We start from the raw sequence: 72,089 nt of genomic DNA on the forward strand, positions 1-72,089 counted from the left end.
ATGGTATGAGAGCGAGAGTGTGAGGGCTTGCAAGCTTGTGAGTTGGCCCTGTGGAGTAGTGAGCTTGTCCATTGATAGTTGTGTGTCTGTCAGCGGTACGCTAGGTTGAAGCTTGTGTTCTCGCGCTGTTGTGTGACCACTTGTGAGTGAAGCTGTTATGAAACTGTGCTACTGCCAATTTGAGTCACTGCGTGACTGCTGGTGGGCTTTTGTGAAACTGTGCATTGCGAGTTTGAGTTGTTGTAAAATTGAGCTGTTGTTCTCATCTTCAGTTTGCAGCCATGGTAAAATCTTTTTAAATTAAAGCCCGTTGTTTTGTGAAATGTGATTTTTATGATTAAAAATGGAGCAAGGCATTTTTATTTTTGAGATTGATGTTATAAAGTGTAATGAGAGCAAGAGGGTTTATAAGAAAAAAATTAATATTCAAGTGTCTTGTGCAACGGAATAAATAAGGGTGAGAAGGAATATATGTGTTTTTATAACTTTCTTTGAAATGATATTGGGAAACGGAGAGTAAAAAGATATTGTGTGGTTTAAGGAGTGATAAGGTCTTTATAAGAAAAAGAAAATTTAAGTGGTGAGAGGATTACTAAAAAGAAAAAAAGTGTTTTCTTTTCAAAGTGAAGTTTAATATAAGGAGGTTTTATTTTCTTTATGGTGAAAAATTTATGATATTTTATGATGATTTTTGCTTCATGAGATCACTTTGGATGTGGTGAATTTGGGTGCACTTGGATTTAGATTTGCTGGCATTTTGTTGATTGGAGAAAGGTTTTTTTTTTTTTTCATGTCAAATTTGTTGGTTGATACTTATTTGAATGAATCCATCAAACTTGATAGAGAAAATAATGTGAATTAGAAATTCAAGTTGTTGACTATTTTAAAAGGTTATAATTTGTGGTCCATTGTGAGTGGGGATGAGCCTAAACCGATTGTTGCAGCTTCTATTCTAGATTGGGAGAGAGGGGAGACGAAAGCAAAGGTTTTGCTGCGTATGTTTATAAAGGACAACATTATTCCTCACACCAGATATTGCAATACATCAAAGGAAGCATGGGATATGCTGAAGGGTTTGTTTGAAACAACAAATACAAACTGGATCTTGTTTTTGAAGACTAAGCTTTTATCTCTAAAAATGGAAGCAAATGAAAATATAGGCAATTTCATATCTTGTGTCAAAGATTTAAGTGATAAGTTAGGAGATATTGGTGAAATGGTGTCTAGTACTGACTTAGTCAACATCACATTAAATGGCTTAGTGAAAGATTATCAAATTTTTGTTTCAAGTCTTTCAGCTAAAGAGAAGCCCTCTACATTTGATGAATTGACAAGAATTCTTCTACAAGAGGATGAGAAGATGAAGAGCTATAATATGGGCTCTAGTAGTTCAGATTTGGTGTTGGTAGCCAAGAGAAAAAATCCATACAGAGGCAAGCCATGGGACAAGAACAAAGGAGGCAAGTTTCAAGCAAAACAGAAAGGTATGACATTGTCTAAATTTCCAATCTATGATAAGAGAAATGATGATTGTTATTATTGTGGCAAACTTGAGCATCATTCTAAATATTGCTATAAAAGCAAATATAATGAGTCTAGGAAAAGAAACAGAAGGCATAATGGAAATTTTGTGGACAAAGACACCTCAATCAGTGATGGATTTAAAAATCTTAAATTGTTTATTTCTGATGCTGCATTGTCTGTGGAAAATGATGATGTGAATGCTTGGTTCATTGATTCTGGTGCATCACTCCATATGTCTTGTAATAAGGAGTGGTTTGATGAATATTATGGAAACATTGATGGAACATATGTTTATCTAGGAGATAACAGATCACTTAAAGTTCAAGGTTATGGAGTAATAGCTATGAATTTGCCGAATGGACAAGAGAGAGAAATCCATAATGTGATGTATGTTCTTGGTATCAAAAATAATTTAATTTATGTTTCTACTATTGCTGACCAAGATTTGAAGGTGGAATTTGTTAAATCACAGTGTGTAGTGAAAGACATTCAAGATCACGACAAGGTTATTGCCACAAGTACCCGAGTCGGAGGCTTTTATAAGTTGGATGTGACCAGGAAAGTCATTAAGCGTTGGCATCTACAACAATATCAACAATAGAGTTATGGCATCAAAGGTATGGACATCTAAATCACAAAGATTTAATGCTACTTCAAAAGAACACAATGGTTGAAGGTCTTCCTGTCTTGAAGAATGATCATGTTGAATGTGAAATATGTGTACTTGGCAAGCAACATAGGGAGGAAATTCCTATGCGTAAAGAATAAAGGCAAAGGAAAATACTTGAATTAATTCATACTGATGTATGTGGACCTATGCAAACTAGATCTATTGGTGGAGCATGGTATTTTCTTCTTTTTGTGGATGATAGATCTAGGTATACATGGGTTTATTTCATAAGAAAGAAGAGTGTTGTTTTTAAGTACTTTAAAGCGTTTAAGAGTATGATGAAAAAACAAACTGGTAATTGCATCAAAATTTTGAGATTTGATCGGGGGGAATACAAATAAAGAGAATTTAATCAATATTGTAAAAGCAATGGGATTCTACAACAATTTACAGTGCCACATACACCTCAGCAAAATGGAGTTGCTGAGAGGAAAAACAAAACACTAGTTGAATGTGCACGTAGTATGCTTCAAGGTAAAAATATTTCTAATGGTTTTTGGGTTGAAGCTATTAATACTGTTGTTTATTTGAAAAATAGGAGTCCAACCAAAAGTTTAGAGCTTAAAACACCTTTTGAAGCATTTTATGGGTACAAACCAAAAGTGAGTCATTTAAGAGTTTTTGGTTGCAAGGCATTTGCTCATATTCCAAAAGATGAAAGAAGAAACCTTGATGTAAAGTCAATTAAGCACATATTTATTGGTTATTGTGATGATCAGAAAGCATGCAAGTTATTTGATTGTAGTACTCATACATTGCTTGCAAGTAGGGATGCGGTGTTTAATGAGAATGCAAATGAAGGTGATAAAAAGAATGATATTGGTGTATGGCATGATACTAATGATTATGTCATATTAGATACAAGTGTTGAAGAGGAACACGAATAAGCACATGAACAGGTACAAGTTCAAGAGAAAGGAGCATCAACTAGTCATGACACTCCAAGAAGAGGAGAGGAGACTCCACAAAGCAGAAAGAAAAATGAAAGCAGTAAAACTCCAAGAAGGTCATCACGTAAAAGTCAGGTACCTATAAGGTATAAATATTATGCATTTATATCTCTTTCTATGAATGTTGTAGAACCTTCAAGCTATGAGAAAGCTAAAGAATATGAAGAATGGGGAGATGCAATGAATGAAAAATATAACTCTATAATGAAGAATGCCACATGGGAATTAACAGAATTGCCTAAAAATAAAGTTCCCATAGGATGCAAATGGTTGTATAAATCCAAGTTTAATGGTGATGGAAGTATTTATAAGCATAAAGCTAGATTGGTTGCAAAAGGATATTCACAAAATAAGGGAATTTATTATGAAGATACTTTTGCACCTATAGCTAAGTTGAACACAATTAGAATCATGATTTCATTAGCTACAAAATACAACTGAAAAATGCATCAATTAGATGTCAAATCTTCATTTTAGAATGGTGAGTTAAAAGAAGAAGTTTATTTGGTTCAACCTGAAGGGCTTGTAAAACAGGGATATGAGCATCTGGTTTGTAGGTTAAAGAAAGCTTTATATGGTTTGAAACAAGCACCAATATCTTGGTATGTGAAAATTGGTTCTTTCTTTTATGAGAAAGGTTTTATGAGAAGAAAAAATGATCCTAACTTGTACATCAAGGAAGATGAATGTGGGAATGTTGCTTTAATATTTGTAATGTTGCTGATCTAATCATAACAGGAAATGTATGTAAGTTGATTGAAGAAATTAAAATTCAGTTCTTGCATGTATTCGAGATGAAGGATCTTGGTGAATTTCCTTATTGTTTAGGTCTTGAAGTTTGGAGGGAATCTGGTACGACACTAATCACAAAAAGCAAATATACAAGGGAAGTCCTTGAAAGGTTCAATATTATTGAATGTAAGGCAATATCTACTCCTTTAGAACAAAATGTCAAATTGTGCAGTGATGATGGAACCAAAGAGGTGAATAGAACCTTGTATCGTCAACTGGTCGAAGTCTAAACTATCTCACTATTACCAGGCCAAATATAGCATATTATTTCAGCATACTTAGTCAGTTCATGGCTAAGCCTTGTGAAAGCCACTAGAAAGCAGCAAAGGAAGTGCTTCAATATCTGAAAGGAACACTTAATTTTGGTATTATCTATACTAATGAATTTGATGTTGAGTTGGCAGGTTATTCCGATTCTGACTGGGCTAGAAATCTAGATGATAGGAAATCTACTATTGGATACATGTTTGATATCGATTCAAGACCAATATCATGCAGTAATAAGAAACAACCAACCGTTTCCTTGTCATCTACTGACGCTGAGCATAAAGCATTATGAAATTATACCTGTGAAGCAATATGGCTTAGAAGGATACTTGAAGATGTTGGAGAAACACAACAAGCACCTACAGTAATCAGCTGTGACAATCAAAGCACTATCAAATTGGCAAACAATCCTATATATCATGCAAGGAAAAACACATTGACACACGACATCATTTTGTAAGAGAAAAAGTGTAATCAAAAGAAATTGACTTATCATATTGTAATAAAAATGAAAATTTGGTTAACATATTCACCAAGCCTCTTGGAAAAGCTAAGTTTGAAATGTGTAGAAGTAAGTTGTGCATTGTAGAAAATCCAAATTGGTTTGTAAGCCTAGCTGAGACTTAGACGAGCAGGCAAGTTAACATGTAGATCATGATTAAGGGGAGGTGTCATGTATTAATCATGGGCGCCGCCCACTGTTCAGACAATGCCGATCATTGTTCGACAGTCAGTGTAGTGTGCTAGTGTCAGTAGATAATAAATATCATTCAATGTAGTTATTGCTCCTCTGTAGCTGAAGATGTTTATAAATTGCAGTGTTTAGTAATGAAAGAAGCAAGGTTTGAGTGTGGATTCTATTCTCTGATATTAAAATCATTATTATTATTACAACATTGTTAAACATAATTGAGTATATTATTTTCAATAAGTTTATAAATAAAAATTATGGAGATAGGCACACAAAGTTTACTCTAAAGTCAATATTTTGCATTCAATATGGGATAAGTTCTAGTGTTCATGAATGAGTGTTAATATTTAAATGTTGACTTAGTTAATAATAAATAATATATACCCATCTATTAAGAGAGCACAAAGATAAAACATTTTTATATGAAAATCTCTTTTTAAAATGTAAATCTTCAAAAAAAATTACCCATCAAAAAATTTAATGTAATTTTTCACTATTTAAATTTCATTTCTAAATTGTTTTATTATTAATATTTATATTAAAAATTGAATAAATTACACATTTCCCTCAAAATATATTAATATCTCTTTTAAAATATAAACATGTTTTAAATTCCCTTGAAATATATTAATATCTCTCTTAAAATACACGTTATTTTAAAGTGAAAACAATTTGATCGATTTTAGAGAGATTGCAACATGGTCAATCCCTTTTTTTGAGAAAAAACCCACAAAAGCATAATAATAAATAATAATAAAATAAAAATGGAATAAACTTTTCTCCATTCACTAAATGTGGCATCACACTGACTATATTTATAGGCCACACAAGTCGAGGGTCCACCTTTAGGATAGGTCGAGGGTCGACCTTCCTCGTGTTCACCAAGTTCTCATGCCCTACTACTCCAGACCTCTTCACTGTTCAACGGGACCCACTCGCAGAAGGTTGGGTTAATCATTTCAGTGTTCTGTGGTATGAAACTGTTTCAGAGGGCCGACCTATGACTACTAGTCCACCACTTTAAATTCCATCGAATAAATTGGGAATTATTCATTAATCAACCTTATTCCACTGCACAAATTTGTTCACATTTAACAAGAGGTTCCAGATTCTTTTTAATAGAAGTTTCACTTGAACCTTCTAACCCAAAACATATTCATTCTTGTGCAGAGGCTTACCATGAATTGGCCACTGGTTAATAACTCATCTTATGCTCTGGCTTTACTTCACAAACCTGTATTTATCATGGATTAAGAAATGCCAAAACACCAATGCTAGCCTAATCAAGAATTCGAGCAATAGTATCACAACTAATGAACCAATCATAGGCATAAGAAAAATATTTCATTCCTTTTCTTATACCTTAGCGCTTGTGAGGCCTTTACGCATCTGCATATAGACAATAAGAAAATGAATATCTTTCAAGAGATCACAAAAGTGTGGCTAACAACAACTTTTATAAAAATGACAACTGGGATTATTTTTGTAAAATCCCTCTATTAACAATCAAATAGTTGACAAGGATGTTGCATTCTGAAAAAAGAGGGAGAACAATGATAAGGAGAATTGGTTCCACAGAGGGTTCTAGGGTTTAACTTAGAGAGTGACAGAGGGCAATAGGTACCCATGGAGGCACAGGGAGGAGGGAGCTCCACTCCCTCCTACAGTAATGTGGTTACAAATAGAGGAAGAGGAGGGAATAAGAACAAGCCTCCACAACCCTTGGAGGTCAAGACAAAAAACATTGAAACTCAGAAGGCAGAAGGCAGCAAAACCCATGCAGATCAAGGGACCCACGAAGAAGATCGACAGGAGGAGAAAGCGGAAGATAGAGGTTAGGAAAAAAAGAACAAAGCCAAGATGGGGCCCTGTAAACCCAAGACCATAACTAAACCTAGGGTTATTCTGAATGATCCATCTCTGCAAGTGCACAGGGATCACATGGAAAACTATGCCATCATATGAAAATTTATGGGAATCTGGCCATCAAAGAAATATTTTTACACCTGGATAAAATACAATTGGAAATAAAAGGGGGAGTTAAATATACATCTTGGATCCGAAGTTTTTTTTATAGTGGTGTTCATGAACATGGAAGATAGAGACAATATTTTTGAAGGAGGACCATACTTCTTTGTAGCTGCTGCTCTCTATATCTCGCCATGGACGATGAACTTTGTGCGAGAACAAGAAACCTTCACTTCAGTACCGGTATGGATTAGACTCTACTCTTTACCTTTAGATTACTAGATGCCAGAGTCTTTAAAAGCTATAGGCAATAAATTAGGTCATTTCTTAAAAATTTCAGAGGCAACTCTAAGGGGAAAATATACCTCCTATGCCCGAATATGTGTGGAGATGGACCTATCAGGAGCCCTTTCAGATGTGGTCATTCTAGAAGTATATGACGAGGAATGGGTTCAAACAGTTGACTATGAACATATCCCATTCAAATGTCACAAATCTCATGAGCATGGGCACCTATCTAGAGATTGTCCTATTAATAGGAGGGAGGAAAACCTAAACACCATCAAATGGAAAGATCAGACAAGTTTCACCAAAGTAGGAGGAAAAGGAAATGGAGGGGGAAGGTAGACACAAAAGAACCCTATTGCGAATGATAACAAAACAAGAAGTTACAACAATTTTTAGATCTTAGGAGAAAAAGAAGTAGATGGAGGTGATCAAGAGAGTACAGAGAATCAGTCAACAAGGGGGAAATGAAAAGAGACCAGCATGGCGTTCACTCAAAAATAGAATGAACACACAACGGACCCTTTGAGTACCATGGAAATAGAAAAATACCAGGAAATGACTCAAAGTGAAGTGGTACAGAGGACCAAGACTTACAGGAGATCCTAGAAAGGGAGAACCTAGAGCTGGAAAGTTTCTAGAACGAGGAGGAAACCTGGGAATAAACTCCATCCCTCAGGAGGATGTGGACAAGGTACAACATATATTCCTTAACAAGTCACATCAAATAGCTAGAGGAGTCAAAAGAGGACACGATAACCAGGGAAATAAAGGGACTCCCTCAATAGGATTAATAGTAGGAAAACTAACAAAAAATCCAGGCAAGAGGAGGGGAAGAAAAAGACAGAAATAACTATTGCTGGAGTGTGGAAAACTTATGATTGACTCAGGAAGGATGAAAGACCTTTCTAGTTACTCCTTTAAAACCCCACCTCAATGAAAATCACAACCTAGAACATTAGAGGACTAGGGAGTAGAAGAAAACAGAGGAATCTAGGTAACAAGATCAGAGAGGAAAAACCTGACATAGTATTCATACAGGAAACAAAATGTTTAGTGGAGAAGATTCACAAAAAACATAGAAAATGGTCAAATATATATGAATACCTCAAAGTTAAGGCAAATAAATCTGCTGGTGGCATTCTCACTCTATGGGATCCACAGAAATTTGGTGTGATTGATGCAAAGGCATCCAGACATCACCTTTCTCTGATTTTCCAACCGTTGGGTGACAAACAATGTTACATGATCACCAATGTCTATGGTACGCATCCAATGGAGGACAAACTTTGACTCCTCATAACACTAGAGGATATGAAGAAGAGATACCCAGCTCTACCCTGGATTCTTGGAGGTGATTTTAACATGAAAAAATCACTCATGGAGAAGAAAGGAGAAACTAGAACACTTGGTAGAGATTCAGTTTCCTTCCAAAACTTCATCACCAATATGAAATTGGTTGATATGGAAACAAACAATGGAATCTTCACTTGGAACAACAAAAGAAGGGGCCCTACCCAAGTAGCCTCAAAATTGGACAGATTTATTATTTCAAAGGAACTTCTTCTCATGGGAAGCAGTATGACTGCCCTCATACTACCTTTTGGAGGTTCAGATCACTGGCCTATCCAATTGGAAGCTTCTATTTTTGGTAAACTAAGGAACTCCCCCTTGATCTGATAATCACCCTATGAGTGACATCAGTTGAAGATTTATTAAACAAAAGGTACTATAGAATCATGTGCTAGTGTGTGGGTTCTGTGTTATTTAAGCAACAGATCGATCAGATTGCCAATACACAGAAAATAAGTAGAAAGACAGCAGAGAAATATAGTAAGCAACACAAAGACACAAACACTTTTTAATAAGGAGTTCAACCTATTCTCCAAGGCTATGTCTCTGGTCCAGCTTCAGTGGTGGCCTTGTTTTATTGTGTCCTTCAGCAGCGAAACTACAATGCAGGGACTCAATATGAGTTCTCCTGTAACAGATTTTTCTTGGCAGGGTGGTTCCTGGATTCCCCAAGCTACTCGGAGTTCACAGACTCTTTTCCTTCCTACCAGCTCTGTGACCCTCGGTCTACAGTGGAAAGAGCCAACTATGATGCTCAATCCTGAAAGATTCCTCTATGGGAACGCTTGATTTTTAAAGCTCTCTGGTGCCCGATGCTACCTATGGTCAGCTCAACCCTCTGTCTCCTCTGCTTGGTTTTACTGCTCTCCCTGCTTAGTCCTCCTCTCAGGTTTCATTGTTCACTGCCTCTCTTGGTCGCTTCGAATCTTCCCTCTCTCTGAATCCCAATTCAACTGTCTCTGTTCATGGCTTTAGCCATTCGATCTCCATGCCTGTTCGGTCCCTTTCCCGCCTGCATCGATTCGCCTACCGCCTGCGTGCTTGGAGTTCCATGTTCGACGTCAGCATGAACGCTCAGGAAGTATCCATGTGTCCTCATTGGAACAGCGCCAGCGTGCTCATCAATTCATTTCTTCCGTTATGTCGTGGATATGTTCTTTCTCCACCGTGGCGGTCAATAGATTCCAAATCCCCTTAAATCGCGGCTTAATTCTCTGTCTATTCCGCTTCTGTCTATCGGGTGCAATCTCAGCTGTCCGATTTGGGCTCCTCCAGATCCAACGTCATACACACGTTGAGTGTGGTTGACTTTATCGACCGATAACGCGCAATCACGACAGTTTTTCTCTCACCTCATTTGCCACGTGTCGATCGCTGAGTGTGATCACTCTGCTTTCTCCAAAACCTCTTACCATTCAATGGCACCCCCGATCAAACCATTGGTTTCCAGGTCGTGGGTCCCACCTTCATATGATGGCGCTTTTCGTTTCTCCACCCACGGTCCTCTGGCTCCAAACATGACCGAGTTCTTAAGGCTATACTATTTTATCCCTGTTCGCCCAACGATGCATCAAAAATCAACTCCTTTTCCCATTCTAGGGCTCCCAAGGGCTATTTCGACCTCCTACGAAATCTCCATGGGCCTCGGTCAGCGTGCTTTGACCGAGGTCCTCGTCATTCCATGCCGGCTGCCATGGCCACGCGTTCAGGGTGTTCTCAATCGTTGTTTTGGATTTCATTCGAGATTTCTTCGACTTGATTTAGTCATGGTTTTTTGACATTCGTTTATGTATCCAATTCGGATCACCCCTTCAGGTTTGAGAATGCTTGGCTCAAACATTTAGAATTCCTCACAAACATCGAAAAATGGTGGAAGGAAGAACTACACCTTCAAGGTACAAAGATGTTACTTCTACACTTCAGGCTCAAACACATTAAAGACAGACTCAAAGAGTGGAATAAAAAGGAATTTGGTAATATCTTCAAAGCTAAAGGAGATGTGGAAAAGAAGCTAAAAGGAAATAAACCATATTCTTATCATAGAAGGCTATACAGACGAAAGGAAAGAGATGGCAGAGTCACTCTAGCATGAATGGGAAAACAAATGTCTTCAAGAGGAAATATTATAGAGACAGAAATCCAGAGTACAATGGATTAAGGAAGGGGAGAGAAAAACCAACTTCTTTCACAAATCCACCACAACTCATAAAAACAACAATAGAATTGTGAACTCACATATCAACATGGAATAGAAAGAAACACTCATGAAGAGATGGAAAAGGTTCTAGTCTAGCATTTTCAGAAAATTGCTGAGCAAAAATCGGAAGACAGATACCAGTTTATGAAAATATTTACTTAGTACATTCCTAAATTGGTTACTAGAGAAGATAATTACAATCTCAACAGACCAGTAACATAGGAAGAAATTGAGGAAGTCGTTAAAGAGATGCACAATCGGAAAGCACCAGGCTCGGGTGGCTTCAATGTGGACTTTTTCAAAGCTTGCTCGAGGATAGTAAAACAGGACATCGTGGAGGTAGTGGAAGACTCTCGATGATTTAAGATAGTCTTAAAGGTGCTCAATGAATCTTTCATAGCCTTAATCCCCAAACAGGAAAAGGCCACCCCTCCAAACAGATTTAGACCTATAGCATTATGTAATGTGGTATACAAAATAATATCCAAAGTAATTGCCAACCGTCTCAAACCACTCCTCCCAACCCTAATGTCAGAGGAGCAAATGGACTATGTGGAAGGAGGACAAATTCTTAATAACATAATTCAAGTACATGAAATGGTTCATTCACTTATTACCAATAAATAGGTAGGGATGATAATTCAACTGGACATAGAAAAGGCCTATGACAAACTTAGTTGGTCATAGATAAGAGAAATATTAAAAGCCTATGGCTTTGATTACAGTTGGATTAAATGGGTTATGGTACTAGTTACCACCACCAACTGTTCAATTCTTCTCAATGGCTCTCTCTCCAAAACCTTTAAGCCTTCTAGAGGTCTCAGGCATGGCAATCCTCTTTCTCCTTTCCTTTTCATTCTAATGATGGAAGGGTTAGGGAGAGCAATCAGAGCTACTAAGGGGGAAGGGAGAATTTAGGGTCTGAGACTCACTCAAGGTGGGGACGCGGTGACACATCAGAAATTTGTGGATGATACTATGCTTCAAGGCACACCCACTGTCAAGGAAGCCAAAACATTCAAGCAGATTCTGAGTGAGTTTGCTAGGGTAGCAGGCTAATAGGTAAGTCTTACTAAATCAAAGATTTTCTTTTTCAATATGGATATTTCAATACAAAGAAATCTTTCCAGAATTTTGGGCTTTCAAAGGGAGTCACTGCCTGCGAAGTACTTGGGAGTTCCCCTCACCGAAAAACCACTACACAAGGATATCTGGGAGCCTGTTCTAAATAAGCTAAGAGATAAGATTAGAAAATGGACAAATAGAGCACTAAATCTAGTAGGGAGACTGATTCTAACTAAGGTTATCCTCCAAAGTATCCTTATCTATATGTTATTAGCCATTCTAGCACCAACTGGTCTAATTACTAATATAAGAAACATTCAAAGAGACTTTCTCTGGGGGAAAGGTGAAGAAAAGAAGAAATGGGCCCTTGTGGCATGGGACAGGGTAAGCAAACTAAAGTCCCATGGTGGCTTGGGACTTCATGACCTAGGAATTCTTAACAGAGTTCTTGGTGCCAAAATCTGGTGGAGATGGCTAAAGGAAATACAAGCCCCCTAGGCAAAACTATGGAAGAAAAAATATGCAAGAGATTGGCAAGAGAAGAACCTCATCAGAATGACAGGACAAGTAAAAGGTTCTGCAATTTGGAATAGAGCATGGGAGAATAGGGCCCTAGTCCAAAATCATAGTTTCTGGGAGATGAGAAATGGAAATCTGGCCTAGTTCTGGGAGGATAATTGGCAGCAGGAGGACAATCTCTGAAGTGAAGAATTAGCAGACATTTACACCAATACCATCAACAAACGATTAAGGAGGGTAAGTAACAATTGGGACCAATCAAGTAACAATAGGAAATGGAGAACATGGAAACTTCCAGATTATAGTGCAATGCGCATGTTTCATACTCAAGATATAGCCCTTAAAGGTGTTTTAGACAAGAAGCAAATCTTAAACTCAACCTTGGACGATCAACTGAGATGGGGAAAGAACAAGGCAGGTCTCTTCAACCTTAAGGAGGCCAAAAGGATATATTCAGGGCTTAACTTTCCAAACATTGATAAGACGTGGAAAGAAATCTGGGATAATCCTCATTGGATGAAAGTCAAACTATTCAAGTGGCTGGTTCAATAGGGCAAGATTCTGACATGGGATAACCTAAGGAAAAGAGGCTTTGTTGGCCCCTCAAGATGTCACTTATGTAAACAATAGGAAGAAACTACAAATCATCTCCTCAATAGATGCACTTTCACTACAATACTTTGGAATTGGGTTGGAGAAGTCTTCGAGCAGATAGACAAAAATGTAAATGAAATCATTGCGAATTTGAAAAATAGCCGAATTTTTTTCGGATAATGAGATCATTAACTCTGCCTAGATTCTCACCCCAGGATTAATAGTCTAGAATGTTTGGAAGGAGCGCAACAATAGGATTTTCAAGGATAAAGTGAGTTCGGTGAGCAGCATCCTTAAGCTAATCCTTAAACAACTCAAAGAGACTGTTCATATCTTGGGAGGTGTAGCTACTCGCAAACCCATCGAAAAAAGAGAGGCCAAAATACTGGAGAAGTTAGAGCTCAAGGTTCATCCCCTCAGGGTTCTATGCAGATCAACAAGAATACCTCAACAGACAAGGCTTCATGGCAACCCCCTTCACATGGCTTTTTAAAATTTAACATAGATGGGGCCTCAAAAGGGAATCCGGGAGTAGCAGGTTATGGAGGGGTCATGAGGGATGATGAAGGAACATACAATTCATCTTCCACAGTTATCTAGGAAAAACAACCAACAATATGGCTGAGCTCATGGTGATGGAATTATTCTTGGAAACGCTGCTCAAGTACAACATTCACAATGTCATCATTGAGGCTGACTCGGAATTAGTCATTAACTCAGTGAAGAGGATAAATGCTGGCGCTGCACCAGAGAAAATCTCAGGACACTAGCGACTTCTGCAAGTCTACCAAAGAATCCAAGCACACCTAAGAATGCTGAGAACTCTTAGGTTGGTGCATGTTCGCAGGGAAGCCAACAAAGTTGTGGGCTAGCTTGCCAATGAGGGGGTATGAAACAATCATATCGACTTGTGCTGCTGGTGGGAGGAGGTAACGGATGACAGGTTGAAGGAGGAATGCTCATCCTGAGCCCTCAGCGATAGATACTAGTATCAGGAAAAATCAAGAGAAAGCATTTTACTTCATGAAAACGATGGATAAGTTCACTTCAGATGACATATCAGAGGAGATGCACTGTCAGTTGTCTAAGGGAGCTTCTAGAAACAGATATAGTAATCAAGACAGAAGATATATGTTCATAGGAGGAGTGATTCCATGGGAGATGAATGCCAAAGAGGCTACCCTTTCAGCTATGTCTTCCTCAGACAATGCATTAAAGGAAGAGATTACTGGGGTCAAAAAATACCCGATACATACCACTTTCTTCAGGTGACCTATCACCCGGGCGAAGCTTTCCTAGAAGACAAGAGATTTCGTTCAGCAGATGACGCATGGAGGTGGATGGATAGTGATCATCGCCTTCATTGCTAAGTATTTTGTGAGAAGTTGTGTGGTCAGATTTGGTCTGTGGCCAAAATCTGGAGAGGGAAGATCAATGGCCACCTTTTGTTGTGCAAGTTGGTGGGGCCGAAAGGATAAAACCACTAATGATTTACCACCTTCAACGGGCGCCTTCCAAACCAAAGACAGTATTAATGAAAAGCCAACGATTGCACTCAGGAAGCAACACATGGCGGAGGACCGAAAAAGGAAACCACCTTCATCACATGGTATTCAACAGGATTTTTAAGCCACGCGATATGGACTCCAACTGTTGGATTAGAAGGAAAAGATCAACGGTCAGCGTTGATTGTGCAACTTTAGGGTATTTCGTGAGCAATTGTGTGGTTCGATTTGGTATGTGGCTGTTAGATCTGGAGAGGGAAGATCAACGACCACCTTTTGGTGTGCAAGTTGGTGGGGCCAAAAGGATAAAACCACTAATGGTTTACCACCTTCATCAGGCGCCTTCCAAACCAAAGATGGTATTAATGAAAAGACAAGAATTCCACTCAGGAAGCAACATGTGGTGGAGGATCGAAAAATCAAACCGCCTTCATTGCGCAGTATTCAGTGGGCATTTTAAGTCCCGCGATATGGACTCCAGCCATTGGATCAGAAGGAGAAGATCAACGGTTAGCGTTGATCATGCAACTTTAGGGTTTTTTGGGGGCTTCGCCCCTGTGTGGGTTGAATCTTCACCATTGGATCGTTAGAGGACAGATCTTCAGTCGGTTTGGGGAGTGGACTTCAGATCCACTTGCCCGATCTTGGTTCTAGGACAGTTTAGGCCTTGTCTTTGTTTGATTTTTGGAGGGTTTTTTTTGGGTACTTAGGGTTTTTTCACTCCCCCTTTGAGGGAGTTAGCACCTCTGGGCATTTGTTGTAACATGTGTAAAATATTTTTTTTACCTAAGTTAATAGAAGGACCGTCTCTTGCTTAAGCAAAAAAAACAATCAAAATAGTTGTCCCATATAAGGGGACACATCTATATAAATAGACAAATAATATTTGGTATAACTGTCTATAAGACATATAAGAAAATTTTACAGAGATTTACATGGGAAATCCTTTCTTAATAAAACAAAAAGTGCGGCATTGCTTCTACATATTTTTTTGGCACATGGTAGATCTAATGTTAGATCTAAGTTACTTTAATTCTAATCTTTTAAGTGGATCAGTTTAGAGAAGAATACCATGGAAAAAAACCATAAGGTAAAGGATTTTATGTTTTTATTTTGACTCAGTAAAAATATTAAACATTACAACATCTCTACCATACTAGGATTTTATGTTTTTATTTTATTTTGTTTTATTTTGACCTCGTCAAAATTCTAAACATTATATCATTTCTACCATACTCGCATATCGAGCAACTCTAGTAAATAATAAAAATAAAATGTTTTTTTTTTAATTACTTTATCTCATATAAAATTATATTATTATACTTCTCTTATATTGTTTAACTTTCAATTAGTTTTGAAATTTTAAAACATTATATTATTATACTTTTCTACATTGTTTAATTTCGAAATTTTAACACAGATTCCATGAAATCTGTTAAAGCTTCGAAAAAAATTAAATATCAAATTGAATATTTTGAAAATTAAAAAATAATTATTAATTTTTTAAAATTCAATAAAAAAAATTTGTAATTGGTTGATGACTATTTTATGTGGATTTAAATTGAATTTTCAGATATAAAAACTATATTAAAAAATAAATAATCCAAAAAGAGTTTCTATTCACCAAATGTCATAGTAATTTAGGTTTTGTTACAATAACATGCTCCAATACCATTGTTTATCAATATCACATGCACAAAAACCATAAGTCACTTCAAAATAATTTTTTTTTATAAATATCTTAATTTTATTTACTTTTATAACATTTTTAAAATTTAAACTTAATACTTATAATATAAAAAGATTCCTAACCATGGAACACCAGGGATGGCTCACCCGGTCAAGTTCTTGTTGCTATATCTCGCTTATCGGGAGGTCACGAGGTCAAATCTCCTCGACACCCTTGGGGTTAGGCCTTCTACTTTGGCCGACGGGTACATCCCTTCGAGTTGAGCTACTTGGATTTTCTAGTGGATGTAGCTTCCACTCAGTGTCTGTGAACCACCCTTAAAAAAAAAAATTTCTTAACCATGCATATCAAGCAAGTGTCATGGCTTATCGATACCGTTTGTTCAAAAACTATAACTCATTTCAAAATCAAAATATTTTAATTTAATTTAATTTCATATTGTTTTTTTGTTTTGGTAAAAAAACAGATTATTAAGCTCTTATTATGTTAAAATTTTATAATAGTTTATAATATTATATAAATTTAAAATGATATATATATATATATATATATATATATATATATATATATATATATATATATATATATATATATATATATATATATAGGTGAAAATGTGAAGTTGGGTTACACTTTTGTGAGAAACGCACCTGAAAATTTCACATTCTCAATTTTTTAGCCAAACATTTTTTTTACGGAACTATTTTACTAACGTTTGGCCGAACATTTGGCCATTTAGACTAATGTCAATCATTAAATGGAATTTTTGCTAGAGTTGAAAAAATTGACAGAAAAATAGTTCGATTGAACAAATAATTCGGCCGAACTACTTGTTTAGCTAAATCGTTTATTTGACCGAATAGCTATATATGTATATGTATATATATATATGACTGGTAAAAGCCTATTGTGAAGTTTTCTGCTCTGTTAATTTGTGATTGTGGTTGGTTGAGACGAGCGTTTTTACTGCTCTATTAATTTGTGATTGTAGTTGAGTCAAGTTGAAGCTGAGCGCTGCTATTATTTTGTGATTTTGGTTGAGCCGAGGTGAAGCCAAGCACCACTGAGATTTGAAATTTAGTTTTTTTTACAACAATTTTTAACGATCTTGCAAATATTATAATGCTTTTGTTTTTTTAGCAACATGGCACCAGAGGAATTTTGGTTGGTTGCACTCGTCGCTGGAAGCTTTCTCAACCTGCTCGTCTAGCCTCTTCGTCTGGACCAGGTAATTCGTCCAAAACAACAAAAGGTTATGGAGATGAACTTTGATGAATATATGAATTTTGATTAATATATATGAATTTTTCCTTGTAAAAGAATAACTAAATCTTCTGGTCATTTCTTAATATTTTATTATTTACATTATAAACATGAAGGAAATATTACTTTTTTCCATTGACTATTGGCAGGGATCCTCTTCTTTGTCTCTGTGAGAGCAACATAATCCAATTGCCACTGAGACCATGAACTATAACATGCCCTTATCTTAACATTTTATTATTTACATTATAAACATGAAGGAAATATTACTTGTTTCCATTTACAGTTGGCACAGATCCCCTTTGCTGTCTTTGTGAGAGAAAAAAAATCCAACTATCAACGAGAAAAAATTGCATTGTTTTATTCATCTTCCACTAATGGTTAAAGTTTCATCATGAGAGAAATTTTCAACTTCATAATTTTTATCTTTGGAAATATTGACTTTTGTTTGAAAAGATTACTCAAAATTTTTTTAACAAATTTATTCATACTTTGCTCATCAATCCCACTCCATTTCCTATTAAACAATGCCATGGTTAAATAGCGTGAGCCGTCTAGACACCTCCTCAACCACCTCTTTACTTATTCTCTTTCTGACACATACATACCTCAGAATAATATTTAGTGGAACAAGATTCCTGCTACCTATACAATGCAGTGTCTGAACCTTCATGCCCAATTATTCGATCTTTCCAATGAATTATGAATTATTTTTTATGTCGTTTAGTGTAGCTCAAATCCATACGACTTGCAAGTCCATGTTACAATGAAACAACGCCATTGATTTCTAGTATAACGTACCAATCCGCAATGTGACTCTTTTGTCAACTATTATACTTTAGGTAGGTGATAATATTTTTGAATAGAAAGGGAGATTGAACTGGACAATTCAATATAATGTTTTCAAAAGAAGAAGTTAACATGCGCTTATCTTAATATTTTATTATTTACATTATAAAGATGAAGGAAATATTACTTCTTTCCATTGACTGCTGGTAGGGATCCTATTCTCTATCTCCGTGAGAGTAGCAAAACCAACTATCATCGAGACTGTGAACTATAACATGTCCTTATCTTAATATTTTATTATTTACATTATAAACATGAAGGAAATATTACGTTTTTCCATTGACTGGTAGTAGGGATCCTCTTCTCTACCTTTGTGAGAGCAGCATAATCCAACTATCACCGAGACCATGAACTATAACGTGCCTTTATCTTAATATTTTATTATTTACAGACTAAAGATGTGAAGTTGGGTTACACTTTTCTAAGAAATGTCTCCAAAAAATTCCCAAAATCATTTTTTGAGCGTAACAATTTTTATTTTTATTTTTTTATCTTTTATTTATTATTTATTTATTTATTTATTTTTCAGCCAAATTCCCTAAATTTATTCAGTCGAACTATTATACATACGTTTGGACGAACTTTTTGCTGTTTATACTAACGCCGATCATTAAACGGAATTTTCGCCGGAGTTGAAAAAGTCGGCAAAAAAATAGTTCGGCCGAATAAATAATTCGACCAAAAATATTGTTCAACCGAACTAGTTGTTCGACCAAACTAGATTCTTCGGTTGAATTATTTATTCGGTTGAAAAAATGTTTATATATATGTCGGGCCATACGTGGTTGCAAAGTTTTCTGCTCTGTTAATTTTTTTGTTGTGTGTAATTCAAGCGTTGTTGTGTTGTGTTGTGTGGTCTGTTGCCAAGCATTGTTGTGTGGTCTATTTCCGGACGTTGTTGTGTGGTCTGTTGCCGAGCGCCGAAACCAACTAGGTCATTGGCACATTTTGTTTTTTATGAATTTTTTAATTTGGTGAAATATTTTTTATGATATTGGTGTGATGTTTATTGTTTTTTCTGTACTATGGAAGATTTCTCAGCCTACTCATCCACCCTCATTGCTGGAAGATTTATCTCCTCATCCACCCTCGTCACTGGAAGATTTCTCTCCTTGTCCACCCTTGTCTCTAGAAGATTTATCTCCTCGTCGACCCTTGTCGTTGGAATCTCCTCGTCCGGATCAGGTAAGTTGTCATCCCCAGTGAATTATTTTAGTAAATAATAAGCTCCTTGTATCCAGTAGGAAATGAAGCCAAGCAGTAGGGGTTGTTTCTATGACCGACATCATTGGCTTTATTTATATCTCCTATTTTACTTTTCTTTTGTACCAATTTTCTAATGGCAATGGAATATTGTATTTTTCATTTTTTCTTTAATTATACTGGATGTCCCCTATTTCTCCCATTTATACCACTTAAAAAATAATAATATCAAACAAACTTCCCAGTGTTCACCATAAAATAACTGCGAATGTAATCAATCTCAAATTATTCTCCTCTACGAACTATATGCACCCATCCTTTTTCCATCATTATAAGAACATCATTCATTGTTAGACTGGGCCTTATGATTATAACATCTCTACTTCTCATGAGTCTGACCCAAAATACATCAACAGAGAACAAATGAAAGTGCATAACATTTGCATTCTTTTTATAACAGTAAGAAACAAGCCTTGTTCTTTCGTCATGATGAAGATAAATATCTAACATAATGTAAGCTTAATATGATCTAAGTGATTAGGGAAACCGTAAGCCCTTGTTCATTTCTATACAGGTAATGTTCATTCTTATGTAGAAGTGTAATGAGTACATGTAACTGATTATGGAAACAATGTATACATATAGTGTTACAACAGAACCAATATGCTTAATCATATAGGAAACATAGAACCATTACCATTATTACTTAGATTAGGTGAATGGCTCATATTATAGAAAGGCATAATCTTAGTTATGATATATGTCTCGCGTATTGAATATGGGAACATTGGTGATTAATGTACACGATAGATATGGGTTAGTAAGTTGTAAGTAAGTTGTGTTTGATAAGAGTTACAAGCTTAGATCATCATAACAGGAACAAGATATTCATGTACAAGCTTGTAATACACTCTCCATGTCCGCTGGGATTTTAAATTCTAATCCATGTCCATATTTTTCCTTTTCCATTTAGTGAAAAGGCTTCAGTAGTTGGCTCAGTCCTTCGCTTAGATCTGGGAAAATTGAATCTGCACTTATTTTGAGTTCTCCTAGAGAGGGCAATCTCTATTTACAAAAATAGATAAGCAATCTCAATATGTCATTCAAACTTATAAGGATTGAACTTATAATACAAATCTGGACAACAATCAAACCTACCTGTAACCATTTGCATTGCCTTTGAAGGGCTGCACGGTATGCACCCATCCTTTTTCTAGCATCATAAGAACATCATTCATTATTAAGTTGGGCCTTATGATTATAGAATCTCCACTTCTCATGACTCTGACCCAAAATACATCAACAGATAATATATACAAGCTGATAATGTTCACATTCTCAGTATAATAGTAAGAAACATGCCTTCTTCTTTCATTGTGTTGAAGATAAATCTTTAACATAATGTAAGCTTAATTTGATCTAAGTGATTAGGGAAACATGAAACCCTATTCATTGCTATACAGGTAATGATCTATTTTTTGTTGTTAGTTTTGCTATGCCAATATCAATTACACATTTATAAACATATGCTTATTTATTGCTTCTTGTGCTGAGGTTTCTTTAGGTTGTTGGTGTATGTAAACAGGTAAATTTCTTTAAGTTTCATGTGACATTCATGAGAAAAAATAGTCTAAATGAATAATACTAAATAGTAACAGTAAAAAAATACAGCAAACCATCAGATAGACACATAACACAGATTTTTGATGAAGGAGTTCAACCCTCCTGGGCTACATCTCCTCGGTCCAACCTCCATGGCTTGGGCCTCCGTATTAGATCAATATGGAAAAGTGTTGTTTTGCAAAGCTCTATGGCTCCTAATACTTGCACCAATGTGTTCAAAATGTCCACATTAGCTAGGAACACCTCTTCCTGAGCTCTATATGATCAAACATTGCTCTCTTTATGACTCAGACAATTTTTTTCCTTGAAAAGCTCCTCTAAATCTAGAAAACTCTAGTTACAGCTACTAAATTTGGGCATGTCACCAAGAATTTCTAAGTCCGCTAAACCATCGTCAATTTAAGCTCCAGGTTAATTAATTGTTAAGCAGGTTTAACTAGAGTGCACTAATCTCGCGGATTAGGCTAACCGTAGTTTGAAACCGTTGGCGATCTCGTCAGAGGGTCACATGTTTGCGGTTTCGTAGCACTGGCCACTATGTTAGCTAACCTACACTATATCTTGACCTGTTCACATGGTTGTGGTAACCGTTGGGGTAATGGTTTATGAAGTCGTTAAAGTTACCCGTCTACAATTACCATAGGTGCATTCACATGGGCGAGGACCGTCACAGTTGCGGGTTCGTTGAAGCTGCTTTCCTAACCGTTTATGATAACATGTTTGTGTTCACATGTGGAGGGCTAGCCTACAGGCTGGCCCTCCTAACTGCCCATGCCATCTGCTTTAAACTTGAAATATTAAAAAAGAACCATAAGGTTAAGTAACACACCTTAGCGAAGACGATTAAGGTTTGTGGACTGTATGTCGTAGGTCGCGGGTTCGACCCCGACTTCCGCCAAGATTTTGTTCAACAGTTGTGAGCCCTACCTAGGCCTTTGGGAGGTGCCACCTGGAAACCTCCGGGCTTGCCACATGAAAGTCTCTCATTTGCCCAAAAACTGACCAATATCATTGTTCCACATCACCACCTGAAACCCAATAGAAGTGCGTCACTTTTCAAACTATGATTGTCTATTGACCAAATTGACCCTGCCTAGTCACTTGCCACGTCAGCACTATGGACTGCTGACTGTGCAATGAGTAGGATTTTTTTTTCCACATTTCGCCTGTTTAGCAAAGCGAAGATAACAAAACAAATTTCTCATAAAAACTCGATTTTTAGTGAAACAAGTTGTGTTAGGATCTCTTTTCTGAGATAGACATAGATGTTCAAGTTTTGAACTATTCTGAGAACTTTTATTTTTGAGCTAAATACTGAGCACCTGATCATTCATCCCCACTAGAAGCCTTTTGGACCCAAAAATATACTATCAATTATTTAGTAGGTGAGGGTACAACTCCCTCACCTTCATGATATGTAACCATTTGGCTTGAGAAGACCTTTTTCCCTTGAGTCCCACTTTAATGTATTCAACATCCCTCTCTTCGAAGTTCTGATTCTTCTATCAAGTATGAGATTTTGCTAAAGCTCATCTAGATATTCTAGCAAGAAATCATCTATTGATGGCAATTGAACATGCTCTCATTGATCGTTAGTCAAAGGAGGCTCAAACAATCTCAAATTATCAACATTAACAATAGAGTATATTTGCATATAAGGAGGCAAATCAAGCTTAAATGCATTGTTACCAATCTTTTCCGGAATTTTAAAAGGACCATAAGGGATTGGCTTAAGCTTTTTACCTTCCCCTTGAAATCTCTCTTTGCTAATATATAACCAAACTTTGTCACCAACCTAAAATTTGTGATCCACCCAGTGTTTGTCTTGCCTTGCCTTGTAGCTGCTTTGACTTTTCTCAAGCTCTTACTGCACTGTATGATGTATCAATTAAATTTGCTCTATGAACCTCCTTGCATTATCGATGTCAGTGTGACCATCAATGGCGACATATTTCTCAAATATGAAGTCTAATGGCGAACTTGGCAAGTACCCACAACATGCCTCAAATGGTGATGTGTTTGTGGAAGAATTCTTTGCCCTGTTGTCACCACAACAAAGCAGGCAATTTATGCCAGATTTAGCACCAGATTTTTGTGTATTCTTCTCTCCATTGGGATGATCAACCTGGCGCTAAATCTGACCCTATTTTTTACAATTTTTAAAGCATCATTTTTTGCGCCAAATTTTGCATCTTTTTTTACGCCACTATTTCTTCTAGTTTTGTGCCATTTTTTGCATCTATTTTTGCATCATTTTTTGCTTCCTATTTTGTGCCATTCTTTGCTCCTATTTGTGTGTCATAATTTGCATCAAGTTTTACACCATCTTTTGCATTTGATTTAGTGCCTTTTTTTGCATCGAGTTTGTGTCAGTTTTTGCATCTAGTCTTATGCCATTTTTTTCTTCTAATTTTGTACTTATTTTTACATCTATTTTTGCATCCATTTTTCTGCCTTTTTTAACACCATTTTTTGCATCTAATTTTGCACCATATGTTGGATTTGATTTAGTGCCAAAATTTTCATCCATTTTTGCACCATTTTTTTCATCTACTTTTTTGTTTCATTTGTCTCCCTTTTTTGCATCCTATTTTGCACCTAATTTTGCATCATTTGTTGTATCCAATTTAACATCATTTTTAACAACATTTCTTGCATCCAATTTTGCATCCTTTTGAGCATCTAAATTTTCACCCTATGTTGGACCATGTGTTGTGTCCACCTTTGAATCCCATTTTGTGTCTAATGTTACATTCAATTTTGAGCCATTTTTTCTGTCTACGTTTGCATTTGTTTTTGCACCAACTTTTGAATCATTTGTTGCACCTCATTTTGCATCCAATGTTGCATCCAAATTTGAGCCATTTTATGCCTATTTTCACACCATTTTTTCTACTTTTATGTCCAATTTTTCACCATTTTTTATGTCCAATTTTGCATCCTTTTTGGTGTCTAATTTTGCATCCTTTTTGGCATCTAAATTTGCATCCTTTTTTATGCCACATTTTGTGTCGACATTTGCATCTTATTTTGCACCTAGATTTTAGTCTAAATTTTCATCTAGTTATGCATCATTTTTGGCATCCTTAGTTTCACCCTTTTTTAGTCCCATTTTTCTTCTTGTTTTGTGTCTTTTCTTACATCCTTTTTGCACTCAATTTTTCATCCTAATTTTACACCATTATTTTCATCCTCATTTTGGTGTCCATTTTTACATCCTTGTTTGCGCCCAATTTGGTATCTTTTTGTATGCCCTATTTTGTTCCCTTCTTTGTGTCTAGTTTTACACCCTTTTTTAATTCTACTTTAAAACCCTTTTTGTCTCATTGTTTGCATCTTGTTTTAATGGCTAGTTTAACATCCAATTCTACTCGAAATTTTGCATCGATGGTTATATCCACTTTTGGTTTCTTGTTTAGAGTTTTACTTTTACTTCCAGTTTACTAATTTTATTACATAGTGAAATATATTACAGTTTCTATATCTCATTTTGCTGTAGGATTTAATGCACAGTTAGATGAACATAAAACCCTCTCAGTTTATCCTAGAAACCTAAGATAGACTGATTAAGAGAAAGGTTGTTTTAGGGCTCAGGATTCTTAGTAGATCAAGATGTAGAGTATAGATTAAGAAAAGAAGAATGAATTCATGTGAGTCCTCGCATGCAGGTCTTGTTGGAGTTTTCAGTGTAGCAGGGAAGCGCTCTTAGATAGCTCCAAATCTTGTTCCTACACACAAGAGAGAGAACAAAGAAAACTTCACAACATAATATCTTGATAATTGAAACTATCATAAACATATAAATATTACTGAATAAATAAATATAAACCAAAATCCCATACATTCATTAGTTAAATAGGATAAGTAAAGAATGAATAGTAGCATAGGGAAGGAAGAACGAATAATCTATATTAATAAAAGAGTTGGAGGAAAGTTACAACCATACAACACCTCCCCCAACTCCTAGCTCCAAAACTCTCCCTCTCAATATAGATTTTAGCACCATGACAATACATGAATTCCCATCATTTCCTCAATGGCCAAACCTCCAATATATAGGAAAGTGAAGGCTATGAATATTTCCCAAATTCCTCATTATTTCAATTTTGGCAAAAGCTTTTGGGTGAATAATGTTTCCTCATGTAAAAATGGCATTTTCCACCTTTTAGATGCTTTTGTGCTTAGGGAAAAGCTTCCCCATGATTTATGGCTCTTTCCCACTTTTGTATGCTTTTATTTTTAGGAAAAGTCTAAAGATGAGGACAAAGAGATCACATTCCACCATTTGAGTTTCCGAAAGTGAACAAGAGTGTCAAATTCTAGTTAACTCGAGCTTTTTTCCTCGCATTAGAGGAATTTTCATTTTAAAATGTTAACATTGAATTTCCATGTCATAATGTGTAAGCAAATCAAAATTCTTTAAAATTTAAAAGACATGTAGTTGTAGCTATGCAGTGGGTTTTTTTTTAATAATATAACTTACCTAATTTATTGCCCAAGTGACCCAAAACTATATTAAATATTAAAAATAAAATTAATATCTTAATCTATAAAAGTTAGAATATCTAGAATATTTTTAATGAAGGGTAAATCATGGCATGTTAAATAAATAAATTTAAATATAAAATCCTAAATCCTAAATTTAATTTAAATTTTAAATTTACTTTCTTAATTTAAATTTTATTAAATCTTCTATTGATAAATTAATTTAAATATAAAATATAAATATATGGTTATTTTGATAAAAGTGCATTTATTTGAGTATCTTAAATTTATATTTTAAATTTTCCTTTTAAATTTAAATTTTCTTAAATCTTGTGTTAATAAATTAATTTCAATATAAAATACATGTAGATAGTTATTTTTGATAAAAGTGACGTTTATTTGGGTAATTTAAATTTAAATTTAAATTTCCTTTAAATTTTGAATTTGCTTTTTTAATTTAAATTTTATTAAATGTTGTGCTAATATATTAATTTAAATATAAAATACATATACAGTTATTTTGATAAATGTAACATTTATTTGGGTAATTTTGGTAAAAGAATAATAAAAATGATATATTAAAAAATTGTCTACATGACATTATTTTATTAGTTTCTTAATTTTTTCTTAGTTGGTTATTATTTTGGTAACAAAAGTTAGATGAAGGGGACTACTTGTTATAGACTAGGATACTGTGGTCCTCATGGTACATAACTTGTATTATAGGCTTATATAGTTTAGGAGAAAGGGGTATTTCAACCAACAACATAGTATTCTCCTCCAAGATGATGAGTAGGTATTTTCATGTATAACACATTTAAGAATATATCACAATTCAAATTCATAACTTAGTATTTGTAAACAAATTTAAGGGTAATTGACAACATTCATAAAAAATATAGCAGTATCCTCATATATAACAATTCTCCATCAAAAAATCATTGACAATTTTCAATATACATATACTGCTACTAAATCAACATTTATCGTAGATATCATTATTCCAAGGTAAATTCACAACATTACATCCAAAAATAGTAATGTCATCATACATAATCATTCTCCATAAAAAAACATTGACAGGTTTCAACACATATTTAAAGTAACAAGATAATACTAATAATATCCTCATCATCCTTAATCAAATCAACTAAGATTCAAATGTGTGATTATCATATCAAAATATTTCATGAACACCATTATTCTAAGGTAAATTCACAGCATCCATCAAAAGGTAGTAATATCATCATACACAATAATTCCCCATCAAAATAATGTTGATAATTTTCAATATATGCATAAAAGAACAAGATAAAAATGATAATATCATCATCATATTTAATCAAATCAACTAAAAGTCAATTTACGATTACCAAATAGAAATGTTTCATAGATATGATTATGCTAAGGTAGATTCATAACATCCATAAAAAAATAGGAATCTCATCATACACAATAATTATTCATAACAGAATTGTAAACAATTTTCAACATATTCACAAGGTAACAAGATAGTACCTATCGTATCATCATAATTATTCAAATAAACTAAAATTAAAATGTATGATTACCATATTAAGATATCCAGCTAAATATAGAAAATAATGCATGGCTAGCTAGCACCACGAAAATCATACCCAAGCTCATCCTCATGATCATTTCCATGATCACCATCCTGAGCATCCTGATAATATCATCCACATAACCATCACCAATACCATCTCCATCCTCATCATCATCATCTCTTATATAATCTAAACATAGTCTATATCATCATCTTCGTGGTCATTACCTTTAGCGTTCTGGAAAAAAAAAAAAATATTACATGTTAGTACTAATTCTATAGCAAAATGCATATTTTGATTACAATGCTAATAATAAAATGAGGTAAGACATAATAACATTTAATAGTACTAAAAATAAAATGAAAATATGGCTTAAGATATATTGGAGATCCAACTAAGGTTACACTTGTAATTCACATTAAGTAGTAGAAGCATTTTTTAATCCATATGAAGTAGGTACCCATTTGTTCATCATATTATATTGTGAATGTTTCTTATGATTTCCATGCAAAATTCGTAAATTAATATTTACTGGAAGATTTATTTCAAATTACAATTGTAATTCAGATTAGAAATAGAAGAAATTTTAACAAAAAAAGAATGTTACATGAAAAAGTAAATTGTTTTTAATGAAAGAGAAGTAGCATACAATATGAATGTCACATGAAATATTGAGTTGTATTTAATGCATGTACTTTTCTCTATAATAAAATGGATCCCAATGTTCATTCAAGAACAAATGCTCACAAATAATTACTTCATTTTATTCATTATCACACTTAATCCATTATACCTAGTGACAACAATGATTCCATTCAAATTGCTTTGAACTCCCTAAATATAATGTAAGATAGAAAACTCCATGACCACGACCATGACCACAAACCCCTCTGTTGCCTCGTCCACCATTAGAGACAATGAACTTGGAGTTATGACCACCATAGCAACCCCTCCCTTGCGTTGTGTCCACCATTAGAGGAATTGAACTAGGAATTAAGAGTACTTGTGTTTTCTTTGCTCTAATTAATCTCCAAGGAATCAAAACTTGATCAATATATCAAGGACTCCATCAAGGAATAGATATATCATAAGAGAATCTCAATAGGCTTTGCCAAAAGAGTGTGAAACAACACTTATCTATGTTTTATGAAATAACTTGAGTGAGTGGAATGAATGGTGGAAACACTTACCAAGGAAAGGAATATTTTTGGTCCGTCCTTATTTCTATTATTATTTTTGCTTCTTAGAATGGAGGGAAGTGTTTAAAATAATTCAAAAAAAAAAGTATTTACTTAAGTTTAGTTTTTTTTTTAATATATATTTAGCTTAGTATTTTTTTTTTATTTTCTAAAAGAATATATTTAGTTTCTGGTTTTTTTTTTATAACAAAAATTATATTTTCTTTTTATAAAAATGGATTTTAAACATCCATTCCTGCTAAATTTGTGATTTTATGATATAAGTTTAAATTATATATAAAAAAGTAACTTAATGCTATGCGTTGTGTCGCTGAAATGGGTATTATATATCTCTTCCTTGCTAAGTTATAGAATGTGCTTGGGTTTTCTTAATGCAATAAAATTAATTCTTCTCTTCAATATATCTTGAGATGTTCAACATGCACCTAATAAAACAATAAAGTTAAAATAGGTTTGCCTTTGACCTTTGTAGATTTCTTTCCCCATTACTCCTTGACTTAATAGATTAATTGTCTTATGGTGGCCTTGAGTGGCCACTCCCATTAGTTGCGTGCTTTTTAGTTTTATGTTAGTGACCTTTCTTGGGATTTATAACATGTTATTTAATTTATGAAAATGTGTTATTTTCCATATTATTGTTAAATATTAGATATGTTGGTTTTGAACATGGTTTAGCAAAAAGTTACCAAAAGGTTTATAGATTGTAATTTATAATGTAATGCTTCACTACTTGATGAAATTGTTTTGGATATTTTTTTTAAAGATTCATTGATTGATGAAATTTTTATGGATGTTTCTTTAGTATATTAACTTGTATGTGATAAAGTCAAAAGTCACCTCTTTTTGATATTTTCATTGGTTAATTTCCCTTAAGGCTATCAAGTTCACCATTTAGTCCTAGGTTAAGGAAATATAGGAGTCATGAAGTGGCATTGTCCAATAACTTAAATCCTGGAACATGTTTTTTTTAGTCACATTATACTTCCTTTCTATGTAAATTCTCCATGAAAATAGTCTCATGGAACATGAGGGACCTCAATAGTAAAGGAAAACAAATACTCCTAAAAGAAAAATGGTATGCAAAGCACCCATCAATAATGTTGATATAAGAAATAAAAATATTAAGTGAGGTTCTACCTCATACAATTAGAAAATGGTGGAGGAATTTCCAAGTAGTAGTGATTGATGATTAGATATACTTGGGTGGAATGGCTATTATTTGGAATGTTCAGGACATGAAGGTTACCAATATTTTTACCTCTTTTCGCATTATGACAATATAATTTTAGTTAATTGACATCGAGGACTACTACCATGTATCCAATGTCTATGAATCCAATATCGCAAATGGAAAACCTCTATTTCTCAATTCTATTTCTAGCACAAGTAATTTACACTCCCCATCTTCGTGGATTATTGCGACTGACTTCAATATTATCAAGTCTCTCGAGGAACAGAAAGGATGAATCACAATGTTTACCAAGAGATTTTGTAAGATATACTATCAAGGCCCTAAAGTAGTATATGTTAAGTTTATCAAGAAATGAGTCTCCAACCCACACATGTGGAGCAATGACACGTAATAAATGCGTGTGTGGTGACTAACTTAATACACTATTCTAATAACTCCACAAACTTAAGTATTTCACTCTGTCACATGATTGACTGTAGTGTGACATAAGTAAACCAAGAGTAGACATGAAACCCTTAGGCAAGAAAAATTCCCTAGATCCTCAATTAGTTGCTTAAATGATGAAGTGAAAATGAAAGGGGAAAAGATGACTTCATGATTTATGATGCAGGAGCATCTGGTTAACAGAGCAGTGGTTTCCGAAAAGGACAGAGGACACAGTTTGTTGGATGGGCAGTAGAATTGTCTTTGTTTTTATTTTTTTCTTTTATTGTTATTATTATTAACTATGTTAATGTAATCTTTAAATTTCCAGAAACAAGGAAAAACAATACTGTTATAGGTTTTACTTTTAATTAGGAACAATAGAGATTAGGTAGCATTTCTGTGCTTTACAAACAACCATATTACGGTTGGAAAATACAAAGAAAGACAGAATGTATCAATTAACTGTAGGCAACCGCAAAAGGAACAACTGTTGAGACTAACGATATAACTAACAACAGTTACCAAATGAAAAACTGTTTTTTTTTTAGACAGAATTACAAAAAAGGGTGGAACGAACCATTGTCAGGGTTCAACTTCGTGTAAACAAACAGAGCAAAGACAATAACGAAATAAACATTCTGTGCATATATTTACATTGTGTTCAAAGCTGCGTATTCGTGCAAACAAGAATAATAAGCAAGATTGTTAAGTAAAGTGTGCTACAGGTGTCGTATTCAGGAGAGTAATAACGCACTAGAGGAAGAACTGTAGCCGAGTTCATACAACCAGAACCATAGGTATGTGAAAACATAACACAGGCCTTGTCGTTTTACAAATCAACAATTCATATAAATAAACCGCATAGCCGGACAAGCATTTATATATACAAACCCCTGTTACAAGTTTTCATTACATACTGTCTGCAATAGAAAATCAATTTAGGACCACAGACAAGTTGCTAACCTACTGTGAACAAGAACCAACTTTCACCGAGGTTCAATATTACAATTACAACCAGAAATCAACGAAAGGCCGACATATGAGAAGAACAGTCTAAAGCCAGCACGCAAGTCCAACATTGGAAGTCGAAACAACCTAAGAGCAGTTACCAAACACCAAGGGGAAAGAGCTACCCGTGTTTGCGGACTGTCGAGAGCATGATAACGGTGGCCATGAATAGCCCCACCTGCAAGAAAATGTGCAGAGAAGATTAGTCAGGGCAGCACCATAACCCAGTGAAAGAAAACCAAGAGAAAAACTACAAGAAGGGAAAAGCAAACGAGACCGAAACTGAACTTACCTGTTCATGAACCAGAACCTCCAGCCAACCCAGAAGGATTTCCTGCTCACGAAGGAGCCGTGACATTAATAACAGAAAAAGTAGAATACAAAAGACTCCGGCATAGAACTCAGAACTTACCCTGGTTGCATGCGGAGCTTCTAGCTGAGAACGCCGCCATCGAACCACTGAAGATGGAGAAGAGGAATCGAACCAGTATCGAAGTCCACAATAGTTCCAGGAGAAAACAAAACCGAATCATACACAGGGCACCAATAATTTATGCAGAGACAGAACCCTAAGGAGTTGAAACGACGAAAGCTCAAACCAGAACAACATCTGATAAGAAAACCGAGAAGCAACGCCTTCAAACCTTACCAGCACAATCATAAGACGCCGGAAGAACAGGCTGTGTCAGGCACATAGCCATGACCAGAATTGAAGGGCAACCGGGCATCGGAATAGTGGACCAAATAGCCAAGCGACGGAGAAAAATCGCACCCAAAGGAATCGACCGTAGGTCACAGAGCTCGCAGAGCAAAGGAGGAACAACACCAACTGTAAACGGCAAAAGTGAGGAGGGCGCGAAGGGTCGAGAACCCTAAACCCCAAAACAATCTTGCGGATTTTCCGAGGCGGACAGCTGTTAAGCGGATGGAGGGTTGAGGTACTGCCTCATTAAACCGAATCTACATGGTACCAATTCCGAATTAAACCACACAGATAAACAACAGGCCCAATACATTATTACATTCACCGCAGATTGTTACACCTCAGCTTACCAACAGCAGGACCACGTGGGTTGGCCTCATCAAGTGGTATCAGAGCTACCTTTTGGAAAAAATGGAAGCGCCAAGACGTGGACGTGGGAGAGGTGTACGCCGAGGAGCAGATGAAGGATTGAGAGAACAGATCAGAGTTCTTACAGCTCGTTTGGAAGCAGTGGAGGCAGGCAGGCGAAGAGACCCGGAACTTGGAGATGACAGTGAGGATGAAGCAGTAACTGCTACAGACGAGTCAGACGAAGAAGCCCGGAAGTTGAGGCTGCTGCGATCAGTTTTATTAGCTAGCAGCAAACCCAAAACAGAGATTTCCAACTACGATGGAAGTCTGTCTGTAGATGTCCTGCTGGACTGGATAAGCGAATTAGATAAGTATTTTGAAAATGAGGAAGTCAGTGAGGATAAAAGAGTTAGATTCGCTGCAACTAAATTAAAAGGGCACACCCTCTTATGGTGGGATAGTGTCCAAGCGGACAGAAAACGAATGAACAAACTGCCGATACGAAAATGGCCAAGGATGGTGGCAAAACTGAAGGGCAGATTCCTGCCGAAAGACTACCAGGTTGAACTTTATCGGCGAGTACAGAATCTGAGGCAGAAAGGTATGACTGTCAAAGAATACACAGAAGAGTTTTATCGAGTAAATCTACGTGCTGGTTATACAGATGACACTATAGAAAAAACATCGAGGTATGTGAATGGTTTGAGGATGGAAATATTGGACGAAATCAGTATTCTCTCTCCCCGGAATATTGAAGAAGCCTTTCAGAGTGCTGTAAAGGCTGAAGAGAAAATCGACAGAAAACAAAACAATAGGAGAGGGAGAGGAAATGGCAGAGGACGAGGACAGTCCTATGGCAGAGGGAGGACTGCCGCGAACAGCGAGGAAGGCAGCAGTTCCAGAGCTTCAGGGGTAGCAGAGAAGGGAGAAAGCACCAGAGGAGGTCGGTCATATCAGCGAGGACGAGGAAATGGCCGCGGAAGAGGGACTAATGTCCAGTGCTATAGGTGCCATAAGTGGGGGCACAGATCCTTCGAATGCCCGGAGATGGAACAGACTGGCCAAAGGGGAACACTTGTTGCGCAGCCTAAGGAAGCTAAAGCACAACCCCGGGAAGTAGAAAACATGGCAGAAATAGGGGAAGCTTTGATTTTAAATAAAGTACTGTTGAAACCAGCCAAGGAGGTGGCTGAACAGACTCAGCGAAAAGCACTGTTCCGGACAGTTTGTAAATCCCATGGGAAGTGCTGTAAATTGATAATAGACAGCGGAATTACGGACAATTTGGTTGCCACCGAAATGGTGGAAAAGCTGGGACTGAAGTGACTCAAACACCCTACACCATACAGGGTGTCATGGCTACAGAAAGGCCACCAGCTATTGGTAGATGAACAGTGTGAAGTTGAATTTCGCATTGGCAAATACCACGACACGGTGGTCTGTGATATTATGCCAATGGACGTGTGCCATATACTGCTGGGAAGGCCATGGCAGTATGATCGGAAAGTGACACACAATGGAAAGACAAATACTATAAATTTACAAAGGATGGGATCAAACACACGCTTGTACCCATCAAAGAGGAGGATACAGTGGAACCGAGCGGAACAAAGGCATTATTAATTGGAGGAAAACAGTTTGTGAAACAGGTTGAGGAAAATGAGGTCAATTATGCAGTTGTGACGAGGATGAAGCCGGTGTTGCTGAACATAGAAAAGTTAGAATTGCCTAAAGAAATTCAGGAGCTGTTGGAAGAATTCCAGGATATTGTGGTTGATGAGTTACCTGATAAATTGCCTCCCAAAAGGAGTATCAGCCATCACATTGATTTTATACCAGGAGCAAGCTTGCCAAACAAGGCAGCGTACAGGATGAGTCCAAAGGAAAATGAAGAAGTACGCAAACAAGTGCAGGAGTTGCTGGATAAGGGACTAATCAGAGAAAGCTTGAGCCCTTGTGCAGTGCCAACAATACTTGCACCTAAGAAGGGTGGAGAATGGCGAATGTGTACAGATTCGCGGGCCATTAACAAAATCACGATTCGATACAGATTTCCCTTACCCAGGATGGACGACATGATGGATTGTCTTAGTGGAGAAGCTTATTTTACAAAGATCGATCTGAAGGGTTGTTATCATCAGATCAGAATTAGGGAAGGAGATGAATGGAAAACAGCCTTCAAGACCAATGAAGGGCTGTATGAATGGTTGGTCATGCCATTTGGGTTGAGTAATGCTCCCAGTACTTTTATGAGGCTAATGAATGAGATGTTAAAAGAATTTATTGGTAAGTTTGTGATATTTTATCTGGACGATATTTTAATTTTTAGCAGAACGAAAGGAGATCATCTTCAACATATTCGAAAAGTGTTCGAGAAGTTGCAGCAGAACAAGCTGCTAATAAATTTGAAGAAATGCACTTTCCTGCAGAAGGAGTTGGTCTATCTGGGATTTGTAGTTGCAAAAAATGAATTGAAGATGGACCCAGAAAATATTGCAGCAATTATAAGTTGGCCGTCACCGAAGCGTTTATTTTAGGTACGTAGTTTTCACGGTCTAGCAAGTTTTTATCGAAAATTTATTAAGAATTTCAGCGAAATCTGCGCACCAATGTTAGAGGCCATCAAAAAGGCCAGCCAACCTTTTTGTTGGACCAAGGCAGCAGAAAACAGCTTTCAACTTTTGAAACGGAAGATAACGGAGAGGCCGATCTTGAGGCTGCCCGATTTTAATAAACCTTTTCAGGTTCGATGTGATGCAAGTGGAACAGCTATTGGCGCTGTGCTCAGCCAAGAGGACAGGCCAGTGGCATTTTTTAGTGAAAAACTAAATGAGAGTCGACAGAAGTATTCCTCATATGATAAGGAATTTTATGCAGTGGTCCAAGCTTTAAAACATTGGAGACACTACCTACTAGGCAATGAGTTCGTCTTGTTTTCCGATAATTCAGCATTACAATATGTAATGCAGCAGCACAAGTTAAACCATAAGCATGCCAAGTGGGTGGAATACTTGCAGAGTTTTACTTTTGTGCTAAAACACGTAAGTGGGCAAGCCAACAAACTGGCAGATGCTTTAAGCCGAAGAACCTTGCTCTTACAGGAAAGTAGCATACAGGTGATGGGATTCGAATATCTGAAGGATTTGTACCAGATGGACACGGATTTCAAGGAAGCTTTTGAAGCTTGCCAAAATCCTGTATTGAGGAACACAAGCCCATGGCTAGATTATAATTTACAGGAAGGATTATTGTTTCGAGGTGGGCAACTATGTATTCCGTACTGTTCGATGAGGGAAAATCTAGTAAGAGAAAAACATAGTGGTGGACTAGCAGGACATTTTGGCATCAACAAAACTTTGGAGCAGCTCGGGCATTTTTATTATTGGCCTAAAATGAGTTGGGACGTGCAGAGATATGTAACTAGGTGTAACGTCTGCCAACTGTCGAAAGGACACAGCCAAAATACTGGACTTTACACACCCCTACCTATTCCAAGCAGGCCGTGGGATTCAGTCAACATTGACTTTGTCCTAGGATTGCCTAGAACGCAGCGGGGATATGATTCATTGATGGTGGTGGTAGACAGATTTTTAAAGATGGCTCATTTCATTCCTTGCCAAAAACTAGTGACGCCACGTACGTGGCACACCTGTTTTTCACAGAAGTTGTTAGATTACATGGCTTACCCAGGACTATTGTTTCAGACAGGGATGTGAAGTTCACAGGACATTTTTGGCGCACCCTGTGGAAAAAGTTGGGCACGCAATTGAATTTCAGCTTTGTGTATCATCCGCAGACTGATGGACAAACGGAAGTGGCGAACAGGAGCTTGGGAAATTATTACGAAGTTTGACTGGCGAAAATTCACGATTATGGGATCGAGCTCTTGCCTAGGCAGAATTCGCTTATAACGATTCGCCCAATCGTAGCACCGGATTTATCCCATTTCAGATTTTGTATGGTATTCATCCTCGGGGAATACATGAACTGCGAGATTTGGGAAGTCTGGAGCGGAGAAGCGCGGATGGGGAAGATTTTGCTGAAGCAATGAGCAAGCTTCATGAAAAAGTCAAATTGAGATTGCAGGACAGCACGCAGAAATACAAACAGCAAGCAAACACAAAGCTACGAGAGGTGCATTTTGATGTTGGAGACAAGGTCCTTGCGCACCTGCACCGAGAACGGTTTCCTAAGGGCACATATAACAAGTTGAAATAAGGGAAAATCGGTCCATGCAAGATTCTGCGAAAGTTTTCAGCCAATGCTTATGAAATTTAGCTGCCACTTGACATAGGCATATCACCTATATTCAACGTGGCAGACCTGTTCCCATATCACGCCCAGGCGGAAGATGATAGTACGGTACAGCCAGAACGGGACACCCAGTTAGAGAGCAGTCCTTGGAAGAAGCAGTTACCTTCGGCCCGGACCCATGAAATTGAAGGAATCCTCAGCACCCATGTAGCCAAGAAAACGCGCAGGAAGGAATATCTGCGTTACCTCGTCAAGTGGAGAGACCGTCCAATGGAGGACAGCTCGTGGCTCGACGCGACGCAGATACAAAAGGTTGGCTATTCGGTGGAGGAACTCATGGAACGGAGCCATGAACTTCTTTTACCCCGGGAGCCTGATGCAGGAGCATCTGGTTAACAGGGCAGTGGTTTCCGAAAAGGACAGAGGACACGGTTTGTTGGATGGGCAGTAGAACTGTCTTTGTTTTTTTTTTTCTTTTATTGTTATTATTATTAACTATGTTAATGTACTCTTTAAATTGCCAGAAACAAGGAAAAACAATACTGTTATAGGTTTTACTTTTAATTAGGAACAGTAGAGATTAGGTAGCATTTCTATGCTTTACAAACAACCATATTACGGTTGGAAAATACAAAGAAAGACAGAATGTATCAATTAACTGTAGGCAACCGCAAAAGGAACAACTGTTGAAACTAACGATATAACTAACAACAGTTACCAAATGAAAAACTATTTTTTTTTGTAGACAGAATTACAAAAAGGGTGGAACGAACCATTGTCAGGGTTCGACTTCATGTAAACAAACAGAGCAGAGACAATAAAGAAATAAACATTCTGTGCATATATTTACATTGTGTTCAAAGCTGCGTATTCGTGCAAACAAGAATAATAAGCAAGACTGTTAAGTAAAGTGTGCTACAGGTGTTGTATTCAGGAGAGTAATAACGCACTAGAGGAAGAACTGTAGCCAAGTTCATACAACCAGAACCACAGGTATGTGAAAACATAACACAGGCCTTGTCGTTTTACAAATCAACAATTCATATAAATAAACCGCATAGCCGGACAAGCATTTATATATACAAACCCCTGTTACAAGTTTTCATTACATACTGTCTGCAATAGAAAATCAATTTAGGACCACAGACAAGTCGCTAACCTACTGTGAACAAGAACCAACCCGCACCGAGGTTCAATATTACAATTACAACCAGAAAACAACGAAAGGCCGACATATGAGAAGAACAGTCTAAATCCAGCACGCAAGTCCAACATTGGAAGTCGAAACAACCTAAGAGCAGTTACCAAACACCAAGGGGAAAGAGCTACCCGTGTTTGCGGACTGTCGAGAGCATGATAACGGTGGCCATGAACAGCCCCACCTGCAAGAAAATGTGCAGAGAAGATTAGTGAGGGCGGCACCATAACCTAGTGAAAGAAAGACAAGAGAAAAACTACAAGGGAAAAGCAAACGAGACCGAAACTGAACTTACCTATTCACAGAACCAGAACCTCCAGTCAACCCAGAAGGATTTCCTGCTCATGAAGGAGCCGTGACATTAATAATAGAAAAAGAAGAATACAAAAGACTCCGACATAAACTCAGAACTTACCCTGGTTGCATGCGGAGCTTCCAGCTGAGAACGCCGCCATCGAACCACTGAAGACGGAGAAGAGGAATCGAACCAATATCGGAAGTCCACAATAGTTCCAGGAGAAAACAAAACTGAATCATACATAGGGCACCAATCATTTATGCAAAGACAGAACCCTAAGGAGTTGAAACGACGAAATCTCAAACCAGAACAACATCTGATAAGCAAAACCGAGAAGCAACGCCTTCAAACCTTACCAGCACAAGCATAAGACTCCGGAAGAACAGGCTGTGTCAGGCACATAGCCACGACCAAAATTGAAGGGAAACCGGGCATCGGAACAGTGGACCAAATAGCCAAGCGACGGAGAAAAATCGCACCCAAAAGCATCGACTGTAGGTCACAGAGCTCGCAGAGCAAAGGAGGAACAACACCAACTGTAAACGGAAAAAGTGAGGAGGGCGCAAAGGGTCGAGAACCCTAAACCCCAAAACAATCTTGCGGATTTTCTGAGGCGGACAACTGTTAAGCGGATGGAGGGTTGAGTTACTGCCTCATTAAACCGAATCTACATGGTACCAATTCCGAATTAAACCACACAGATAAACAACAGGCCCAATACATTATTACATTCACCACAGATTGTTACACCTCAGCTTACCAACAGCGGGACCACGTGGGCTGGCCTCATCAATTTAACCATCACAAACATGTGATCAAGTGTGAATAAGAGTGTATATATTCATATGTTTTCCAAAGAGGGTGTGAATACATGAGTTACCATTCATTGGGCCTTATTTTTCTTTCTTTTGATTTTTCTTATATATAGGACTTAGGGAATAAGGTTTTCATAAGTTTTGAACAACTCATAGATATAATATTTACATAAATTTCCACTTTAACCTTAGAGTTTAGACATAGATAAATCATTATAGTGTATATTTAATGATTTTGGTTTTCAGGTTTTGATTTTATTTCATCACAAATGACAAAAAGGAGAAATATTTTTCCACAAATCTATGAATGCTTAATCATAAAGGCGTCATGCGATAAAAACAAATTAATGATGTTATTCCCAATGAAAATGATGGGTATTCTTGAGAAACGCTTATGCTTGTGGATGTCTCCTCCCTCGTTGAGAGGGAGTGAGAATTGACACCTTATTATCCATTTTTCATGTACTATGGTCGAGACTAATAATCGTAAGCCTACTAAAGACACCAATAGGGAGGATGGTGGATTAGATAAACATCTGGGACCAATATTCTTTGAAAATTTGTGCTTTGACTAGGACTAACCGCCATAAGTCAAGTACACTAATCCAAGATATAAATAGTCATGAGGATCGATGTTATGAAACCAGCTCAAGAATAGATAGAAAAGATAGATCAACGCCTTAGAATTCAGCCTCTTCGAGGGGGCAACCTCCTTTGCATTACATAAATGAACAATTCTTGGATGATAGAAATGACAAAACCTCCTTTCTATATATAGGAGTCTAAGGAGTCACAATATAATCCAACCGACCTAACAATAATAATATAAAGTCACAAAAATAACAATAGATGGATTCTATGGGGCACAAAAATAACAATATGGGGGTAATAGGGGCACAACAATATAAATAAGGGGTATAACTACAATAGTAATGGGGTAATCACTAGTATTATAGGAACCCAACAATCGACATTTCCTGGTGTCAAATATTATGACAATGGATTAGGAAATAATCATTTGAAGACATGCCTGATGAACATCCTAGTGCAGTAAGTGCCTAAAGAGGCAGTGGTGTCCAAATTTATGCCTCCCAACATTGTGCTATGATCTAATGGAGATATATAACTTGTTAGTCAAGGCCTTTCTATTTTGACAATGTTGTCTATGATGATTTAAATCATTGTTGATGCTTATCAATCCAGATCCCTTTTTATATGAATATTTCAACTTGAGAGTACTTTTTTGTCTCATTATGAGTATCTCCCTAGTTTAGAGGGAGTGTCATCATCTTCATTATCATCATCATCACCACCATCAATCTCATCGTTGCATTATCGTCATAATCACCATTCATGTCATCATCATCATCATCATCATCATCATCATCATTATGCACATTGTCATCAATTGTTCATAATTATAGGTGTCGTAAAAAATATCATCAACCTAAAAAACATTATGAGTGCTCAAAAAGGGTTGTTAGGACACATGATATATGCAAGAAAAATGACAACTTTATTTTTTAGAGATGACCGATGATCATCATCAGCACTACCATTATCATCATCATTATAATTTTCATCATGCCCATCATCATAATTAGTATAATTTCTATCATCATTGTTTTCAACTTCGTCATTAACATCATAATCATCATTAATGCCATTATTGTTGTTGATGATTACCAAGATGAAAATAATGATAATGATGATCAAATGATGATGACTTGGAAGATGACTTTAAAGATAATGATTATGATTATGACCATGACAACATTTAAAAATTTGGAAGATTTTCTAAGGTCATTAGCATCTGTATCATCATTGTCATTATAACCCCCATCATCTTTATCATCATTTTGATTATCATAATAATCACAATTCATGTCATATTCATCATCTTCATTATCACCATCATCATAATTATTGACATTGTCATCAGTTGTTCATAATTGTTAATGTCATAAGAAATATCATCAATGCAAAAAATATATGAGAGTTGGAAAATGGAAAAAGTTAAAAAAAAAAAATGGGGGCAACAATATATGTAAAATTGGATGAAGAGTGGACACAACATAAGTAGATGCAAAACAAGACAGAAAAAATGACACAAAAGTGGATGAAAAAGTAGATGCAATAGTTGATGCAAACTTGGACACAAAATAGGATGCAAACATGGATGAAAAAGTGGAAGAAAACATGGGTGTAATAGTAGGCATAAAACTTAGCATGAATTGTTGTGAAATAAATGTGGATACAACAATGAACAAAAAAAAAGACACAAACTTGGATGCAAAGAGGAGGCAAAATTGCATTAAAAAATGGATGTAAACGTGGACCAAACATGGGTGCAATAGTGGACACAAAATTAGATTCAAAATTGGACACATCAGAAGTGGATGTAAAAGTAGATACAAAATGGGATGCAAAAAACAGAAAAAATATTTGATGCAAACTTGGACACAAAAGAAGATGCAAAATTGGAAGAAAATGTGGGTTTCAATGATAGGCACAAGATATGGCACAACAAAAGTGGATGAGAAAGTGGATGTAATAAAAAACACAAAACATATGCAAACTTGGATGCAAGACAAGATGCAATAAGGGATGAAAAAGTCGATGCAAACATGGGTGCAAAAAAAGAAACAAAATTGGATGAAAAATATGGATGAAATGGAAGTAGATGCAAAAGACGATACAAAATGAGATGCAAAACCCAACACAAAAGTGGATGCAAAAATAGATGCAATATTTTGATGCAAAAGTGGATGCGAAGATGGATGCAAAATTGGAAGCAAACGTGGGTACAACAGTAAGTACAAAACATGGTACAAATAGTGTCACAACAAAAGTGGATGTAATGATAGATGCAAAAAAAGAAGCAAATGAAGATGAAAAATAAGATGCAAAAAGGGATGCAAAAGTGGACGTAAACATGGGTGCAACAATGGATGAAAAATATGATGCAAAATTTGATGCAACAAAATTAGATGAAAAAGTAGATACAATATGCGACACAAAACTTGATGCAAATCTTGATGCAAAGGGGATGCAAAAAATGATGTAAAAATGGATGCAAAAAATAATTTTAAAAATGATGAAAAAGAGGATGCGAGAGATGATGAAAAATTTGATGCAAGTGTAGGCACAAAAAGTGGATGCAATAAATGATACAAAAGTTGGTGAAAGAAAATTAGGTGCCAAACTTGATAAAAACATGGTGCAAAGGATGGCACAAAGCTTGGCATTAAACTTGGCGTAACCTAGTGTAAAACCTGATGCAAAACCTATTGCAATACCTGGTGCTAAATTTAGTGTAAAACTTGGTGAAAAACTTGGTGCAAACTTTGCATCAATTTTTGTACCATATTTTATAAATGGACACAAATAGCACCAAAAATGGGCTCTAGATGCAAAAAAGGAAGAAAAAAGAGACACTAATCACAAGGTTTTGTTGTATTGTGTATGCATGGTGCATGTAATACAATTGTTCATCCCATAACCTGGGATGTTTGCTGCAATATCGTCTAAGAATACGAATGACTGTTCGGTTTACTACCTCGGTTCGTCCATATATTTGTGGATGAAAGGTTGTGCTCTTCTTCAACTTAGTGTCCATCATGTCCCACAAATTTGACCAAAAATTCCCAACAAATTGAGAATCTCGATCACTTACAATAGAAGTAGGAAGACCAAAATGAACCCAATGTTTTGAAAGAAAAGATGACCTATTTCTTCAGCTGTAATTTGCTTTTTACATGGTGTTATTATGCACACCTTGTTGATCATGTCTACAACTACATACAAGTAATCATGACCTTTCCTTGACAATGGAAGAACTCCTACAAAATCCATTGAGATACTCTCCCATGGATGTGAAGGTATCAAAAGTGGAGTGTACAATACAAGTTTCCTATTGCTAGGCTTACTTTTTGCACACAAAGAACATCCTCTTATGAAACGAGAAAAATTATCAAACATGTGTGGCCAATAACAATACCTTTGGAGATTCACTACTATCTTGCCTACACCAAAGTTTCCAACAATCAATGAAGTGTGTGCCTCCCTTATGACACTATTTCTTTCCCCCTGTGGAATACACAACTTGTCCAAGTGGTACAACAAACTGTTATGTACATGATAATCCAACTCTTCAATTTGGTTTCCTTGACTCAAGCTTGTATACACTTCTTGAAAATCACTATCATTTGTATATTGTTCTATGTAGCTTTCATATAAAACAAAAAATTTCTTGAGTATAATAGATGAATTTATAATATACCTTGAGAGCATATCAACTACCTTATTGTAGATTCCCTTTTTATACCTAATAGCCAAATGAAACTGTTGTAGAAAACCCATCCATTTGAAATGTCGTGACTGCTCCAACTTTGATTGTGACTATAAGTACTGCAATGGTTGATGGTCGGTATGGATGATGGTTTCCTTCCCCATCAAATAGTATTTCCATTTCTTAACACTTTGTACCAATGCGTAAAGTTCTTTGTCATAAGTGGGATAGTTAGTTACAACTCCATTAAATATTTCATAATGAAATGAAATGGGCTTACCATGCTGCAATAGAACAACTCCCATGGTACAATTTCTTACATCCGTTTGAATTTCGAATGGCTGTCTAAGATTCAGAAGAGTTAATATCAGTGTTGAACTTATATTTTTCTTCAAAGCATCAAATGATTTCTGTGTACATCTCCCCAATGGAAGAATTTCTTGACACTTGTCAATGCATGTAACGGAGCTGCAATTGAAGAAAAATTAGCAATAAACTTTCTCCAATATTGTGCTTCCTATAAAAAGCTTCTTACCTCTATAACTGTATTGGGTTTGGGCCAATTCAGAATGACCTCAACCTTAGAGGGGTCTATGTTCACCTCACCTCCTCCAACAATGTGTTCCAAATACACTAAAGAAGAATTTCCAAATTCACATTTTGACATCTTTAAAAACAACTGTTCTTTTCTCAACACATATAGTACTTTGTTTACATGCATAACATGTTCATCTCTTGATTTGTTGAATATGAGAATATCATCTAAATAGATGTTGACCGTGTTAGACCCACCAACATGTTAGGGGATCTCCCTGGTAAGAAGTCCCAGCTAGACCTAAGGTTGTTTGGTGTAGGAGTCCCAGCAGTGGGTCGTACAGTATCGCCTAGATCGTGGTTTCACATAGAGGTAAGTAAGATATCCATATTGGTAGAAAGGGTGTGACATATGTAGTAAGTGAAGGAAGGTGCATGTGATGTTCTAACACATAGAGGGTGAGGTGAGTGCTCCCTTTGGAAATCTGTGAAAGCACGGAGTTAAGAAGAGAACACGCGAGGTAAGATGCATCACAACATGGAATGAAAGTGAGCTAGCAATCCAAAGTGATGGTTAAACCAATAACACATTTCAGTAAGCTTCATACATACATATACATAAAATAGCTACACATGCATGTGTAAGAAAACAGATACATATATGATTCAGAGTAAATAAGATAGCTGAAATAAAATATGACATATGCATGAAAGGTGATGGCTCTGTTATATTAAGAAGTGTAAGTTCCAGTCATACAATACATCCATGACCAACCACTAGCTCTAACAACGGAACATTACAGTCACTGCCACCTACTCCTCCAAAGAGATATGCTAGCTCTGCACAGTGGAGAAGCCAAGGCTCGTTACAATATTGTCCAAGCTTTGTCTAATATACTCCTATTGGAAGCTTGGTTGACCAAAAGCCTTTATAATGAGTTATGAGGGGCTATTTATAACAAAGTGTGGGGTGGCCCTTGAAATTCCCCTTTGTGATTGTTCATATATTCTCATGACTGTTCATATACTCTATGACTACTACATCTAACTATTGACACTTGAAATTACACTTGACAAGACATCACATACAATCTGCACATGTACCATGTGAGACAAAATAGGCTTGAGCAAGCCATGCACGACATCACTATGACTTATAAAATAGTGCGAAGACCAACTCTTCGACATCTTCACGGTGGTCAACAGTAGAAAAATGATGCCAAGCATGGTAGTTCGTGATGGTTTTCGTGTATTCTAAGGTGACATCTTTCTGGAAACGAACTCTTGCCTCCATATCCTCCGGGTACACTACTCGAGTTCCTCTTTCTAACTCGTCTGATAACATGCACATAATTGTCTTGAGTGCAGTCGAAGTAGAGACATATTGATGCATGGTGTTTGCACTAATCACCAAGTCTGGGTTGGTGGTTATGTGCATCAACTCGTCAAAGTATGAGTCAAGCTCCAGTTGGACTTGTGCCTTTGTCTTTGCCTGGTTGAGTGTCACAATAGATGGGATCGCACGTGCGTGTACAAAAACATCCATACTCCTAAATACCCTTACATGGGAATCTTGTAGACTAGTGATGAGCTGCGAGGGATCTTCATAGTTCCGTATCTAACTCCAGATGTGTGCCTTCAGCTCAACCACTCTAGGCTTCATCATCTTGGGCAATTGTAACGAGTATCCCTTGTATCTCACTGTCCATGTTTTCATGTAATCAACGGCGGCATGCACGTTTGAAAAGATACGTTCTCTCCTCGAGCATCGCTACTACCAGCCATTGAGATGAACAATTGCCTTATGCATGGTACAAAACTTGGAATACAATGCCCACATGACTGTCTCAAAGGACGATACTTCATTCAGTATTTCCTTCTTCAACTCTGCTTGGGCAAATGTTGTAACCAATTCTCCTCCCTACTTGGCCATATGTAATTCCTTAGCCATTCCATCATTCTCAACTATCAAGAAGTGAACACTCGAGTTAGTGGCTTTGGCATATGCTCTAGTAGCATCATCTAATGCTATTGGATGCTTGTGCATGTTAGACACGATCACTCATTACTCAAACTACGCAGGAGATGTGTGATCATCTAGAGTCGACACTCTGTGAGATTACATACTCTACGTTGGGATTCATCGAATGAGATGTTGTGCATCTCTCCCTCCGGATTCTCTCCAAGGGTTTCATTGTTTGCTTGGTTTCTCGGGACTTTCTCCGCTTCTCGATATGGTGAAGCTGGTGGGTCGACCTCTTGGTGGTGAGGCATGAGGTCAATGTATTGCTCTGACTCCTACTCCATGTCCATATCCATCTGCTCAAGTGATTGCTCAATCTCTTGAGAAAAGTCCTGCTCCTGCGACTGCTCATCCTATCACCCATACTGATGGATGGTGTTGCACTGATCACTAGGTTTGGGCTGGTGGCTATGCACATCAACTCACCAAAGTACTAGTCAAGCTCCAGTCGGACCTGTGCCTTTGCCTTTTCTTGGGTGAATGTCCCAATAGATGGGATCGCATGTGCGCACACAATAATATCCATACTCCTGAATACATGTGCATGGGAAGCCTGTAGACTAGTGATGAGCTGTGGGAGATCTTCATAGTTCTAGATCTGACTCCGAATGTGTGCCTTCAACTCGACCACTTTGGGATTCATCATCTTGGGAAAGTGTGACGGGCCTCCCTTGTATCTCATTGTCTATCTTTGTGTGTAATCAACGACGGCATGCACATTTGAAAAGATACGAGCTCTCCTTGCACATTGCCTCTACCTGCCATTGAGATGAACAACTACCTTATGCATGGTACCAAAATTGGAATACAACACTTGCATGATTGTCTCAAGGGATAATACTTCATTCAGTATTGAATTCTTCAACTCTGCTCCGGAAGATTCTGTAACTAGTTCTCCTTCTTGCTTGGCAGTCTGTAATTCCTTAGCCATTTACTTGTTCTCAGCTATCAAGAAGAGAACACTTGAGCTAGTGGCTTCGTCATATGCTCTGGTAGCATCGGCCAATGCTAGTGGATGGTTGCACATGTGAGACACGATCACTCGTTCCTCAAAATGCGTAGGAGATGTGTGATCATCCGGAGTCGACACTCTGCAAGATTGCACAACTCTATGTTGGGATTCATCGAATGAGATGTTGTGCATCTCTCCCTCTGGATTGTTTCCAAGGATTTCAGTGCCTCCTTGGTTGTTCAGGACTTGCTCTTCTTCTAGATCCGGTGAAGCTGGTGGGTCAACCTCTTGGTGGTGAGGCATGAGGTCGATGTCTTTCTCTAAATCCTACTGCGCCATGTCTATATCCATCTACTCAAGTGCTTGTTCAATCTCTCGAGCAAAGTCCTGCTCTTGTGACTGCTCACCCTGTCTTCTTGGTGCTAGCTGTTCAGATGAGTCGATTACCTTTACAGGTGCAATTTCATCTGTTTGCACATGTTTTGCCCCTTACTCTACATGTTCCTACTGTGCTTCCTTCTCTTGTCTGTGCAACTCCTATTACTTCTGGAGTTTCTCCTTCAACTCCTTCTCTATTTCCTCCATTCTCCGTGTTTCTCTCCGCCTTTGTGCGTTCCTCTTGCTGCGATATTTCCTATTTGCCTCTATTTCCAAATCTGATTTGTACACAAGTGGGTCTACTCGAAACTTGCAGCTTTGTTCTACCTCCACACTATCGACAATATTCCTCATGCCTTTATCGCGCACCGATATGTTTTCCTCTGCTGCTAATGCTAGTGCTCTTCTGGATGCTACTTCGCTAACCATTCCACAGCGATGCCAACCGATTCATTGGGCCTAGAGAAGCTATAACACTATCTCCATGGGTCCTCCTTCACCCAATGACATGCCCCATGGATCCACTAAAATTGTACTCTCGTGTAGTGATATTTTACAAAACAATGTGGGTCATACAGATTTTAGCTTCGGCCCCTGAATGTATATTTCTTGATCTCCTCTGCTTCGACATCCGCATGCTTGAAATACCATATCTTGTATAACCCAATTCGAAATGGAAGAGCAGGCCAAGGTGCCTTCTTCTTCCAGTGCACCCTAGATGACGAGATTGTACAAAGCAAGCTTCGGTAAAACATGTGGAGGCTTCTCTGCACTGTACATCCATATGAAGGTGTCGGATGATAAGGCATACCAATCTGCTATATCGATAAGTTCCTCCACTGCTACCTTCGACATGCAAGGTGGATCTTGTTCAAATATCATCTTGTACACCGAGGTGAAAAAATGATCATACAAATGTGTGATAACTCCTCTGAAGCTGCGTTTGGACAACATTTTACAATAAGTATTCACAGAGGTCTCTGCTGATGTCCATGCCACTTCAAGCCCGAGAACTCTTGACAGGTATTGATTACATCCAAGATGTAAGAAGACATGTAGATTTCTTCTTTTTGACCTTTCGACAACTGTCAAGCTCTTGTTACTCCTTTAGCTAGTGAGCCAACATGTCAGACTAGTTGCATGCTTTGCCTTCACTGGCCAGTTGGGCCAACGCGATCACCCAACTTTGCGAGAAGGTTTCCGTGCTCTCTTGGCCATACAGGCGACATGCAAATATGACCAAGAATTGATACTCCTTTCGTAGTATCTTCATCTTGTAAACCTAGTTGGGTGTCATCCTAAATTTTTCCATCTCCTTTACCCATTTCTTCAATATATCCTTGGAGTTGGCATTGATGTTGGGTATGCTGAAGGGTATCTCCATGGTGATCTCGGGCTTCGACATATGGTATGTTTGTTCATAATCCTGTTCCCTAAAGGTAGCAATCTCCATCCTGCTAACGCTACTCAATGTCATCGTCTCAGGATTAGTGTGTGAGATGATCCAATGCATCATGTCCGCACATGGGAACACATGATACTTGCATGCAATCCAGTACAAGTCAGACTTGTGCATGTTCACATAGACTTGGCGGTCTTCTAGGTCTTACCCAAATGTGCTTGTAAATGCATCATTGATGTCTTGTCATTTCATATTGATCTCTTTATCTACAATTAACTTGGTGTCTTTGTAGATCAGAAAACGTGTAGACACTCGCTCAACTGCTGCTCCAGTTGCACTTCCATCGTTCTCCTTTGATCCTCCTCTCTTGGAGGCCATTGATCCTGGACTACTGAGTGAAGGATGGACACTTGCTAGATCTGGTGACATGGTGACAAGCATGGCAAGAAATCTATGAGATAAAACAAGAGAAAACTTGAGGAACAACATGCAACATACCTGGGGATTGACTGGCAAGGATTGTGAAATTTTTCCTCGGAGGTGAGGAGACTGTCTGCCAAAACTATGCAAAAGGTAATCTGGATTTCTATGAGGCTGGCTGGATATTGAAATTGAGTAATGTGAAATCCATACTAGCTTGTTGGTTGCTGCGATTGCGCAATGCACAATTCCAACTGGAAAGGGTTGCAGGCCCAATGATTGCATTGCACAATTTTCTGGGCTAGCAGTCACTGCCTCTCAAGATTACACAATGCAAGAATGGAGGATAGTCACTAGGTAGAAATGTGCATTTTATGGGAGGAAGGCAGATCCTTCCCTCTTATGATTGCGCAATGTTGTCTTGGTGAGGCAGAGTCGGAGCCAAGGCTCCCCAGACCTCCCAACGGGAAACTGAAAGAAAATGTGGATGTGAATGCATGGTGATATTGAGTGCAAGCAGGAGTGAATGATCGTGAATGCAAACAGTGAATGCGAGATTCATAAAATGGAACAACATGCATGTGTGTGAAGTGATTCGCTGAATCTAATGACTGTTCGTGGAAAACAATGTAATACATGCAACAACAATGTGATGCTAAAGAAAACTGAAACGGTGCTATTACGTGGTAATATGCATGAAAATGACTACAAGCATTCACACAAATAAAGAAAACAACACTCACACAAGCAAAAACACAAAAGGTGACAGAAATGTTGCAAAAGACAAGTTAAGCTGACTTACCTAGAAATAACTGAGCTAGATGTATCGAAGACTCATGGATGTGTTGTGGGATGTCAGAGCTCCAATATCGATGTGAAGGAATGAGCTCTGAAGCATCGAATAAATAATTTTGATGCTCATGACGTGCATGTCACAAATATAGGAAAAAGCGAAACTTGGAGGAAAGGTTCTAAAACGATCTTTGCATGTAACCTCCAACTACTAAAAATAACTCCCTAAAATCTAGGGATTCGTTTTACATGTCATTTTTTCTATTTCAGGAAAAAGAATCCCATGCATGCAAGTCAAGTTTTATTGGTCCTGAGTGGAACCAGTGAACCTGATGGCACATGCAAAAGTATGTTTGCCTAAGGGAAAATTTTGTGCATTTCTGGGAGGGAGCTGGGTTGGTTGCCTAGAGGGATTGCACAATTTTTGGGCTGAGAAACTGATTGCTACCCAAAATTGTGCAATTTCTAGGATAAGCAGTCCTGCTGGGTCAGATTGTGCAGTTTTTCTAGGGAAGGCTAATAGGCAGAATTGTGAAATTCCTAAGCCCAACATGGTGCCATATAGGATTGCACAATTTCTGGAGGGAATGTTGGTTCCCCAGAATTGTACAATTTCTTGAGGGAGATGCTCAGCCTGTAGCTAGACCAAGTCCGAGGAAGCAACCTATGAGGGGAATGCAACAAGCTATCATGCATAAGCTGGCAATGTGTTAGGAAACCATTGGAGCTCATGTACTTGACATTGCAAGACATGCTGTTGAGGATGGTTGGTAGGGAGGCTCCAAAATGAAGCTAAGGAAAAATTTTGGAGGGTGGTTGTAGCCGCTACAACACTTGGCGACACAATAGTAGAACTCCAGCTCGCTGAATGGACCTTTTTCGTGAAAAAAAAGTCTAACACCTCTGGAAGTATTTTTCAGTTCTCAGTTCATCTTGGTTTCCACACTTGCTTGATTGTAAGGTGTAGCATCTGTGAAGCTCTTGGTTGGTCGACACACATTCCAAGCCAACACAACACAGTTGTTTCAATTAGGGATGAGGGGTATATTAGTGCACAAGCAGTATAGTCGTCAGAGTCTTAGTTTCATCTTTGGTGTTTCTCCACTACCAGTAGGCCTAGATAGTACCTCGGTAGGGTCACGCAGGAACACAAGCATCGCTCTGCTACTAGTCAGCCTAGTCAGTACCCCGACAGAGTTAATTGTATCACCTCTCTACACAAGAAGCCTTTCTCTTATTTCGCCTTATTCATTTTCATTTTTTTTTTTTTTTTTCATAATTGTTCATAGCACTTATTCATTTTAGAAGTGGAAGAGGGATCTTGAATTATTGAGAGCAGGAGAGGTTGTTCCTTCAGAGAAGTATTTTACTATGTGCCTTTGATGTGCCTATTAAGGTATTCCCCTTCACCTTACTCTACTTGACTGAGGTGCCAAGGGTTAACCCAAAAACAACTGCCTAGATTAGGTGACACTAGATAGCGCGAAAGTGTTGTGTTTTCACCAAGGTCCAATTTGAACAATACGTATTTTCCATCAACGTATCATGGACTAAAAGATAACAAGTTCTTCATACAAAGGCAGGATGACATATAACTAAATAGTGATAGCTGCACAAGCCCTCTTGTACTACCCAACTTGTTTCAAGAGTCATGCACAGTCTCAGGTGAAACTAACCTACAGTGAAAAACAAACAAACAAACACAAAACAAAGCAAAAGAAGGACTAACTAAAAAGAAAAGTGGAAAGTAAACAAGCAAGTAGACAAACAAACATGCAAAGCAAGTAACCAAACAAGCATGCAAGAAAACAAACCAAAAGCAAACACTACTCCTACTTCTAAGCTAACGACACATGGGCCTGATCACGTTAAGTGATACTTCCAATGAAGCCACCGAACATTGGTCGACCCATGTTGATGAAGATATGGTTCACGAACAACACAAATATGTGAACCAGTAAACATGAAATATATAACAATAAAGAAAAACACACTCCAAGTTTAAGTGTGTCTATAGAACACAAGTGAGTGCAAGTGCATGACATGTTGTCTGTGGACTTATCATGGTGTTGTGTGACACTTCTTGCAGCTGTGAAGCATACACATACTCTTGACTATGACATCCAAGCAAAAGAAAGAAACGAAGATAACTTGCGTCGTGCGCGTCTGCTTGCAATGCAAGATTCCTCCAATGCATGGGTGATCAGATCGTGTAGTTTGAGTGGAGGAAGTATGATCTATGTGTGAGATTGATCTTCAATGCATACAAATCAGTGATGAGGGATCCTCGGTTGTTCCAAGAATTTCTTGATCAGAAATGAAACTAACCTCAGGACAGTGAGGGATTGACATAACCATCAACTTGGGCTTAAGTGCCTCGATAGTCTAGGGGTTTTCACTTCATCAACAGATAGGTCATCATAAATAGGTGGCTTCAAAAAATCAACTATGATAGAATCATCATTGTGATCGAATATGGGAGTAAATAGATCACGACAACTATGATCAGTAAAATCAATGATTTCATTGGCATCCTCATGATTTGATGAATCAAACAAAGGGGCAGATGAGAAGAAGACAAATTGACCCTTTGTGTTTCCGGAAAAAGCATATGCGAAGTCAAGTGGAATTTCAATGAATAATTTATCCTCTCCATTGTCAAATTATGGAATGACATCCAGTGTGTCCTTTGAGTGATCAACAATGGGTGCATCTGTAGATGGAGATACACATGGGAAATCATGGATGGTAGGTTCACCAAATATGTTAGGAAAGAATGAAGGAGGCTCGGACAAGAGGGATTCATCCTTCGCCGAGTGTTGATGCTCAAGCTCCCAATCATACTCTTCATGAATGACATCACATGTTGGTTGTGAAAAACCAACTCCGTCGATGGCTTAATCTTCATTCACAACAAGTGTAGAGTCCGCAATGGAAGAACACAAGACAATATCATCCGGAGGATCATTCGAGTATGAAGACAAAGGTTGTGGTACAAATTGCATGTGACAACTCAATGGAATCACAACCAAATATGTGCGTAATTTAAGCGAAGTGATGTTGGGAGTATGTGACAGCTGAACAGATGTGTGTGCATGCACTCCCACATCACTCTATAGTGGTGGAGTTGTTTGATGAGGGAACGATGGACAGTCACTTGTGACCGTGACCATATTCATCTATGATTATGCAGCTCCATCACTGAAGTATGTTGAGCGAGGCTTGGGCTCAAAATTCTTCTTGGCATGGACTAATTTGTTAATACAATATTCGAATCTATCCCAAAGATATGGAAATTTCATTTGGATTTTTGGAGCTTCAAACTACAGAACAGATAAGTGCTACCAAAAATTCATAGACGATTCATGTGGGGCATTCCGTTGTTGTAAAAAATTTGGTCAAGATGCTCTGGATCAAAGTGATTGAAAGTATCTTCAATGAGATCACAAAAATGCTCGAGTGAGTGCACGATGTTAGCCGATAGGCTGCAACACCACCATTGTGGGGAGTCGTGGAGTGTGTATGCAAGAACTAGGCTAACCTTTTCATTAGAATATCCATCTCCCTCATCAAGCATGGAAAGGAAGTCATGTAAGAACATAGGCCAAGCCACTTCACCTTCACCATCATACGTGAATTCAGACAAGAGATCAAAAACTCCCTCGTTATGTTGAGTGGTTCAACATGCGAAAAACATCATATAGGAGTGAGTGTGATAGAATCCACGATAGATGTGCAAAGGTTTAAAACAAGATGAGAGGAAACATCTTGTCATTTGGCCATCCATATAGCCCTAGGAATGTTGACGGTGTTGGACCCGCCAACATGTCAGGGGATCCCCCGGTAAGAAGTCCTAACTAGACCTTAGACCGTTTGGTGTAGGAGTCCACAAAAGCAAGTAATATGTCCCTGTTGGTAGCAAGGGTGTGACATATGCAGTAATTCAAGGAAGGTGCATGAGCGGTTCTAACACATGGAGGGTGACGTGAGTGCACCCCTTGGAAACTTGTGAAAGCACGAAGTTAAGAAGGGAACACACGAGTTAAGATGCATCACAACATCGAAGGCAAGTGAACTAGCAATCCAAAATGATGGTTAAACCAACAACACATTTCAGTAAGATTCATACATACATATACAGAACATAGTTGCACATGCATGCGTAAGCAAACATATACATATATCATTTAGAGTAAACAAGATAGTTGAAATACAATATGACATATGCATGAATCATGTTGGCTCTGTTATATTAAGAAGTGTAAGTTCTAGTCATGCAATACATCCATGACCAACCACTAGTTTCGATAGTGGAACGTTACAGTCACTGCCCCCTGCTCCTCTAAAGAGATATACCAGCTTTGCATAGTGGAGAAGCCAAGGCTCGTTACAATACTATCCAAGCTTTCTCTAAGATACTCCTATTGGAAGCTTGGCTAATCAAAAGCCTTTACAATGAGTTATGAGGGACTATTTAGAGCAAAGGGTGGGGTGGCCCTTGACATTATCCTTTGTAACTATTCATCTATCCTCATGACTTTTCATCTACTCTATGACTGTTACATCCAACTATCGACACTTGAACTTACATGTGACAAGACATCACATGCAATATGCACATGTACCATGTGAGACAAAATAGGCTTGAGTAAGCCATGAAAGACATCACTATGACTTGGACAATTGTGGGAAGACCAGCTCTTCAACATCTTCATGGTGGTCGATAGCAGCAAGATAATGCCAAGCTCAGTAGTCTGTGATGGTGTCCGTGTATTCTAAGGTGACATCTTTCTGGAAATGACCTCTTGCCTCCATAACATCTGGGTACACTACTCTCACTCCTCTATCCAACTCATTTGATAACATGCACATCATTGTCTTGAGTGTGGCCAAACCAGTGACATACTGATGCATGGTGTCTACACTGATCACCAAGTCTGGGCTGGTGGCTATGCACATCAACTCGTCAAAGTACGAGTCAAGCTCTAGTCGGACATATACCTTTGTCTTTGCCTGGCTAAGTGTCCAAATATATGGGATCGCATGTGCATACATCCATACTCTTGAATACCCATGCATAGGAAGCCTGTAGACTAGTGATGAGTTGCAAGAGATCTTCATAGTTCCAGATTTGACTCCGGATGTGTGCCTTCAACTCGACCGCTCAGGGCTTCATCATCTTGGGCAAGTGTAATGGGGCTCCCTTGTATCTCATTGTCCATGCTTGCATGTAATCAATGGAGGGATGCACGTTTGAAAATATACGTTCTCTCCTTGCACATTGCTACTGCCAGCTGTTGAGATGAAAAATTGTGTTATGCACGGTACCAAACTTGGAATACAACACCCACATGACTGTCTCAAGGGACAATACTTCATCCAGTATTTCCTTCTTCAACTCTGATGGGGCAGATGCTGTAACTAGTTCTCCTCCTTGCTTGGCCATCTGTAATTCCTTAGTCATTCGCTCGTTCTCAGCTACCAAGAAGTGAACAATCGAGTTAGTAGCTTCAGCATATGATCTGGTAGCATCGACCAATATTGTTGGATGCTTGCACATGTCAAACACGATCACTCATTACTCAAACTACGCATGAGATGTGTGATCATCTGGAATCAAAACTTGTGAGATTGCACAACTCTATGTTGGGATTCATCAAATGAGATGTTGTGAATCTCTCCCTCAAGATTGTCTCCAGTGATTTCAGTGTCTGCTTAGTCGCTCGAGACTTGGTTCGCTTCTAGATCTGGTGAATTTGGTTGGTCGACCTCTTGGTGGTGAGGCATGAGTTCGATGTCTTGCTCTGAATCCTACTGTTCCATGTCCATATCCATCTACTCAAGTGCCTATTCAATCACTTGAGCAAAGTCTTGCCCCTATGACTTCTCACCTTGTCTACTTAGTGCCATCTATTCAGATGAGTCAACTACCTATACAGGTGCAGTTTCATCTGTCTGTACTTGTTACGCCCCTTGTTGTACCTATTCCTGCTATGCTTCCTTCTCATGTCTACGCAGCTCTTGTTCCTTCTGGAGTAGCTCGTTCAACTCATGAAACTCCCTCTTTGTTTCATCCATTATCTATTTTTCTCTCTGCCTTTGTGTGTTCCTCCTGTCACATTGTTACCTCTTTGCCTGTATTTCCAAAGCTACTTTCTGCACAAGTGGGTCTGCTCAGAACTTGCAGCTTTGTTCTACCTCCATGCTATCGACAATCTTTCTCTTTCCTTTGTCGTGCACCAGTATATTTTCCTCTGATGTTGTTGTTGGTGCTCTCTTGGATGTTGCTTCGCTAACTATTCCACGACGATGTCGACCAGTTCATTGGGCATGGAGAAGTTGTAACAATATCTCCATGGGTCCTCCTCTACCTAATGACATGCCCCATGGATCCACTGAAACTGTACTCTCGTGTAGTGATCTTTTACAAAACAATGCGGGTCATACGGATTGTAGCTTCAAGTGTCAAATGGATATTTCTTTATCTCCTCTACTTTGACATCCGCATTCTTGAAATTATGTATCTCATATAACCCAATCCACAATGTAAGAGTGGGCTAAGGTGCCTTCTTCTTCTAGTGTAGCCTAGCTGACAATCCTGTTGAGATGTGGTATGATACCTCCTGCATGACGAGCTTGTTGAAGGAAAACTTTGGTAAAACATGTGGAGGCTTCTCTGCACTGTACATTCATATGAAGGTGTCAGACGGTGAGGCATACCAATCTACTATATCGACCAGTGCCTCCATTGCTGCCTTCGACATGCAAGGTGGATCCTGCTCAAATATCATCATGTACACTGGGGTGACAAAATGATCAGACAATTTTGTGATAACTCCTCTGAAACTGCATTTGGACAACATTTTACAATAAGTGTTCATAGAGGTCTCCACCAATTTCCATGCCCACTTCAAGCCCGGGAACTTCTGACGAGAACATATTGCATCCAAGATGTAAGCGGACATGTAGATTTTTGCTTGCTTACCTTTGGGTGGTTTTCGAGCTCTTTTTATCTATTCCTTCACCCAGTGAGCCAACATGTCGGACCAGTTGCATGCTTTGCCTTCAATGGTCTTTTGGTCCAACGCGATCACCCAACTTTGTGGGAAGGTTTCTGTGCTCTCTTGGCCATATAGGTGACATGCAAAGATGACTAAGTATTAATACGGCTTCCACAATATCTTCGTCTTATAAACCTCGTTGGGTGTCATCCTGAAATTGGTTGGCTCCTTTACCCAGTTCTTCAAGATATCCCTGGAGTTGGCATTACTGTTGGGTATGTTGAAGGGTGTCTTCATGGTGATCTTGTGCTTCAACATATGGTACATCTATTCATAATCCTGTGCCCTAAAGGTAGCAATCTCCGTCTTGCTAACACTACTCAATGTCATCATCTCACGATCAGTGTGAAAGACGATCCAATGTATCATGCTCACGCATGGGAACACTGGATACCTACATGTAATCTTATACAAGTCAGACTTGTGGATGTTAACATAGACTTGGCGGTCTTTGAATTCTTCCCTAGATGTGCCTGCAAATGCATCATTGACTTCTTGCCATTTCAACTTGATGTCCTTGTCTACAATCATCTTGGTGTCTTCGTAGATCGACAAACTTGTAGACACTCGCTCAACTACTGCTCCAGTTGCGCTTCCATTGGTGTCGTTCGATCCTGCTCTCTTGGAGGTCATTGATCCTGAAATGTTGAGCAATGGATGTATGCCTCCTAGATCTAGAGACATGGCAACATGCATGGAAATAAATCTGTCTGCTAAAACCATAGAAAACTTGAGGAATGACATGCAACATACCTGGGGATTTACTAGAAAGGATTGCGCAATTTTTCCTGGGAGGCCGAGAGGCTGACTGCCGAAACTATGAAAAAGGCAGTCCAAACTACTTGGAGGCTAGCTAGATACTAGAATTTTGAAATGTGCAATCTAGACTAGCCTGTTGGCTGTTGGGATTGCACAATGCGCAATTCCAGCTGGCAAGGGTTGTAGGCCCTGTGACTGTATTGCACAATTTTTCCTGGGAGGCTGCAGGTTGACTACTGAAACTATGAAAAAGGCAGTCTAGACTACTGGGAGGTTGGTTGGCTACTAGAATTGTGCAATGCGCAATCCAGCCTAGCCTGCTGGCTGTTGGGATTGTGCAATGCGCAATTCTAGCTGGAAATGGTTGTAGGTCTAGTGACTGTATTGCGCAATTTTCTAGGCCAACAGTCACCTCTCTCAGAATTTCATAATGGAAGACTGGAGGAGAGTCACTGGCTAGAAATGCACATTTTCTGGGAGGAAGGAAGAGCCTTCCCTCTCAGGATTGTGTAATGATTTCTTGATGAGGCATAGTCTGGGCCAAGGCTGTCCAGACCCGCTGATGGGAAACTTAATGAAAATCTGGATGTGAATGCATGGAGATACTGATTTTAAGTAGGAGTGAATGATTTTTCATGCAAACAGTGATTGTGAGATTCAAAAAATGGAACAACATGCATGTGTGTGAAGCAAGTTGTTGAATCAATGACTGTTTGTGCAAAATAGTGGCATGCATGTGACAACAGTGAGATGCTAAAAAACACTGAAATTGTGCTAGTACAAGCTAATATGCATGCAAATGACAAAATGCATTCACAGAAATCAAGCAAAAAACAATCACACAAGCCAAAACTCAGAGAGAGACAGAAATACTACAGAAGACAAGTTAAGCTGACTTACCCAGAAATAGCTAAGTTGGATGTGTCGAGGACTCCTGGATGTGTTGTAGGATGTCATACCTCCAAGATCGATGCGAAGGAATGAGCTCTAAAGCGTTGAATAAATAAGTTTTATGCTCATGACGCTACCACAAATCTATGAAAAAGCGGCACTTGGATGAAAGATTCTAAAACGATCTTTCCATGTAACCTCCAACTACTAAAAAAAGCTCCATAAAATCTAGGGATTCTTTTTGCAAGTTTTTTTTTTCTATTTCGGGGAAAAGGAGCCCATGCATGCAAGTCATGTTTTTTGAGTCCTAGGTGGAACTAGTGAACTTGATGGCACATACAATAGTCTGCTTGCCTGAGGGAAAAATCTGTGTATTTCTGGGAGGGAGTTGGGTTGGCTGCCCAGAGGGATTGTGCAATTTCTGGGCTGAGGAGCTGAATGCTGACCAGAATTGCACAATTTCTAGGCTGAGCAGTGGACTGCTACCTAGAATTGCACAATTTCTGGACTAAGCAGTCCTATTGGGTTAAATTGCATAGTTTTTCCAAGGAAAGTTGATAGGAAAAATTGCGCAATTTCTGAGCCCAGCAGGCTGCCAGACAGGATTTCACAATTTCTGGAGGGAAGGATGGCCCCCCTCCACAATTGCATAATTTCCTTAGGGAGTTTCTCAGCCTGCAACTGGACCAAGTCTGGGGAAGCATCCTGTGAAGGGAATGCAACAAGTTATCATGCACAAGCTAGCAATTTTCTAGAAAACCATTGAAGTTCTTGTACTTGACAGTGCATGACATGCTGCTGAGCATGGTTGGTAGGGAGGCTCCAAAACAAAGCTAAGGAAAAATTTTGGAGGTTGGTTGTAGCTACTATAACAGTAGACAATGGCAAAATCATATAAAAATGGTCTCAATACATCATTCGTTACCCTCATGAAAGTAGCTGGAGCATTTGTAAGACCAAAAGGCATAACAAGCTGCTCAAACAATCCTTGTTTAGTTTTAAACGTAGTTTTCCAAATGTCTTCTTCAGCTATCCTAACTTGATGATAACCACTTCGTAATTCTAACTTAGTGAAATACTTTTCATACCTCAACTGATCAAGCAAATCATTAGTTCTTGGGAGTGGATAATGGTTCTTTACGTGATTTTGTTCAATGCATGGAAATCCACACACATGCACTAAGTTCCATCCTTCTTTGGCACCAAGACAATGGACGAACCACATGGCGAAGTGGATGGGCATATGATACCTTTGTTCAACAATTCTTGAATTTTCTTTTTGATTTCCATACTCTCCATTATCGACATGTGATACATGCCAAGTTTGGAAGTGGAACATCATTTTGCAATTGGATCTCATGCTGAATTCCCCTCTTGGGATGTAACCCCTTTGGTTCCCGAAACATCTTTCCCCATGCTTTCTTACCACATCAAACAAATCAGATTTCAATTTGTCCTCACAACCTTCAAAAGATTCGTAACCAATATCATTGTTTTTCTTGATCATGAGAAGCACACAATTTTTACTTGCATTTACTAGTCTCTTCATCTGCCCTGCATTAACCAAAGAAATATTAAGATTTTTGCAATGGGCTATCACAATGTACTCCACCCCATTCTTGATCAATATGTATTTTTTATCATGGTGATAAAATACCACTTTTCTATCATACAAATAAGGACTACCCAAAATGATTCATGAGATGTCAATTGGAACTACATCTAACTCAACTTCATTAATGAACTTTTCAGTAATGGCGAACTTGAATAAACACTTCCTTGTAACCTATAAGTTTTCATTGTTAACTATCCAACCCAATGGATATGGCTTATGATGAGGTACAGTTTCAAGGTTTATTTTTTTAACCAAGTCTTCTGAAGTCAAGTTTGATTGTGACCCACTATTGAATAATGCATCAGTCTTTGTATGATTTGAAATCACTCTTACATGAAACAACTCTATTCTTGATTCTTCATTTGGAGTGTTGTTTTGACTATGTGAGGAACTAGTGCTTGCAACAACTTATTTCCCTTTTGTGACCATGGATGAAATCTTGGTCTCATCACCAAAATATGAACCAAGGTCATGTTTTATGGTAGCGGTTGTCTTTTCTTTTCCCTTATTGTTTTGTTTCTTAGGCCTTAATTCAAGGTGTAATTTTCAACAGCGGGCTTCATCATGCCTAGCTTTGGAACAATGTTGGAATATGGTTTTCTCCCCTTATTTCTTCACACTTGCATTCTTCTTTCCATTCCATTTTCCACCCTTCTCTTTCTCCTTTCCCTTGAATGGATTCCTCTTGCTACCATCTTCCTAAATTTTCTTTCCTCTAGATTCAAGGTGCGTGTCTTGCACATATACCTCATCTAAGTTATTTGGAATGAACATGAGAATAGTATGTTTCAAATAGGAATGTAAACCCCCAATATATTTCAACAATGTATCTTGGGAATTCAAATTTACTCCTAACAACAAAGCCCTTTTCCTAAACTCTTGTGTATAAGCTTGGACTGTTTGGCCTTTAAGCTGCCTAAAATTCTACCAACTCATAATGGATTTTTTCATATAGGCTAAAGGATAAAACTGTCTTTTAATTGCAGAAACAAATTCAACCCAAGAAATCGATATCTTACCATGGATTCACATTTCCTCTTGAGTCTTTGCTTCCCACCAAACTAGTACAGCTCCTTCTAGCCTCAGTGAAGCCAACCAGATATTTATATCATCTTATTGAAGGTTCTAAATTCTGCAGTATACCTCCAATTTTTGAATCCAATTGTCTAACTTTTATGCATTCACCTCTCCATTATATATGGGAAGTTCGAATTTAATGTCCAATTTGAGTAAGTGAGTTTTTCCCTTTGGTGTTTTTGAATGAGTATGGGAAGTTTCAGTGGTGGTAGTGGAAGATGATGTTGTGTGAAATGATGAAGATGGTGGAGATGGAGGTGGATTTCCATCATTACCCTTGCAATCCTTCTTATCTTATTTTTTGTCTCCTGAAATTCCTTCTCCATGTGGATTTTTAGAATTCTCTCCAACCATTCTAGTGTTCCTCTCTTCATACAGGACTTTAACCATCTTAGTTAAAGTGTAGAAATATTTCTCAAATTCTTCTTCTTCTGAAGAAGGACCTTTAGGCTCTCTTCCTCCACACACAATGGTTGTGGATTCAGTCTCAGAAATTGGTATTGATTGTACCTCTCCAATCTTAGTTGAAGGAAAAACTTGAGGAGTTTCAAGTGCAGCTGGAATTGGAACATTTGGTGGTGGAGATTGTGGCCTTGTAGCTCTCCTTCTTCTCAGCATTACCTTAGGAGTTGAAACCAACAATTTCCCTTCTCCTTTCTGCAACTTTTACCTTCTAAGAATCACAATTTTACAACCATTAAAACCCTAATTGCACAGAACTCAAGCAATCAAGTAATCAACCTTTGCTCCGATACCAACTTGATCTACTTTTTATTGTTAGTTTCACTTTGTTAATATCAATTACATATTTATAAACATATGCTTGTTTATTTCTTCTTGTGTTGAGGTTTCTTTAGGTTGTTGGTATATGTAAATACGTAAATTTCCTTAAGTTTCATGTTACATTCATGAGAAAAATAGCTTAAATGAATAATGTTGAATAGTAATAGTAAAAAAATACAGAAAACCATTAGATAGACACATAACACAGAGTTTTGATGAAGGAGTTCACCCCTTATCGGCTACATCTCCTTGGTCCAGCTTCCATGGCTTGGGCCTCTGTATTAGCTCAATATGGAAAAATGTTATTTTACAAAGCTCTATGGCTCCTGATACCTACACCAATGTGTTCAGAATGTCCAAATTAACTAGGAACACATCTTCGTGAGCTCTATATGGTAAAAAAATTCTCTCTTTATGACTCAAACAATTTTTTTCCTTGAAAAGCTCCTCCAAATCTCGAAAACTCTAGTTAGGGCCGCTAAATTTGGGTCTATCACCCAGAATGTCGAAGTTCACTAAACCACTACCAGTTTAAACTCCAGTTTAATTAATTGATAAGTAGGTTTAACTGGAGTGATTAGTTCTAATCTCGTGGATTAGGCTAATCGTAGTCGAAAACCACTCGCTGTCTCGTCAAAGGGTCACATGTTTGTGGTTTATTAGCGTTGGTCGCAATGTTCGCTAACCTCCACTGAAACCTTGACCTCTTCACATGGTTGTGGTAGCCATCGGGGTTATAGTTTATGGATCCATTAGTGTTAACCATCTGCAGTTACCATAGGCGCATTCACATGGGCGGAGACCATCACAATTGCAGGTTTGCTGAAGCTACTTGCCTAAGCATTTACAGCAACATGTTTTTGTTCACATGTGGAGGGCTGGCCTGTGACTTGACCCTCCTAACCTCCCATGCCATCCGCTTTAAACTTTAAATATTAACAAAGAACTATAATGTTAAGTAACACACGATAGCAGAGGTGGTTAAGGTTTGTGGAATGTATGTCGGAGGTAACAGGTTCGACCCCAACTTCCATCAAAATTTTGTTCAATTGCACCAAGCCCTTCCTAGACCTTTTAGAGGTGCCACGTGGTGGCCTCCGGGATTTCCATGTGGAATTATCCCATTGGCCCAAAAAATGACCAATCTCACTATGCCACATCACCACATGAAACCAAATAGAAGTGCACCACTTGTCAAACTGTCATTCCTATTGACCAAATTGACCCTTCCTTGTCACTTGCTATGTCAGGAGTATATATTTCTGACTGTGCACTGACTGGGCATTTTTTTTGCAAATTTCGCGTGTTTAGCAAAGCGAACATAACGCAATAGCTTTCTCATATGAACCTGGTTTTCAGCGAAACGAGTTGCGTTAGGATCGTTTTTCCAATATGGACGCAATAGTTCAGGTTTGAGCCATTATGAGAACTTTGATATTTGAGATAAACACTAAGCGCCTGATCAGGTAATGTTAAATCTTATGTAGAAGTGTGATGAGTAGAAACAATGTATACAACTAGTACTACAACAAAACCAATAAGATTAATCATATATGAAACAGAGAACCATTACCATAGTTACTTAGATTAGGTGAATAACTCATATTACAAAAAGGTATAAGCTTAGTTATGATATATGTCCCATGTATTGAATATGGGAACAGTTGTGATTAATCTACACAATAGATATGGGTTAGTAAGCTGTAAGTATGTCATGTTTGATTAGAGTTACAATCTTATATCATCATAATAGGAACAATACATTCATGTACAAGCTCGTACTACATGCTCTGTGTCCACTGGGATTTTAAATTCTAATCCATGTCCATATTTTTCCTTTTTCATTCAGTGAAAAGGCTTCAGTAGTTGGCTCAGTCCTTCACTTGGATCTGGGAAAATTGAATCTGCACTTATTCTAAGTTCTCCTGGAGAGGGCAATCTCTATTTACAAAAAATGGAAAAGAAATATCAATATGTCATTCAAAATTATAAGCATTAAACTTATAATACAAATCTATACAACAATCAAATTTACATGTAACCATTTTCATTGCCTTTGAAGGGCTTCATGGGTCATAGAAATATCTAACACCTTAAGCCCACCTTCACATTTTCATGTGCGGCATATAGGGCCTTCCTATTTCACCTGGAGAGCCACTGCAATACAATCACAAAGAGATTATTATTAAAGATATACCTTAAGTTCAATTGATCTTTCGACAGGTGGAATATGCACCTATATAAAAAAATTTGATGATCATAATAAAAGCGATAGTCGCTGATTATTGGTATTGGCCTACTAGTTTTTCCTTATGTGTGGATGCCATACTACTGTTTTTCACATCCTCTCTTATTGAATGAACAATCTATCCGTATGGGTAAACTACTATGTATGTTTGAGGACTACTCCAAGCACGATCCTTCAATTGAAAAATCACAAATAAACCATAAAATACTCTCTCAATTTTACCCAAAAATCCTTCCCACTATTACCTTATAAAATTCTAATTGCGGGTTTACTTTTCTTTCTGAAACTACTAAAATTTTGTGTTGATTTAATAAAAATTTAACAGATTAATGAATTGAAAAGATTCAAGTAGGAACGAAAAATACCGAATAGACAAACTTGATGCTTCAGAACCACCCTACCAAGGCTAAACAAAATGTCTGTCAGTTTTTGATGCCCAAGTGAAAATAATGCACAAAATAATTTCCACGATGTGATAAGAAGAATAGAGTCTGATCTATGTCTTCCTAAGAAATAAATTCACTAGATTATTAATGCATCTACATACTTCTCGTAGAAGATTCAATTTCCACATTAAATCAAAGAATGATTAAAAATTAAGTGTATGATTCCACGTTACATACTTATAATGAATCAAAGAATGTACAAATCCTTTACTAGAATTAATTGAAATAAAATTAGCCAAATGAAAAAAAGGAAAAAGATTTAAAAAATGCTTTTCAAAAATGGATATTTTCACTTGAGTTGAAATGGTGGCCTGGTCGCCATCATTGACTTACATATTGCAATATCATTTAATTTCCTTGATGAATTAATATTATTACTTGTTTGAATGGTGAAGGAAAACATTAATGAGTAATTATAGTGTTGGCATTGCTTTGCCATCATTTTTTGGTTTTTTAATTTTGATGTTATTGGGTTGCTTATTAGAGATCTCTAGTTGTCTTCTTCTTGCAATTCTTCAGCCATCCAACCAAATAGAAACAACCTTTATTGCTACCTAGCCTTGCAACGGATTTGTCTAAATAATAATCTTTTGCACAACCTAACAAGACATGTATAAATATATTAAATTCATTTTATTGAATTTGTTTTTTTACATGGATCAAAAAACTCATTGAACATGGTTGAAAAATGGACATTATTAATAGAAGTTTCTTGTTATCCCAATCTAGGATAGGCAGTGATTACTTATGTTCTATGCAATATTGTGACGAACAATTCCTCCAAAGGAAAAGGAATGTATCTAGACGAACAACAAACAATGAAGCATATTATATTGCATTGATATAAGGCTTAGGAAAGGCTACAAAGTATGGTTCCAATGGAATTGTAGTCTTCACCAATTATGAACTTGTGTGTAACTAGATGAAATACATGTACCAAGTTAAAAAGGAGAGGTTAAAACAACTACAAGGAGAAGTAAAACGTATTGTTAGTAAATTTTAATCATTTGAAATAAGACATTGTGCAAATGTTAATAGGATGTCTAGTGATCTATTGTATGGGGTAATGCTAATTCAAGATTTGTGTGTGAAAGATGAATTATTGTTAAGAAGTTCTCTATTAATGTTTATTGATGGAAATTGTAAGATATCTTCGATATGCGTGTGTTTTTTAGTTATCAATGTGTCATTTTTAATGACAAAGTGTTTTTTTTCAATTCTATACCAAGTGTGACCCCACTATGTAAGCACAACTTGATGAACTTGACATGTTTTAGAAAAAAATATTTAATTTTCAAAATGTCCATGCTTCAACACTTATGTTTTTAGTCTTTCAATGTTTTTAAATGTCAATTTTAAGATCTTAAAATGATGTAATTTCAAGAGTTAAATAAATTAAATGCATGAGGTAACTTCAAGGGTTATCTCAATTTTCTCAATTTTTAATCTTTTTAAATACAAATTTCAATATTTTTAAATGAATGTGGTAACTTGAAGAGTTACAATAATTTTTTGAAAGCATGATCTTTTAAATAGCATTTAGAAAAAAAATTGTAAATCCACAAGGTAACTTTTTAAGTATCATGCTTGTTTATATGTATATAGATATCCATATCATGGATGTGTATTTTCCACATGATTCTTCTAGGCGAACATCAATACAGTCTCATGCATCTACTTGAGTGGGAGGTCGAGGTCATGGATCAAAGAGAATATCAAATGAATCGAGGGAGGTCCATTGTTCACATCATGGTATATGTGTGTGTGTGTGTGTGTGTGTGTGTGTGTGTGTGTGTGTAAATATTGAAAATCGATTTTCTAATTTTTAGATGATTCAGTCACAATGTTGTCACATGACAATGGTCAACATTCTCCAAGTGGTCATCAATCTTAGGGTGGTCAACATTCACCAGGTGGTCAACATCATTTTGGTAAATTATACATGTCTATATTGCATACATGTATTACTACATTTGTTCATATGTTTCTATATTTATGAAATTTTATATATATTGATCCAGAGGGTGAAAATTCTAGTCCAAGTAGATGTAAGCGAAGCTGGACAATTCAAGAAGAAGGTTAGACACTAGCTACATTTTATCCATCTGATATTCTAAATGAGATTCCTTGGGAGACAAACCACTTACAATGCATATTACAAAAGTGCAAAACTAATTATTCTAAATTGAGAAAAGATCTCGGGAGTTTGGAGCTCCGTGCAAAGAGTAGAGAAAGCTTAGAAATAATTACACACTCTCTAAGCTCATTTCTTGAATTTTACGACAAGCTTGGGCCAACCACAGATTCATTTATAAATATGTTGAGGAATAGAAAGGAAGCATTGATGGGTCTTGATAAATGGGTCGAGGTTAATAAAAGGTAACGTTACAAAAGAAGATGCAAAATCTATGTTTAATTTCAAATAAGGGTCGAAAAGAAAAATGTTGAAGGTGCAAAAGTTCAAGCACCCTGATATAGCTTGCCATTTGTATGATAGGTTCCTTGCAGCGTATGGAAAGATGCCATGGAATCATGAGGTTCCATTTTATTTTGCAAAATTATTTTATGCAGAACATTTTTCGGGTATGAAACCCGATTACAATGACCTTCCATCCGAATATTACGGTACTGGGAAATTTCGGTTATATAATTGTAAGGGTGCATTACCTGATGTTGAATTACCTTGCACTAAGCCGCCTTTGGTATGCAAACCTCCTTGTTTGGTAACTTTTCAGTCAGAGATGGATGCCACATCTCAAATTAGTCGAGAAGGAAGGGATGCCATTATAGGTAACATACAAAGTGCATTGACCGGAATTGATATCGGTGTAAATCGGCAAAGAGAATGAGTTAATGCACGTGCAATTTTTGTATATAAAATAGATGAGGAGATAGATAATATGAATACTTAATAACTTAAAGCATATGCAAAGGCTTGTGATAATGGTTGGCAAGACCTAATTGTTCATGAAGAAGAGGGTGTGGGATCGATATGTATCAATGTTCAGGGTTGATATTTTAATGTAATTTGTAATGTATGTGTTAATGTTTATTCACATACATTTTCTTAGATATAATCTTAAAAAATGTATCATATGTTCACCATTTTCTATTAGCTCATTTGTTGAAAGAAAATTTTGATAATTTCATGGTCGTAGGTTTAGGTTCCAATGAAGATATTTTGAGAGATGTTAGTTTTTTTGAAGAGTTCATGTTGATACAATTATTATTCTACTTTTATTATATCGATATATTGTGACCTGACATGTTTTTAAAAGAAATAATTAAATGTATATATAATTAAATGCTAACAAATTCCGATTCCGACCGATCTTTTGGACATAGTGTTGCCCTCTTCCTCGCTATTAGGAGTTGTGCCACAAGTATTGAATATTTCACTAATGTTTTGTCATAAATTGAAATGCAAGTTTCATTAAGAAAGTTTATAGATTTGTCTTATAATTTTAAAATTTTGGGATTTAATGTTTGGGGGGATTTCCATTGTCCAAGGACTTTAGCAATGGAGTCAACAATGGGGATAGGATCATCTAAACAATTTGAAAAAAGTCATGTAATGATTTTTTTAATATTGTGAGTTTATGCATTTTCATACATGCAATTTAAAATTTCTAATATATACATGTACATGTATTGTAAGGGCATCCAAGAGGACGCAATGCAAGTTGAACACCAAAAGAGCACAATGGAGGGTGAACACCATTAGGTATTGCATGTAATTTGGAATTTTTTATAATTTTGTTTTGATGATCTTACATTCTCGTTTAATTTTAAAACATTAAAATTTAATTTCAAATTACATAATTTTATGTATATATGCAATTACACATGTTGTGCAGGGCACCCATGATTTAGAGGAGGGCACCATGAGGTTGATAGATTGTATATTAGAGTGAGATTGTATATATTGATGCAAATTTTTATTTGACAGTTTTTTAATGTTATATTTACTTTTATCATGATATAAATTTTGGACATATTTTAAATGTTTAATTCTTTATTATGATTTAATACATGCTAATTTTGGAGTTTATGTACATTTTGCAAGGTACAATCTATGTATGGTTTGATACTTAAAATTTGGTTTTACATATTTAAGTTCATGAATATGTAGTGCAATGAACGTAAATTTTCATTTAATACATGCTAATTTTGTAGTTTATGTACATTTTGCATGGTACAATTGATGTATGGTTTGATGCTTAAAACTTGGTTTTACAGATTCAAGTTCATGAATATGTAATGCAATAAAAGTAAATTTGCATTTAATTGGTACATTTTGCATTCAATCATTCCTATAATGTTAGTAGATGATTCTTAGGTTTTGTTTAAAATTGTTTTGTCTTGACTTATTTAAAATGAATATATTAAAATTGCAAATTACAAAATGTGGTTTGCATTTTGCATTTGAATGAATCAAGTATAATTTGATGTAGATGTCTAAAACAATGATAACTTAAAATTGCATTATAAAATATGGTACATGTACATTTTTCATTCATGTATAGAAAGACTACTATGGATGTCAGTTGATAGTTAACTTTTAATATAAAGTTCTTTGAATGCACATTTGCATAAGTTAGATAAAATTGCATTATAAAACATGGCCCGCAATTTTCATGATGCATGCATGACTTGATGCTTTTAAATGTTTTACATATTTGCATTTAGTTGGTACATTTTTCATTCAATCATTCCTATAATGTTAGTAGATGATTCTTAGGTTTTGTTTAAAGTTGTTTTGTCTTGAATTATTTAAAATGAATCTATTAAAATTGCAAATTACAAAATGTGGTCTACATTTTGCATTTGAATTAATCAAATATAATTTGATGTAGATGTGTAAAGAAATGATAACTTAAAATTGCATTATAAAATATGGTACATGTACATTTTTCATTCATGTATAGAAAGGCTACTATGGATGTCGGTTGATAGTTAACTTTTAATATAAAATTCTTTGAATGCACATTTACATAAGTTAGATAAAATTGCATTATAAAACATGGCCCACAATTTGCATGATGCATGCATGTCTTGATGATTTTAAATGTTTTACATATTTGCATTTAGTTGGCACATTTTTCATTCAATCATTCCTATAATGCTAGTAGATGATTCTTAAGTTTTGTTTAAAGTTGTTTTGGCTTCAAGACTTATTTCACATGAATCTATTAAAATTTCAAATTACAAAATGTGGTTTGCATTTTGCATTTGAATGAATCAAGTATAATTCGATGTAGATGTCAAACAATGATAACAATTTTCATGATGCATGTGCATGGTTTGATTCTTTTAAAGGTTTTACATATAATTTAAGTTCATGAATATGTAGAAATGAAAGTAAATTTGCATTTAGTTGGTACATTTTTCATTTAATCATTCCTATAATTTTAGTAAATGATTCTTAGTAAATGACTCAACCAACCACAATCACAAATTAATAGAGAAGTAACAACACTCGACTCAACCAACTACAATCACAAATTAATAGAGCAGTAACAATGCAGTAGACATCACAAATTAATAGAACAGTAAATCCCCAATACAGGTCTATATAACAAGAAGTATACATATAAATTTGTAACTGAATACAAGACCTAATGAATATCTCTTTCACATCATCACATTCTTAAGAATGTACAACTTAAGAGTACAAAAAGAAATCCTGACAATGCAGTTGACTCTAAGTTTTCAAAGATGAATCCAAGTATATAATAAATTGTTGGGCTATTCAATTAAAAAAATTCTAATGGAATGCCATCTTCAATGATCTATTCATGGTCAACTTTTGACATTCTCCATTTTTTAACTTTCAAATTTTTTTTTATTGAACTTATATCAACTTTATGCGCATTGCGCACACTAAGTGACTATATTAACAACTTATGACATCGAGTTGATAGTCTTGAAAGTAAACATTACTCTTATTTTGGTGCATTTCTTAGAAAAAATAACGTTTCAGTATAATTGACCCTCTTTGATATATAAAGCCATTATCATCATAGTCTTCCAATAGCTTCATTTTTCGTTCAGTGCATTGCATCAAATAATACTTGATATTTTCTATGTTGTCAATGGTGCAACTACAAAAAAAACATCTCCTGCACAATAAAAAAAGTGTAAATTCAAATCATAATTAACATGAAATTAAATTTATTAATACGGACTTGATTTTATTATCTATTTCTAGAGCTCTATATTTTAACTATTATCTAGATACTTATACACATTGATTTTAAAAACATAAAACATATATATATATATATATATATATATATATATTGAAATCAATTGAAATGTTACCTTCTCTAACAAGATCAGAAACTTGATCACCTTCAAATGATACTATAGTCTCCTCTGATTCCATCTCTTCGAAGCTTGCAACTGACATTTTCCCCTTTGTATTTAGTTTTGTATGTTGTCAAGGTTTTACATACATATTGTTTTCACAAACATCATTGGATTGTGTGTCCTCTATGCAAACATGACAAAAACAAGAATATTTTATTTTATCAAATGCAAACACATTTCAGTAATCTTTTGTTTTAATTGAATGCAATTTTCAAGTCCCTTTTATTGTTTCAGCTTCATATGTAATCGATCTATCTACATCTCTGAATCCAATATGCCAAAAAAACCTATAGTAAATTCAAACAACACTTCAAATATGTTATTTAAAATACAATTTATATATGTTGAAGATAATCAATGTCATACTATTTAAACTATATAATTTATAAGTGTTTAAAATTAAAAAATTAATAAAAATTGTCATATAAAACTTTATACATGTTAATTTGTACATATATGTACATACCTTCGTACCTCCCTTGATGGGTTAGTCTGATAGCTTAGTGCAATGTCACACCATTGAACAAATTGTTTAGCTGAAACAAGTCTGTTTGCAAAGTGGTCCATTTGATATCTTCAAAGTGCTTGTTTTATACATGCCCCTACACCATCATGTTCTCCTTTTCCATGACCAGTCTCAAAGAAATTCCAACGATGTTTAATGTGGGTTTTCTTATGAAGACGACACAACCAAAAGAATGATCGTGAATATTTGAATTGACTTGCGCATCCATCTGACCATATCCAATGTTCATTGAATTTTATTCCATGACCTTTCAATGAGTCATAAATCTTATCAAAACAATATTGTACAAAATGTGTATCATGTGTATGATCCTCGTTGATATAAAAGTAATATTCTTTAATAACATGTTGATTCTCACTAGTGCTTTCCATATCATCAACATTTTGTTCAACATGTCTATATAGAATATGGACAAGCATAGAGACTTACTCAAAATGATAATATTCACTATGTATTTCATTTTGTGCAACAAATGTGTAATTCTCTGTGAAATCAACTTTGACAAAATTGTCCCTGGTGGAAACATTTCATGGGATTTTTTGAATTATAGGTCCTACCATCGAGCTCTATGCGAATGCTTGGTGTACTTATAAATTTTTGTCTCCAATTTCTTCAAAAACTCTATCACAGGAATTTCTTCTTCTTGTAATTCAATCCTTTTAGCACTTGTACTATTATTTGAACTAATCAATGTATTTATATATTCATATCTCTTCCATTTAACTTTTAGGTTAGACAAGGATTGATCATTTATATCAATAGAAAAAGTGTTGTGAAATAAAGTAAAATTTCAACAATGATCACATTTTTTTACCACCAACACATTACTTTTGGTAAAATAATTCATGAATTTCCCTTTCACATAGAATTTCGGATATGAAACCATGGATATTGGGAGGAGATGAAATTTTCCAAAAATATTTACCAAAATTAAGGAAGGTGTCATAATATAATTGAAATTCCACATGATAGCAACAACAACAAGTGTCACGTATAGTGATAGGTTTAACATACAAT

This window comes from Pinus tabuliformis, chromosome 8 (assembly GCF_031772625.1).
Source record: "Pinus tabuliformis cultivar Carrire ecotype Pingquan chromosome 8, CPIR1, whole genome shotgun sequence".
Lineage (NCBI taxonomy): Eukaryota > Viridiplantae > Streptophyta > Pinopsida > Pinales > Pinaceae > Pinus > Pinus tabuliformis.